Source organism: Ptychodera flava, chromosome 6 (assembly GCF_041260155.1).
Source record: "Ptychodera flava strain L36383 chromosome 6, AS_Pfla_20210202, whole genome shotgun sequence".
Taxonomy (NCBI): Eukaryota; Metazoa; Hemichordata; class Enteropneusta; family Ptychoderidae; genus Ptychodera; species Ptychodera flava.
In genome coordinates, this window is record NC_091933.1 from 16,028,825 (window position 1) to 16,100,913 (window position 72,089).

Below are 72,089 nucleotides of genomic sequence, written 5' to 3' on the forward strand. Positions count from 1 at the left end.
GTGTATTTTGCAACATTGCAGATCGTCAAATTTCGTGTATTTTGCAACATTGCAGCATCCCTTTGGTTCGCAATTTTGGAGAGCAATAAGCACTTGAACAGGCTAATCAGGCAATTTTTGAATTCATCCAGAACTTATTTCAGCCCATTCATTTCAGTTTGTACAATCCGTATCAGTAACCTTGTGTTGACATTAATTATGCATGTACAATGTGTATCTCACAAAATACAGACTTTTGACAAGGTGACTAATTTTCACTAAAGGGACAAAGTCGGCCATTTTTCAAGAATTTTGTTTGATACGAGATACTGCTTATATTGTTTGACATGTTGAAAGATACTGAATGAATGGGTGACCATGCATATATTCAATCCCGGTTTTAGACAAATTAAACGAAACCATGGTGAAAATGAATTAATGGTCATGACCATTAATTCATTCTAGCGATGCATGGTCACCCATTCAATTAGTATCTTTCAACATGTCAAAAAATATAAGCAGTATCTCGCATGAAACAAAAGTCATGAAAAATGGCTGACTTTGTCCCTTTAAAGCATACCGTGCGAATACAAGAGGGAAATATATTGTTTTGTGAAAAATTCTCAAAGTAGTGATACGTGGCGGATTCATGCTTACCCGTTTTCTACGTTCCAAGATGACGTCACTGTACCTGTCGCTGGGACCGATATGGATAACAACTCGTGTAGTGTCAAGAGTATAATTTTGATGATTTCCGTCTGAAATGTACGTGGCCCTGACGGCTACGTCATACACCTCACCCTCGTGCAGTTCGCCGTCACTGACCACGAGCCTGATACCGCCACTTTCTGGGTCAACGTGGAAGACGCCACCACTATCAGCCACTGTTGAGAATGTCACAGCTTCGCACTTTGCGTTTCCAGAGTCTTTCGTGTTGACGATTTCGAGGAACAAAAAATCTAGGCCTTTTGGGTAATTTGCGGCAAGATGAACCACGTGTTCTGATTTAGAGAACTTAACTGTCAGAACGAAATTGTCAGAGAGAAGTTAGTAGGCCTGTAAATGCGTTCATGATGTAATCTAGCTTTGATAGTTATTGTTTGGCGCATGCATGTCCGTTATAATTTTATGACCCGACTGCCAACTGATATCGATATCGCAAATTAGTATATAAATTGACTTTCCGAGGAGCTGCCAAAATTCGCTTTGCAATAAAAACTGCATATAGTAGTAGAGATAATGATTAGATCTACAGAGGGCCGATGAGCTACGGTCAGGCAAATTAAAGCGGTTGATGTATGGATGATGTCAACTTCTCTGGTAAACGAGTCTGCAAACACAAGGGGTAACTGGTAAGTGAATGGTGAAGTCTGCTAGGTCTAACATATTTGTACACAAAATTGCAGCATCACCTGTGAGTGATCACATATCAACATAATTCACACACTCTGTTTTTGACACATGAGAGTAGAAAATTGATCTAATGTGGTGTTAAGAGCTCGCTGGTATTTCTCATGAGAGTACATTAGAGTAGAAAATTGATCCAATGTGGTGTTGAGAACATTCGATGAATATTATATTCGGTGGCAATTGAGTTTGCATGAAAGAATTAACCAATAGCATTTCCCGCCTTCCTACAAATCCACCTTCTAATCTGGCCATCCATCCGTCCGTTTGTCTGTCTGTCTGTCTGTCTGTTGTCTGCCCTGCCTTTCTGTTTGTTTGTCTGTCTGTCAGTCTCTATCTATCTATCTATCTATCTATCTATCTATCTATCTATCTATCTATCTATCTATCTATCTATCTATCTATCTATCTATCTATCTATCTATCTATCTATCTATCTATGTCTATCTATCGTCTATATTTCTGCGTGTCTATTTGTCCATCTTGCGAACATTTTCTCGATCGATAACTGCAAATAAATGCGATTAATCAAACAGGTGCACATACCATGTATTTCCAAGTAATTCGTTTTCACCACGTCATTATCGCCTTGGAAACACGTTTATTAAGGATTCAATACTTTTCAGAGACAATTGATTTTTCAAGTTTTGATGTTGACATATATTAATGAAAATACAAAAAACGGACAATACAGGAATAGTTCTTTGTATCATACCGACACAACTTTTTAATTTTTAATAAGACCCAAGTACTTTTTAATGTATTTCTGCTTCGATTACGAAACAAATATCGGAACAAGGGCAGGAGATATTTTTATTCTGTGTTTGTACTCGATACTTGTGCGTCAATAATCACTCGATAATTGTTTTTGTGGTTTTATAATCAATGAACTTAGGAGAATGTACTTGTATTTTTCAGAGTGCCAAAAATTTTGTTGAAATAAGCTTAGCTTTTGTTCTAACTGTATGGCAACGACACTGTAATGTTGAAAATATTTTAATCCAAGTTGTACTGAAAAACACGTGGATTTTCTTATTTTTCCCCGACGCAGGCTGAAATGCAAAGTATTATTAACGCTAACAGAACGCACTGAGTACAAAGGTAATGCTATGTCGCTGTCATTGCTTAGAAATGATTCTTGTCAAAAGTCTGAGTGGTGAACGTCAAGATCAAACATTACACATTATACAGGCTGTGCCAAGTTGAACACAGTCATCGAAATGACGTTAGGAGAGCGCGAGAAAGTCTATATTTCAAGAACGACCGAGGCAAACCTGAGTGTTCATACCGACTATGGGGACATAGCACTTTCAAACGAAAACGGCGGTGTCAAAGAAAGGCGATGACTTATTTCGTAAAGTTGAAGGAAATGCTTTAAATTTTGGTTGTGTTAGTCAATCGATCGAAATATTTTTTTCCAATTGATAAAATCGTAGACAGTCTCGATTCTACCATCCATAATTGATATTTACAGACTAAATCGACAACGGAGGGTGCATAGAATTTATAACACAAGGTACGCGGTACGAACGCGTACATCCCAAACAACGGGGCGAGTTGGTTTCGGACGAGTTGATTCTTGGCGGGTTCAAGTTGGAAAGTGTGAGTTAATAATCATTCGTGCAAAACGGTCATCAAAACTTCAGGAAAATAGGAAATAAATGAAATTTACCGCAGCAATCCAACAAAAACGTGGTGATACACATAAGCAAAGGCAATTTAACTTTGTTCATAGAAATTCAATGCTTTACTCAGGTAATTACCATCGGTCATGCAAAATGAACGGCCTCTGCTTTATGAGACACGCAGCAGCGTTTTGATAAACAAACTGCAAGATGATCTGATGCACTAGCGATACCGCTGTTGGCTAATCACTTGGCGATATAGGGATATTCCCAGCGATTTCCCTATGTATATAAGGACTTCGGTGTTCCAAGTTTTATTGCGCCAGCTAACGCTAACAGAACGCACTGAGTACAAAGGCAATGCTATGTCGCTGTCATTGTTTAGAAATGATTCTTGTCAAAAATCAAACATTACAAATTATACAGGCTGTGTGCCAAGTTGAACACAGTCATCGAAATGACGTTAGGAGAGCGCGAGAAAGTCTATATTTCAAGTATGCGCCAACAGTCACCACTACACTGGATTTCTATGTGTGTGATTTAATGGTGTGGCGTATCTCTGAGTTTGAATGAAATCCTCCGATGCATACGTGTTAAAGAAAAAGATTAAACATTCCTCATGTGTTGATTTTGCCACTTAGATGCACATTTTATATCACGCCTCTACGGAAGTGGAAAATCTGGAATTTATACCCGTTCAAACCGTTGAGGTCGGTGACAATCGCGTCAAACTCAGCTATTTTCCAATTGTCAAGTAGAGCTATTTTCCACCCCCCCCCCCCAGTTCAGTTGACATGGTCGTTAACTTATCTTAATATAAACGGTTACATGATATTTCCTCCCTCCCTTCCTTCCTTCCTACTTTGTCTCTTATTTGTCACCTGTAGAATATACATGAAGAAATCACCCATGATTACACTGAAATGCGGAGTTGCGAAGACTTTCTAATGTGTCATATACAGTGTGGCGGATGAATTTATCGTATTACCAACAAATGAAAATCAATAGTGAATTGCTTACATCGATTTTTAGCTTTCTCTGTACCCGTGAACTATTTGCCAAGAAGTAGAATGCATTACTGAAATGTAACCATGTCTGTGACATTGGCAACTTCGATTAAACGTGCTGGCGCTTGCTTATTTACACCCTTAACGAAGGCGTATTTTCTCTGCCCTGATGTTTAATACATAAATTTGTGTTTGTTTGAATCTTCCCATATTTGCATTGCGACCAAAGATTCTTGAAAGTAATTTCGATTACTGAGGCAGCTTGAATGATATTATAGCCCCTGTTTTGTTCGTATTGAATTCTTCCGATTAAGGTATATGCGCCTCGAAAGTGATCATTCTCTTTCAAAATCAAAAATATAAATCGGGAGTCACCGTGAAAATTTTGGAACTAGAGAAACAAATTACTCAAGATTTACCGATATTTGAAATTCAAAATATCCACCAACCCTGTGTTAACTCTATGGAGAAAAAATAAAATTTTCGATTTTCGAAAAACTAAGCAGGTGAAAAGTTTTTTTACACCAAGAGCTTTAAAATAAACCCCAGCAAGTGGTAGATCGGAAAAGAATCGAAAAGTTTGAGAGTCCGAATATCTGTCCCCGAGGCGCATTCTACCGTAACAAGGAGGAAAGTCTGTGTACAGTGACAGAGATGATGCTGATATATTGATGAAAGGTGAATTGTTTTCGTTCGGACATGTGAGACATCAAGAATTCTGCATAAAAATTACGAAATTAGAAAACGATGCACTTGGCTCTCCTGTTGTGTGTTGTTACTTACCTGAAGGCCTATCGCACGCGGCTCCATCCCAGCATGCATCGCAAGTACAGTCACCATCCTTGTTACATTTTCCGTGGAGACATGAGGTCTCGTATTGTCTACATTACAAGGAAAAAAGAAATAGAACCCGGCATGGAGTTAAATCTGGGGAAGTGGTATTTTTTTAAATTTCGTAAGAAAAAAAACACGATTTGACAGATTGTCACTTGGCAGTACTGGCGTCTAAGGCATTAAACCTTAAGCTTATAGGGAATAGACGAAACCGTGGTGTATTGTGCCTCGCTGAATTTCTTCGTTCAGCATTTGTAGGCAACCGACCATATATAGCGGACACGAAAAGATTGAAATCAAAGAAAATACGCTTCAAATAATCGTTCAAATTCTTTCGCGTAATTTCATTGTATGTGATATGAGCAGTTGGAAAGGTTACCAAATGTATACAAATTTGTCCATGTGACCAACAAATATAAAAACTGAGCTGGGTCAATGGGAAGCCATAACCTTTTGAACCTAGAATTTGATAAATCGCATCTAAAAGTAAAACTTCGTTCACGACCAAAGATATCCATACTTCTGCAAGACGCTTTAATGTCACTTGATGTCGTGACAGTTGAATAAATCTCCTTGGTGTCAGAAGATTGAAGTAGAAATGGGACTGTGTAAAATTTTTCAAGTGTTGTGGACGATTATTGAAACGAAAATTAGGATGGTGACAACAGCGATGATGGCAACAACAAATTCAACTACATCCACTGTGCTTTACGGTGTAAGACTCGTCGCATAGACTAGCAGTAGATCATGGAACAAGGGGAAAGAGAGCAATAATGTTTGAGTCACGTGATATTGTCTCAGAATATTAATAAGTCAGTTACTTGATTGTAAACATGTCTTCCATATGCGTCGTATTTAAAGCATTCTGTATTTTTACTTACTTCACACAAGATTCATTTTCGCAGCCGCCGACACTTTGAGAGTCTGTGTGTTTCCGACAGACCTGAACATCGACGCCATTAGCTGTCAGTGAAACAAAAAAAGTTACTTTTAGATACCACAAATACTCCTTAGACCGCATGTGCATTTGCAAAATTTCTCCTTATGGTTGATAATATTGTCAATAAGCTTATGATGTCAAAAAACGAAATGCACAGTTAGTGGAAAAACAAAACGTTGTATTCAAATTGCAACAGCAATACAAATTTTCGCCTTAATAAGGGAATTACGACACTGGCAATGGAGGGAAATCTCAGAAACATATCAATATATCGTTACGTCACTCAACGTTACTGCTCACCTGAGTGCGGATTCGTCTGGATAACAAGAGTTAGAATAAGCAAACGGATTAGCATTTCCATTCTTTTCGGAGATAGACGCTGTGTCTTGGACATGTATGTGATCTTTGGTAGTCCCGCCTGAGTATGCTCGCCTCTTGCTGTCGTGTAAGATGAGGTAGCTTTTCTCCATGGAAACGGCTACTATACGCAAATGTAATCGATCATAGCTAAAATGCGCGTATTCACACCGAGGCAAATAACACAAACCTGTTGTTGAAAGCGCGGTTTAAAATTTAATGTTAAAATGATTGTGTGGTACTGATTCATGAAATTACAAACTGGTTAATATTTCATTAAGAGGCAACAAATTTAACATGCATTAGACAGAAATTCTTGTAAAAGTCGATCAAAGCAATATCCGTCCGCGATATTTCACTTTTGGAGACATTTTGAAAATCGTTTAAATTTATTGAACATAACTGAAAATACAAAGCTTTATATCGATAATGCTTTCTACGAAAGCTATAGTGGAAACAACGTTTGGTACATAAAATGTAACAGAGTGAGTCACCGCATCGCCTGTATCTACCGATTTTCTGAAGTCTCGCTCACTAGATAATATAGTCCGGGGTCAAATGTTATTCCGTGAGTTTTGAATGAAGAGTGTTGCCAACCCAGCCCATTGCATTGCTAGATGGTCAAAGTTTCAAAAATAACAAACAAACAAGAAAAAAAAAACAAAAACAAAAAACACCCAACAAACACTTTTGACATTTTTTACCTTTTTGAAGGTCATTTCTTACAAAGGTAAAAACTGCACATTGAAAGCTATAAAACCACTTTATTTATCCCCATTTGCAAGAATATTACCGTTAAAAATATAGAGTGTAATATGAAACATTCCTTTAAATCATTTTCAGAGGAAATATCTAATAGACGAATGTTATTTTGCATGCACTTCCAGATTTCCTAAAAACTATAAACCACTTTTTGATTCAGTTTGACGTATAAACTTTCCTTTCAAATGTCAATGACTCTCAGAATTTCATTCTGCTCCTCACTTTTTGACCTCGCAGTATGGATTCACCCTCAAGGTCGTTGCCAGACCTTGATCCCAAGATCACCAACGACCTCTTGCTCTGCTGCTTGACTGAAGGGGCCCCCTCTCATATGTTTGCTTAACATTTTATTAAATATTATTTTGTTACAAGCATTACTGGATTGATTTTAGTATTTTAATGTTGATAGTACTGGGCTTTTCTATTTTTTGAGATTTGCCGATTTCCTTGTGTGCAATTTTTTACCATTTCTTTCCTTGGTGATTCTGTTTTTCGTGTGATAAAGCCTCCCTTTGCCCCCCAATCAACAGAAATAAGACTCGACGAAAATTCACTGTAGATGTCTTCAAAACATGAAGCTTTCCGTGTTTTATACTACCGAAACGATTATGAGTTATGTTTATAACCTTCAAATCATCAGAATTGTGAACACGTATTTCACTCAAAAGAGTTGAACAATTCTGACAGCAATTTTCATCGACCTTACAATAACACATTTCAGTATATGGCATGACGCATTCGTCTTGCTATAGCAGATATTGGATGTACTCATATTATGTATGCATGAGTATCTGATTGAGTGTTATTGTAATCAACAGATAAGCACAAACGATGCATGTGTTCGATCACACCATAGGCTCGTGCAGTCGGTGGAAGGCGATTGCAAATCGTCAATTCTTTGTCTAAAAACAGCTTTCCAAGCCCCCGGTTTGTAATACACCTGTCTCACAGATTTGAAAGATGTACACAACGACAATCTGAATTTTTTTTTTACTTACACCTTACTTTATACTTTTTTATTCTTGAATCACAACAAACATCATCAATTGATGTTGATGGACCAGCTAAAACTGTCCAAAGAATGTTAGCGGTTTTAAACAGTACTCAAATACATTTCCATCAGTACTTTCCCCAACAACTCCCTATATTGCTGCATCTTTCATAGCATTTAGAAAAATCGATTCTGACTCACTGTGTCCAGGAGCATTTCCAAAGACCACATTTGTATGATCATTATAGTGTCTTTCTTTAATTTCCCATATCTGATTGATGGTCTCGCTATGCCATATGCCGTAAGTGTGTATTGCCGTGTATATGCTATGTACTTTATCCATGTGTAGTACTGAACCTTCAGCCAACACATGTCCAAACAAGGAAAAAAAACCCATATATCTGCGGCAGTCAGAGAAGTTTTTTCATCATCAATAGTTGTAACATTAGGCTCAGAAGATGGATGTGAGTCTGTATTTTTTTCTAAAATTTCGCAAGACATTTTCAACATTGCTGTCCAACACCTTTTTATGTTATCGAACGATATAGACTAATAGCTCTCGCATCCTTAGCATGTACTGAGTCTGACTTTTAATGTCTGATTTACCGTCTTTGACTGTTCGTTTGAGTTTTATTTCCGGTATAAAGAAACATTTATTGATATACCTTCGAGGATAAAACAAATGTTCAACATCATATCTTTTTATGTCCTAATTATTGTGTAATAATTGTGTAATTTGATAAGACAAAAAGTAAAACTATAATTTTGGCAGAAAAAAACACGCCGTTCCAAATACCTGTCATCAGTTTTCTCAATTGTCATTTTGCAGTTTCATGATGTTGCGGAAAATAAACACCGCTTGATTATCGAGAATAGAGACAACATACCCATCATTTAATAAAAATAGATAACCTCCACAAAAAACCAAAAAACCCCCAATTTTTTATGTGAAGTGAATACAGAATGGATTTGCAAGTATATGAACGGTAACACTTTCAGATATGAAGATCTTTCATTTATTACATGCCTCGAAGTGAGTGCAAATCAGTGCACTGATTTGAATAGGAACATCCGGGGAGTTAGCGGGCCGGTGAACGATTTACTCATGGGTAGCAGTAAGACTGTCATCAATATAAATTAATTTTAACGGACAAGATTGAATTCGAAGATAAAACAAGTGTTCTACGTAATATCTTTTTATTTCTTAATTACTGTGTAATACATTTTAAATGACACGCATCTTGAACTAAAGTACAACGATTGAAGAAAACAGATTTTGTCCATACCTCTCTTTTTTGGCGTCATGATACCAACTCTATACAATAAACTATAAGATAAATCAAAATATTTCACTAATTTACAGTTAATAATGTACAAATATGATTTCATTCAGGCAGTTTTAAGGCTGGTTGCAACATCTGAACCGTTACTGCATGGGATGAAAGATTTCGAAACAAAGTGAAGCACACGCATGCCGATGTAAATTTCAACAAAATGGTTAAATGTAATCAACTTTGTAAATTCTATATACAGTTCAATACAGCTAGACTCAAAATGCTCACATTATTTCAGCAAAAGACGAACTAATGATCTATCGTTGTGTATCATAGCAAAACGTTGTCATCGTAATCGAGCGTCAAAATCATTTTGAAATTAAACAAAGAAACGGAAATCATGAACGAGATACATTACAACCACTAACACAATTTCCACTATTTATATTTACAGGTTTGTTTTTGCATAAACTCTTTATATAAATACTGCCTTTGGCACTTTACCAAACTTTCTCTTCGGTATTCGATGAATCAATCGAACAACTGACTCACATTCAAATCATTATCGATTACATCAATAAAAATATTCGACGAAAAGTTATAAATGTACATCGGACGACGTGATTGGAGATTATCTAATAAGGATAACTCCATTCTCCAACGAGGGTCCAATTACCCCAACTACCCGTCCAGAAGGTACTGTTATCAAGGCCCGTAGTCGTCTCAATCAGCAATTCTCGTTTGTATAGACCAGCTTTGGCGGCTAGAAATTGAAAGATAAAATTATACATTTATTTATTATAGTTTATCATGATAGGTAAAGAGAGGCACATCAGAAGGCACGTTAAAGTCACATCACATGCATACATTTGATAATTTGATATGTGTACATATAAGTGCGATTTTAGGCCTGGTAAAGTGACCTTTGTTGGACCATCTTGATCTTATAAAAATTTTCCTTTCTTAAACCAACTGAGCTATCAGATTTGTTACAGTTGATGTCAATGTTCGTCATCCTACTCTTTTTCCCTTTCCTAACACGCCTTATATACCAGTCATTTAAAAAACAGGTGTGTTATAGCTTGGATCTTACATCGTTACGGTAAGGCAGGGTCCCTGGAGAATAAATTCGATATTGCAGAAATTCGGAGAATGGATCATTGAAAACATATTACATGCAAGTCTTATCGATTGCAATACCGATATTATAGAGCACCTTTACAAAGCGAAATTATGATGCTTTATCTCTAAGAGCCACACCTACCTCCCCATTGGCAAAATTCATCGATTGTTGAGGAGTCATTGAATGTCGGCTGAGGGTCATCTGGTACATATGCAAATGGAACCTCTTCTACCTCAACCATGTTCGGTGGCGGGTCATCGACGTAGGCAAGGTAATCCTCCAGCGGGATTGAGTACCAAGATTCCCCAAGATCATCACTGCGCATCATGGCTATCTTGTTCTGCGCGATGCCATAGATCTCCCTGGTGTCTGGTATCAAAGCCACAATATTGGCTAGATTGGTATCCATTGCTGCATTGATTCAAAAGGTAGAATGTTTATTAAAATTATACACCTAGGATACCATCCACTCTATTCACTTCAAAGAAAAACGTAGTGAGGACATGTGTCTTGACAATAAGGGAGAAAGTCAGACGAGTCTGATTTAATTATTGCCGAGGTAATACAGAATATCTGCGTGTAGTATTTTATACTTTTCATTTATTTTATACATCTCGTTTATTATGAACAAGTCATTTGCTTGTTGCGAACCATAATTTCTTTAGGTTGACCGATTGAAGTTACCCTATGTAAACCTGACAAGGCCATGATAAAAACGCGTTTCCTTCCTCCTAAAAACAGAGACAGTCGGTCGGGAACGTGTTCATTTCATAATATTGTCGTGACTCCAAGAAAAGGGCAACATTTGGTGAATAGGATTATTTGTTTGGACTGTGTGGTAACAGTTTGTGTGGTCAGCGAGTGTAAACAAGCCTAGACAGGTAAGGAATTTCCAATTGAAGCACACCAATGTCATTCGTGATGTAGTGATGAAAATATCGCTGTAACTCACCGTTCCACGATTGTCCCCTATCTCGTGAGAACGAGCACCTCATTGGCCCGCTGTAATGATAACGATGACATTCGATGATATGCTAATTTGTGACAGTAACACTTCTTGTGATACATACGATAGCTCGGTCGCCAGGATATTTCGACAAATAAACAAACACTATGCAAAAACTTCAGGTAGAGTGCGCGCCGGGGACAGATATTTGGATTCTCAAACATTCACCTCGCATTTTGGTCTACCACTCGTGGGGTTCAATCTAAAACTCATAGGGTATACAAACTTTTCACAGGCTGACTTTTGTGAAAATCAAAAATTCAATTTCCCCTTTAGATTTAACACAAGTATGTAGCCGCCATTTTTAATTTCAAGTGTCGGCAAATATGTGGCGATTCATTTCTCTTGTACTAGATTTTGCACGGTAATCTCTGATTTTTATTCTTGATTATGAAAGGCAATGGGTTCAACGTTGCAGTGCGGAAATGCTTGGAAAACCTTTGGTCTTTCAATTTCTAGGCGCGAATTACCCTAATAGACAACCTAACTAAAATAAAAGTCATATGATAAAGACAAACTGAAGAAACCAAGCTTTCAATTCATTCTAGAAAGGCTTCATTGCGGCTACTTACTCAATGTATTCCAGAATACAGACAAAAACTGTCCCATCCATGGGATCCACGATGTAACCTCGTTCATAATGTCCCAAATCTGCCGAGAATACAATGAATCATGTTTAAAGATTAAAGAAAAGGCACGTCAATTCTTGAATGGGTTAATTTTAGAGTTTGTCATCAAATATTCATCCATCGGATTCCTTTCAAATAAAGTTTTACCAATTCATGAGTTGAGTCACTCATTTTATCAAAAGTCATACGTAGTATAAATATAAGAACAAATGAGATATCACTAGACTTACCTGGTAAAGTAGTTGTGTCGCACAAATCTGGAGGAAAGACAAAAGAAATCAAAGTGAGAAAGGCGCATACAATTTTAGGTATACATGCTATTCTCAGACTATTTGAGAGTAAAGACCCTCAAAATTAACGTGAACCATCACACTTACTATTTCTCGTGCGCATCTCTACACATAGGGTCACGTTTGTCATCACAAGACCGAATCAAAGCAGGGTTTGCTTACCAAAGTTGTGTTTGAAGGATCAAAGAAAACATGTTAATTGTAATGAGTGATAGTAACAGACAGGTTCAAGGATGAAGAATGCATAGCTTACACTCTCAATTCTCAAGTCACGGAGGTATTGTTTCTCGCCAGATTCTTAATCTACTCAGAGTACGTTATGTGTAGACAAAATGAAAAGTTGATTACATGTACATACCTACTAAACAGACATTTTTTCAAACAGCCTTCAAACCCTGGATCTTTCAATAAACTCTGTATGATCCCATCATTTTCATAAATATTTTAAAAGCGAACATAATATGGTAACAAGTACGGCAGTCTTCCTTGATTTTATTGTAACTTTACATCAAAAGAAAGAAGGTTGTCTTGAACTTAGATTTTTGAGCACTAAAGAGGCTTATTTTGTCATTGCACAAAGTTTGATGGTTCGCCATTGTTACAGAAAACTTACCTGACGAAGTCGTGAAACGAGCTTTCAAACAACCTAAAAGTTCAAACCGCATTATGGGATAGTATATGGTATTGTTGATCACAGCTTCGTACTCCGTCGGTACAATTCGGACGTATCGTGCCTCAAATGGTTCATTTAAAATATGCAGCACCCATGGTTCGGCATAGCTTTCGTTGTAGTCGTTGACAAATTCCTGGAAATTAATGAATATTTGATTTTTTACCACATTCTCAAATATGTACACAGTAACAGACATCCATTAATAGGATAGAGCTTGATGGATGCGCATACATACATACATACATACATACATACATACATACATACATACATACATACATACATACATACATACATACATACATACATACATACATACATACATACATACATACATACATACATACATACATACATACATACATACATACATACATACATACATACACACACTATCAAGTTTCAATTGCCTCATTGCTCTAATAAACAAAATCTCTATTCTTACCACAACCGCTCCATTTTCTTGGTATTCATGCCAAATCAATTCTTCGTCACTGTAACTTATTTTATGTTTGGTGACGTACAGCGAGTCTTCGTTTCCCCACTGTACTGTAATCCCAGAAACACGGAATTTATCCTCAAAATACACCTGTGGAAAAATGTAATGGATAATGTGTTTTAATCAAATAAATTGTAATTAGTACGGTAGTTCAAGGTAACCTATGGTGGAATGTTCAATGAACCCTTACGAACACAGAATGTTCGAAAGTTTACCTCTTCAGAACAAGGATCGTGATCTCTTTTCAAAGTTGTAATTATTCAGCTTCAATCGATGCGGTATATGTATCTACACTTTGCATCTGAGGGACATCAGCAATTGGTCCTTTTTTATTCGGCATGTGTCTCAATGTATGATATATTTCACGGTCTTTTTTGCCAATTGTGGTGACAGTAAGGTTCATTCATTCAGGAATACATTAGGAAGTATTTACAGAAAATGTTGCCGCTCGTGACACTGTGATCTTTACCTGAATGTATTCACTGCCTGTGTAAGGGGCCATATCTCTGACTGCAGCTCCCCAGCCTGTGCCGCTGAGCACAGATTCCGACGGTGTGTGGCTGTCAGAGTAGGAACTTGCTTTGAATTGGCAGGGATCGTATGTGGCCATTCCAATGACGTCATAACATTCTGTAGTGATAAAAACAATCACATGTTAAGTATCATGCGATTTTAAAAGGCAAAAATGTGCTTTAATTACGTAAGGTCAAAGGAGTCGCCAGCCATAGAGGAAGGGTCTACCTGGTAATATAAGCACGTGAAAGTTTCATTGTATTTTTTAAAAGTTGTATAAGACATTGTTCTTATAGTTGACGCATACAAGTTACATACACTTAAGTTGTGAAGAAGATCATTAGTATCAAAATCTGTTACTTAAGATGCCGTCCAAATGTGGTTTTCTTCAACGCCCCCATGATCGAGTCATCTCTGTCCTGAACAATCATTATTGGCATCATTTCAAGATACAAAACATGTAATGCTTGACATCACGTTGTATCTCGGCAAGTGTGAACCTATAAAAGTGGCTAACATAAAAGAGTGTGTAGTATATCGGATAAACGGGTTATCTGTTGAGTAAATTGACAGATAATACACAGTATACTATGAACATATATACAGAATATATATATGTACAATATGGGAACACCGTCCTTCTGTTTTGTATCTGTGATACTAGCTTTCACAGTAAAACGTTCATTCGCTAAATTGTCTCTGTCACATTATATAGTTCACATATACTGCTATATCTCTGTTGAAATATTGTAGTTCTGTATTACAGTCAAGTATGACAGTCCAGAAATATGATTTTATTTCCACCTTCTTGAAAATCAAAGCACCAACCTGCAATATTGAAAACAATATCCAGAACCTCGGTTTCTGTTTGATACAGGTCGCCTAGTTCTACCATACCATCGTTGTCAACGCTTTCCCGGATGTAATAGATGGTGTCTACGGGAACAGTGGTGTTCACGTAGTTCGATCCGATTTCTATGGAGCGCTGAGGATCCACGGTCAAGTTGAAGTGGAACCAGTAGTAATCGGTGAAAAACATTTCGTCGAACTGGAAAATAAAACGGCGTATTGTTTCCTATAAATACCAAAGGGTATTATAGAATGATTCATAATAAATCTTAGAAGAGCTCAAATTGGTAAAAATGATGACAACTTTGCACTCATTTCGCCTAGGAAACACCTTACATCAAAGCCGTTTTCTCAGATCAACATTGTAACTGACTATGATCGATAGCTTCGTCTAATCTGACTGTGATGTGTGTGGTTGTGTTGTAAGGATGTATCGATTTTTCACAAAGTGTCTTATCATTGCAAACATTTGTTCAGCATTGACTTAGGCCTACATCATCTTCATTAAACCTCAAGAGTGTTATCTGAATTAATTGTTATACATTTTATACATTAATCCTTCAATCTATGACCTATGACAGAATCTCTGGTAACATCGAGAAAAAACAATTGAAAGTATCTCTGACAATAAAACTAAGGTTAAAGAACTTACATGGAACTGTACTCCATAGTCACCGGTAGTTATACATGGTTCAGGGCCCTCAAATTCCATAACTTCGGAAAACTCTAAGTAATCTGGGATCATGAAGTTTATCCGAACGCTGTGCGCATGTGCATATGACGTATTTGAGTGTTGGAGCATTCCATAAACATCCAAGGCATCACTGTAACGGAACCGGAAGAGAAACTAGTTATTTCTTTTCTCGGGTGAGATGGGTAAAGCATATTGGCTACAGCATTGAGCTTTGATCCTGTGATAATTCTCTTGAGCGCAGGCCAACACGAAATTAGAAGATAAAACATCAAAATAAATGTCTAGAAAACAGCTATCATTTCCTGAATGATTATCTGTTTCGATGACAACAGGACATGTTGATATTTCTTACCCCTGGTTTATAGTGGACGGGTCGTACTCGGCAAGGGTCAGGTTGAAAATAAGTTCCGGTTCTTCATAGCCGTACACGAGCACTTCTATCGACTGCTGTAACGACACGACTCTGTCTTCACTGTAATAGAAGGTGACGTTGAAAGGCACGATGGAATGGTTGGTGTTCTCCACATGGTCCGTCAATTGCACCGTCAGCGTAATGTGGAAATCGTCATCTTCATACGCGTACTCACCAAACTCATAGTAGCGTGACGTGCCTGCAGAGAAGAGAGGGGTTGAAACTTATTAATATTTAAAGCCATAGATCACATCGAGTCTATTAAAATTTTTGAATCCTAATGTCGCATCGTTGTTGTTAATTTTGTAACGACTATGATGTCTCTTTCTTGTTGCAATATTGACATATTTGGAACGACACAGACTTCGAAAGTCGATCAGAAACTTCGCGGACTCGAGGGTGAAAAATTATCTTACCGTGATTCATAATAATGCCGAGATCAACTATGGCGGTCGTATTGTGACTTGTCTGTGTGTCCGAGATGTACTCCGGCTCTAATTCCCAAAATGAACCACATGCAAAGTTCTTGCCCACGTAGACCAGTTCCATTTTGCTGATTGTCAGTAGAGCTTCGTCTCCGATGTACGGCATGCTAACATTGATCACCATGGGTGTTGACATTGGAGGCAAGGTGATGTTGATCATGTACGTTTCCTCGCTGCCGATCGTCATGGTAACATTCTCATAGGGTGGGATCAAATCGAACAAGGGGTCGCCTTGTACCTACACGGACGACAAGAAATGCGATATCAGGGGAAGGGTTAAACAATATCGTTAACTTTATCTTTAATAGTAATCACTGACGAAGTCTTGTGATTTCGCAATATCATTGATGCAAACGTGAGTCTAATTGTCATACATGTTCCTTAAAAGTATCCGGGAAAGTACTAGGCATCTGCAGGTAATGGTGCGGAAGGTTGAACTTGAACTCAATACTGATCATTAATTGCCGTTGCCCAAGTGGAGATCCGAGCTTAGCTTACATCCTACCCCAAATGACGCTGACAGGTTCCATAGTGTTGGGTGTCATTGCGTTGAAATCCTCCCCAGGGCACCGTTCTCCGTATGTCAAGGGAGAGATGTGACGGTAACTATCGATGTATTTTCATTCTAGGAACGATGACGGTTCGGCAGAACGAGTTTGATAAAACTAATTTTCAATGGTGAGTTAGACTCTAATATAGTTGAAACCTGCGTTTCATGTGCATGCTCGGGATATGTTTACAGTTTACAGAGGCCTGCATGACCAGTGTCTTTTACAACGGCTGTATACTGTACTATACTATACTATACTATACTATACTATACTATACTATACTATACTATACTATACTATACTATATTATACTATAAATTTTTAACCTTACTATACTATACTATACTATAAATTTTTAACCTGCGAAGCTCATGTTGTTGACTATAAATATACAAGGTAAAATGTGACTTGAAAAGGCTCGCAGACGATTTGTTAAAGAAAGGACCGCATCTGTATGGATGATTGACTGACTGGCTAAAATTGGTTCCTTGCTATTACCTCATCCGATATGACGTCTTCTGTTGCTGTAAATGGAGTTTGTAGCAGCCACAAGTTGCCATCGTTGAGGGACACTGTCGCACCGACCCAGAACTCTTCTCCGTCTAAGATCGTTTCATTGTCTGCCAACTGAGCTACAACCTGAACTCTGACCTATTGGGAAGGAAATAAAGGAAATTATAACGCAGGAATATGGCGGAAAATAAAATATTCAAGAATAGATAATAGTATAGTGTCACAAAATTTCAAAGAAATAGTTCGGGAGCTTTGCAGTGGCAAAAAGTATCAACGTTATCTAGATGACGTCGTTTGCTAAGTAATATGAAGTGAAGTGAAAAACATCTCTTCCAAGTAATCACGGATGTTCGAAACGTTAGGCACACATTCCTGATTTAACCCTGCCTGCTCTGTTTACTTGTGTTTTTTCCTACTCAAAAATCGGACGGATATAATGATTATGGGTTAAGGCGTCTATCAAAATGTTTTCCGTCAACAGAGTTTATTCCCAACGACATAAATACACCATGTTTGTGCCATTTCCAGTCATGCAGTGACGATCAACAACTGGTGTACCATGGGTAACAACCAAGACACAATGCAAGCATAATCCAAAGGATTTGCAGAAGACATCTAATCTCAGATCAGACAACTTCAGCGCTACTTGCCTTGTTAGCATCGTCCAGTAATGTACCAGAAAGCTCCATATTGGTAATAGTGACGGTGTCCGAAAATGCTGTGTCGTAATGTTCATCAGCGAACGTCGTCGCCTCGTACACGGTGCCCACGTGACTGCCGTTGACACAGGGGATGTTCCATCCCGCCGAAACGATCTGTACGTCACAGACCTGCATTTTGTGGGCCTGAGTGACGTCACCGAAGAAAGACACCTGGTAGTCGGCTATCGTACCGTAGGGAATGTACATGTCCAAATTGAACACTGCAGCCCCGCCAATCATGACATTTGACTCCGAAGTCAGTTTTTCCAGAGTGTATTCTGGAAGCACGGTCTGAAAAATGAGCGAATGGATGAAGAAATGAGCAGTTTGGCAAGCGATCGATCAAGTGGGTGACTGTGTCAATGAATGAATGAATGAATGAATTGATGGATGAATGAATGAATGAATGAATGAATATCGTATTGAATTTGGATCAAGTTTGTTGTCGTATACCTAAGGGACCGTTCAGTTTTTACGGCCTGGGGGGGGGGCGGCAAAATCTTGTCGCCGGTGTTCAAAAAAATATAGACCCCCCCTGAATTTTTCGCGAAAAAATGATGACCCCCCCCCATTGTCAGACGAAAAAATTTGATGACCCCCCCCCCCGCTAAAAAATAACCAAAACTCATATGTCAAATTTACCCGCACGGTTTGGATTTGAACTCCGGTACGCGGCGCACTTTTTTCGTGTAGCAGAGATGAAAGTGCACAAACTTCTCAGCCACATCCATGCAAACGTCTGTTAATTAGGACGACTGTAAGGCAATTTTAAACTTCATTTCCATGGACAACTTATGTCCATGGACATCGTACAAAGTAAACTTTATTTGAGTGGTTCGCCAAAGGCAGCCCTCCGTTTAAGAGGGTCATGGGCCATTACGTAAAGTCAACTTTATTCTAGTGGGCAACCAAAGGTGGCCCGCTGGTAAAAAGAGGGTCGATCATGGCCATTGCACGAAGTAAACTTTACTGACCATGGCCGCTGAAGGCGTCCGGCCATTAAGATGGTCATGCGGTATTACAATAAAGTCAATTTATTGTAGTGGGCCGCCGCAGGCGGCCCGCCGGTAAAGAGGGTCGATCATGGCCATTGCATGAAGTAAACCTAATTGGAGTTGGCCGCCAAAGGCGTCTGCCCGTTAAGAGGGTCATGGGTAATACATAAAGTATATATTTATTGTAGTGGGCCGCCGAAGGCGGCCCGCCGGTAAAGAGGGTCGATCATGGCCATGGCATAAAGTGAACTTTATTGTAGGTATTATGTTTTTGAAAATGTGGTGACCCCCCCTTTCCTACCAGTGAAAAAGTGATGACCCCCCTTCGCGGATTCCAAAATTATGATGACCCCCCCTGGATTTGCCGGCCCCCCGGCCATAAAAACTGAACTGTCCCTAAACAACTCCTAAAGTGTGAAACATGATAGTATATCATCTTGTTCGTGTTTCATCATAAACTTACAAAGTTTAGGTCCGGAGCATCAACGTTAACTGTCAAATAATCCTCGGCCGTCCACACGTCCTGCGTCCCAGTCGTCATGGCGACGGAGAAGTACTGGTCTTCCGGGAGAGTGATGTTGTCTGACGGCAAGGCAGCTGGTCTCATCTGTACCACAATCTGGGCGACCATCAAGTTATCGCTGTCGTCGTTGGTTGGTGGTAAACCTTTGGGTTTTCAGAAAGTAAAAAAGTGTCGGTCAGTAACAAGCGTCAACTTTCAAAACACCTTAAGTAAACCCGTATTCAACCTGTTCAGTTGTTTTATTTATTGATAGCGATGACCCAAGAGAGATGCTGACATTTTTCATTCGGTCATCGCCATACCGTGAAAGCAACGCACAATACCGAAATGATGATTATGTATAAGAAAGCGAATGCCATTGGATGCAAGCAAATGCTACCTATCGCTGAAAAGTCATTCATATTGACACATTATGCTTTTGCTTTGATAGTTTTTCATGAGGCAACTATTGACAAGGTATGAATGAAAAGATATAATACAAAACATTTGATCATATATATATATATATATATATATATATCGGACACAAAGAGATTGCAAAAGTCTTCTGGAAACTCACCTGTATTGCGCAGTGGGCCGAGGTCGAGTACTGCGGCATCAAACTGGCTATTCTCTTCATAGGCGAGATATGAAGCCTTCCTCTCCAAATCTAGGCAGGGTATGTTCCGACCAGCTTCCACCATGTGAACTCGACAGACAGACAGTGTTTCGTTGGCCGCAGTCACGTTCAGAGTGTAGCCGGTCACGGTCTGCTCCGATGTCGCCATAGAGACGTAGTAGATTGCCGTGCCGTATGACTTCAACTTACGCCCTCTGCCGGCCTCCCGATAGAAATCATATTCTGGTTCCGTTTCTCCCTAAATTATAAAACATTTATTAGTGTGATTTTTCAACAGAAAGTTTAACTGACAATATGTATGTCACTGTAATAGTCTATAAAATCGAGGATTCAGATGTATAGTTTGATTAGTCGACTTTTGCTTGCACATACATCGTACAGTCAGTAAAGCCTCTGTTTAAAAGTACGTTGTGATTGTAGGTAAGTTAGCGAGGCAAGTGGTTTGACATATGAAATTAATCAAAACTGAGAGAAAGTAGTAAATATTCGCTGATCGATAACAGAGGAAAAAGTTCTAACATCTTTATGGAAGTTGTCCAGAATTATTCACGGCTAGTAACCTCGAATTATGTAATTGGAAACATCTTAGAGACGAACTTAAGGGCACATGGAAGAATTACATGCTACGGCTTTCTTCATGTTACGGTAACTAAGGTCAATTGAAACTGGATTTAAATTTGAAAGCGATGGTAATCACTTACTGTGTACAGGTCAGGTCTGTCAAAGTTGGATATCAACAATATCTGTCCCGTCCATGAGATAGTCTCGCTGATGGTGACGTCGACGCTGGCCCACAGTTCCATGCGGTCCACTAAATTCACGTGTTCCTCCATGTTGACGTGAATCTCGAATCTGATCTTGCTACCTTCCCTGTTCTCGTCGGTGTCTTCCAACTCGGGATTGCTGACCACCCCAAGCTGCACTCTGGCTTGGTCGTTGACGTCGTCATTCTGTGATGACGCATAGGTGATGACCACGTCATTGGTGTCGTAACAGGGAAAGTTCGCACCGAAGTAGACCAACTCTACGCGGCAAACGCTCATAAAGGCCCTGTGCTCAACCACGGGCATGGAGATGTCGATCGTCAGCGGCTCGAAAGTGGTAGCCGCGGGTATGAACATCTCAAAGTCGAAGGACGCCGCCGACAGATTGTAGATGTAGTTATCGTCAGCTCGGTTAGTTATTTGGAATGTCGGCACCTGTCGATGATGACGATGAAAGAAACGAACAGATGAAAAATAGGAATAAAGGACTGGTGGAAATACGACGATCGCTCAAATTAATTCTATATGTATTTAAAGTTATCAAGTTGAAAAGAAGAAAGTCTGTCATGTAGATTTGTTTAATAAATGTCAAAAATTGGCGCGCTCAATGTTGGAAAAAATGCAACACAGGTGTTCCAGTTTTGATTCAGTTAAGCGGGGAGAAATATCCTTCCACGAACAAAGAACGGAAGTGACGGTCATAGAACATCATTACATTCCATAAAAGGCGACATACAGTACTAGTACTGTAAACAGGACTAACACTGTCAGCATTAACGACCTAGTCTAGTAAATTGTTTCAGGTGTCGATAACGAACACGTGGGAAATAACGAAAACGTCCTTATTGTCAACTGAGCATGGGTATAAAGAATATCAAGGCATGACCCCTGATGGATCAAACAGAAACTCAAAACTGCAACTCATAATAAAACTGATGGGCGAAAACGGAGACCCTTCTCACCTTATCCCCTATATAATCACGTGCGTCATCGGTCACATTTATCGGATTCTGCGCAATCCACAACACGTCGTCGTCTGCCATCTCATAGCGTACACCCGCAGTGACGAGGAACGTACTGTTCAACTTAATTGCTGGGTGGTCATCTTCAAGTTTGGCAGTCACGTGAACAACAATGGTGTTGTCCCCTTCAAGGTGTCTCTCGCCGACGTTAGTCACGTGACCGAAATTGAACTGTACATAGTCTGTCTTTGAGCCATCCTATATAACATGATTAGAAATGAACAGAATAAGGATATGTCTCCAATTAGCTTGTGTGTGTATATATATATATATATATATATATATATATTATGGTGATAACCGGGAGGGCACATTGTATACAATTTGTGTATATATATATATATATATATATATATATATATATATATATCCAATAAACATCTTAGTATCAAACCAATTTTTACAAATTGTTATGTTTTGATCGAAAATGATTCAGTCATGTCTGATCGAGACAAACATTGCTCCTTTCAAAATATCTTTTAAATGTTTACATTCATTGAACAAGTTGACTCGAAATCGTCGCGAACAGCTCAATCTTTTAAGACCGAAGTGAAATGCCAGCCCTGACCCAACAGCTGTTGAATCCACAGAAATGGAAGCTAAAGGGTCAATGATTGCATCTAGGAAGGGCATTATGGGAACATTGATGAGAATATGCATGTCTTGCAGCTGATATTTGTATATTCCGACATCATGTAAAACCATATTCCATGGGTCCTCCACCAATAGGGTGCTGTGTGTCAGAGTGAATGGGTTACATCACTGACCCTGTTACAGTTTATTCGTCAATTCTCAAGTAATGCGCAATGCCGAGAACCAGAATACAGACCTCTTGATAATAGTCCATGATGGCCTCACCAACGCAGGGCAAATTGAAACCGACGCTGAGGACTTTGGCGCTGCAGATAGACATGATGGGTGTGTCATCACTGAAAGGCATGGAGACGTCGATCACCAGGGCAGTTGTCACCCTTTCCTGTAGAGTGACACTAATAATGAAACCAACTGACCCGCCGATCACCACCTCGTTGCTGTCGATAGCGTAGAATGAAATCTCAGGACTTTCAATCTGCAAAAGAAAGATGTTATTGTAGATTGTTGTAAATCTTAACATGCCGTAAGGCGAACTTTCTGTATGACATTATATGGCAGTGCTGTTATGGAAAAACGTTTGAAAGTTGATGTTTCAATTTTCAAACAACTTATTTCAATAGTGACAGGATGCACGCAGCCAACTACAAACACATTGCGGATATCTTTATTTCCGTGTTTTCGCAGCTATTTGTACGGCAAGGCCCGTCTAGGGAAACGAGTAATATGTGCTTTGAAAGCCATATCGAACACGTCAACAAACCGCACTTTTCTCTCCATTGTATTATCGACCGGGTATCGAATTCAAAGCAAGCAAGTCGTTAAGACTGGACTTTGAAGTCACGTTTACAATCCGTCATCGATCTGCCAGAACGCGGAGTTGTGCCATAAGACTTCTGCTTAAAGGTATACTGTCACCTGTTCCGATTTAGCCACAGCTACCATGGAAAGAGAAAATCTAACCAATACAGATTTTAAGCGGGTGGCCACTTTTTAAAAACAGCGCCCTCACATGGGTATTTTGAATACCAAGGAACGCCCCTCTGACCATATATGGGCATATTTAGATTACAGGTGACTGTATAAGCATCGACGAGCCGCAGGTTATGGTGGTACGCGCTTCGAAATTGTTGGCTTTAATGTTTACCCATACTTTGCTCTATCTAGTTGACTTTAAACTATTCTTTTTCATAATCAAGAACAAAATCAGAGGTCACTTCGCTAAGCTTTGCACTGTATATCTAACAATTTCCTAAGAGTTACCGGTATTCAAAGTTCAAAATGGCCGTCATGCTGCTACACTCGATGTAAACTCGATGGGAAAAATTGCATTTTCGATGACTGTTTATAATAGCAAGGCGCTGAAACTTCTACAGACTTAATAATGAGTCCGCATTATCGTAAGAACATTGTCGTAAATATTTTGAGACACCAATTACAGAAATACTTGAAGCACAATCTGCCTTCATTGAAAAACACTGGTTTTATAATGATTGGTTTGAGGGAATTACATAGGGAGATGATAACGTCTTTGGGGATTTATGATTTCCATGTTACTGCAATTGCATTTTATCAGCTTAGGAAAAGATTAAAGTTCTCTTTGCGAATGATAATTTGAGCCTTTACTGTGCATCTTGAAGTAAGTTTTGGTGTTTTGAGGGAAAAGGTCCGCAAATTCAGTAAGGCAAGTCAAAAGCAAGAGAGCATGTCATTCAGGTCTCTTATTTGTGTGAGAGAGAGAGAGAGAGAGAGAGAGAGAGAGAGAGAGAGAGAGAGAGAGAGAGAGAGAGAGAGAGAGAGAGAGAGAGAGAGAGAGAGAGAGAGAGAGAGAGAGAGAGAGAGAGAGAGAGAGCGCTGCAATTAGCACAGGCAGGGACACACGTTTCAAGCTCCAATTACACTGTGTCTGAATTGCTTGTTTGTCCTCTCTCTCCTGTTTGCATTGATTTATTGATTTCAACATGGAAGCATACTATTAACACCGCACTTATTGTTCACCTACCATCGCTGGGGGCGCAACTTGATTGGCCGTCACTGCAAGTTGAGAGGAGTAGATTTCTGAGTCGTCAATGACAACGGACACACCAAGCCAGTATTTTTCGCCCTCGACCACCTCAGTATTGTTTGTTAGGACAACAACGAACTGACCAGATATTGTGTTATCTTCGGACGTTGTGGAGTCGAAGAGATAACCTGAAAAAATAAGGCCACTACAATTAAAGAATCTGCGTATATCTCAGTTTTTTATACCTTTGAACGCTGAACCTGGCCCTGGTGTCTCAGAGTCGATGCACCTGTCCTAAATTAAAACCTAGATAAAATTGATTTTGAAAAAAGTGCGACGGCGTTGGAAAGTCTTGATATTAACAGCAGTGAATTATAGCACGTTTGAAACATAAACATCAAAGCAACTTTTACAAGTGGCCCACGTTCATGGCAAAGAAAGCCTGAACGCAAACTCTCGCTGATCGATCACATTCGTGATATGATTCTGTCCCACCTCTCTTTTTGTTATGGATACTTGATATACAGAATGCCCACTATCAATACTCAATGGTGAATACTTATACCAGATGTGAACTAAAACTGCCGTATTTCTGTACATGTTGCAGCTGTTCCTAAATTGTCACTTTTTCTAACAATATTTCCACTATAGTTTGCAATTTCGTACAGAATTTGCAATTATCGACTAGCCGACATATAACTTGCAAAATATCTTTCAATATTCCCATGTCTTAAAATGATCAATATCACCATCAGAATTCATGAAATATCGAGCAACATTTTAGAGATAAAAGTAAAATTTAGAAGATAATTAAATATGCAAATTACCAATTATTTATATCAAATGGCGGCATGTCTTTTACTTCAAGTATATACAATACCCGTATACAGTTTCGTCAAAATTTAATGCAATCATCTTTGGTGTACGGCATCATTTGAACTTGCAATTAAACTAAATAAACTTGCAAATTAGCAATTAGCTGAGTGAAAGTTTGTTAGACATGCAAATTAGCAATGTCACTGTCATAAACGCTGATGACATTTAAATGGGTAGTATGTTTCTTTGATCAACATCTGTAACAAGGTTCGTAAGATCTGATGCTGCCATTCTAGGAATATTTCATTTCTTGACAAATATTTATGCAAATTAGCAGTAAAACAAAACAAATAAAACCAAATCAGTTCTCGCCATTACCAATCACAATGTCTTATGTAAATTTGATTCCGATCCTATGAGCAGCAGACAAACAAATGTACATCGGCACAATATTGGTTTCCGTGTTTGAACACGTGAGCTTAATATATTTCAATAGGGCGAGAAAACGCAACACGGCGTTATATGCAAGCGCGTTTTCTGGTCACAAGTACTTACTCGCAAGTCTGAAATATCTACGCCATTTTCAAATAAACGATAATGGTTGAACCCCAACATAATCTTTTTCTATGTACGGTAAAACCTTTTTGTTGACAACCATCAAAACTCTAATATCAATAATTAAACTCCCTATAGGGCCACTTTGATATTTGCTCGAAGAGAGAAATTATCACGAACAAGGTTTAGAGGAAGACGGCAGGTTATATGCTGTTAAGAAATTGGAAACCTGAGAATGGCATGCATACATACCTGTATTTACAATAGGACCAAAATCGACTGTAGCTATGCTGTTGGCACCGGTGACATTTTCATAGGATACCTGGGGTAGCTCCTCCGGCAAACATCCATAACTTGAACCTAGAGAATTACAATCGCCAAATTAAAAACAAACGAAATTCGAAGAGAACAAACGATAAAGTAGAGAATGTGATTGAGAAATAAGCTCCCAATTTTACTTAAATTTGTCACTTCCGCTAAGTACAAATATATTATCTTGAAGTTCGGCCTGAGTCTTGATATCGTATACGTTTCCAATTTAAACGAGGCGAGAACATTCATCGTACACGGAGAGCAATGTGAATGGCTCGACCGATATGTTCGGCCTTTACGCTTACCCATATCCACGATGCGTACGCGACAGATTGAAAAGGCGTCCGTAGTATTGTAAGGAGTGAACAAGTCGATGCGGACATCGTTTACCGGGTCACTCAACTCAAAAGTAAAGTTGAAGACGTCCGCCGAAAGCTTACTCAACTCAGTCGACCCTCCAACAGTAACCACAGCAGCTTCTTTCAACTACAAGGAGACGAACGAAATGTGTCACAGGAATCGATATATTTACTGTGAAACCTTTTTTTACGATTGTTAAGAGAGATGATGTTTAGCCTACTTGTTTTCATGTTTAGCTCAGATGGAAAATAATGGCAAATTCGATCACAAAAGAATAATTTTCAAGTCGATCTTCTTAATGGAGAAACGATATGCTGTACAACTCATTACTTGTGAAGAAAGTAATGTGACCGGTTTTGTGAAAAGCTACTGAAAATGCGATAAGTATTCATAGTACGCGTTCAATCATTGATTGTACGTGTGGATGAATTCTGTCTAAGTTGCAGGATATAAGTGATTTGTTATCAAGGGCTCTTTGTTTAGAGTCTGCACATTCATCTTTTGATTTGACTGACAGAATTTCATACTTATATATAGAAGAGTCACATGGCTTTATACTATTGTACGCAGAAGATTCTCTCTTACCCAGTCTTCCTGGACGAATGTAAACGGTGTTTGTCCGCCCCAGACCTGGTCGTCGTGCTCTACAGCTGCAGACACGAAAATCTCATCTCCGTCGTTCAAATATTCCAAGTGTTGCATAATTGCGAAGAACTTTATCCTGATCATGCTTGCGTCTTCACTCGAGGTGTCCGTGGCCTCGTTGATGACCTCTCCAAAGTCGATGACCGCTCGGTCGTACTGTTCGTCATAAGGAGACAGATGATAAATTAAAAATCGCGCTTGATAAACGATATTTTAGCTCGGCACTCGGTAAACATGAATGCTGATTTTATCGGTCAAATTTCAAAGTTAACAAAAACGAAAGTGTACATACCCTGTAATCGCCGGCCGCTGCGTCCATCGTTATTGCAACATTCCCTAAGTCTAAATCCGGGAAATTCGACCCCACATGCGTAACTGTGACGTTGCACAAGGTCATCAGAGCAGTATCGTTGTTGTCGGTAAGAATTTCTGCCGTGATATTCGTGATGGTTGCCGGCAGCCAGATAGTCAAACCCATCGGTACCGTGGTCCCAACTTTGACGCTTGGATCCGATTCAAAAGAACCAAATTTCTCGATTTCGAACGTAGCAGAATCAGGAACTCCTGCAGACTATTTGGAAAGAAGAATGTTGCCGTCAGTAACGATATAATACGAGGTCATTAAGGACGTGAAACGTTTTAAAGTGATTAAAATATACCAATTTGCCGGTTTAAACTAATTTTGGTTTCCTTTACATCCCAACTTATTTACTCCATTCATGTGCGAATATCAAACAGTATGCTCTTTTGTTTCATACTTTGTGATACTTTTTTAATTAAAATCTCATGTTATTCTGACGTATTTGGACCTACTTACCGATCTTTTTCTCCTTGAATGCGGTTTATCCTCATTTGATACGACAGACACCAGAATAGTTGTCTTGGACATTGAGGGCGTCTCGTCGAATGATATCGACCTCTCTCTGCGATTGGGAACTTCATTCCGGGCTCCTATCGTCAGTATGTGCTTCAACCCAGCGTAGACTAGCTTTCCAGGTGAAAGACTTATCCTTCCCGAATGCGGATTTATCATGAACAGGGACTGGTTGTTCCCAGAGTCTATAAAATAATTGACTTTTGCACAGGCGCAGTCGATATCATCCGGGCACTTGAGGGCGTCCAGATCCCTGGCCAGGACGGCAGTGACTACGTCATCGTCGGAGTTGATATCGAGTTCCACTTCCACAAACTTATCCAGAAACACAGGCGCATTGCTATTTTCTGCAGACAAACAATGGCATGATCGATAAGCTGTCTTTCATATCAATACGATTACTTGCTAACAATGGGTGTTGTCTCTCTGCTGTCTGTTACCTAACTCTCGCTCAGATGTTTTTTTTTCAAGTTTGCTTCTTCCTCATAGATTTCGTTTTGACTTTCTTGATAACCATGATCAGCACTAGGACTTGATATATGCAAATAGTAATTTCGGTCAAACTTATTACACGTCTTTATTTATTACAAGCCCTTTTTCAAAAGTCATCTCATGAGATGACCTTGAGGCCCTTCTGATGCAAGTCTTACATGTAGATCCCCCACTTTGTCAATTTAATGTTACTGAATTACTTTGAACTAAAAATGTAACTGCACTTGTTGCGTAATCTTTACAGTAAATGAAAGTGGCATATGTGATCGAGCGTTCGATTATTTATTTCGGAAAGCAAACACGGTGCTTGCACAGAATATAGGCTACTGGGTTTGACTTTAACTATAACCGTAGTCATGGTGCGACATGCAAACGATGGTGCTAAGACCACCCTGGTCAGATAAATCAAGATGATAGAGATCAGAGAACATGTCAATTGCCAAAATCATATTAAGCGACGAAGACCTTATATCTCTGCTCAAAACGAAACCGCGAATTATGAGTGAACACAGAAATTTAGTATGAAGGCTTTCAGGCCAATAAATCATACTCATTTTCATAATTTGAATATGTGTTACTTTGTTATTTTTCAGACTAACTAAGACTCTTGGTGTCGATTTTGTCATTAGGTTTAGTTGCCCGATATCTTGGTCAACATTACCCATACACTGTCCTAATTAAATGTGAGTAACCACTCAGTTATTTTCGTGACGGTTAGTTTGATTATCCGTATACGCCTATTTCTTAGGTATAAGATATATAGAACCCTAATTATCATGGCAGGCTATTGACGTGCATTGCATTCGACGTTTCCGAAGTTAACTGACATGATTATAAATGTAGCAAATGTTGATCCAATATATTATTAATTCATGTATAAATTAATCTGTTTATCACTCTTAACTGATCCCAAACCATGACTGAAAAATGCTGTTTTAAAGAGATTTTAGAACCTGTTTCGACGTAGAGCGGTTGTCTGCAAAAGTGTAAATTTACTTACCAAATTGATCACAGTGCGGCCCGGTCCAGCAGTGTGAACATAGACATTCGCCTGTTTTGCTGTCACAAGTTCCGTGATAACACTTGATCGGAACAAACCTATCAGAGAAATCACGAGAAATGTATTGAAAAGACTCAGTACAGTAATTTAGCCCTAACGATGGGGATGGACATCTCCGATGATCTTTTAGCAACACTTAGCTTGCTGACATTACCAACCCAAAACTTGATAAAAGTAGTGTTGTTCCGTTCACATTAAAATGAGAAACAAAAAATTGCTCAAAGCTATGAGGCTATAAATTTGTGTATGCGGCGGCCTAAGTTTCGTGGACTTCGTTTATGAAGGTATCGGCCACGTGCACATGGCATTGTAATCATTTAGATTTCATCGGGAAACGAACACAGCGGCCGTCTGCGACAGGCGCTATTCGTCCAAACGTTTTTCTTATCGGGAAATGTTCACAGTTCACAATGAATGAATTTTGCGGTTTCCTTTTGGGAGTCATATTCAATCTTTGTATTTCAACTAGATGTTTATGTGAAGGTACGGGTACACAGAGCACCCGTTCAATGTTCAGAACAACATTGAAAGTTGGCCATTCGGTTTACCAATTACATTTATTAATTTTCTTTATTTTTATTTTTCCCGGTATGACCCAAGCTAAGATTTGGGTGTTTGCGAGTAGCCCAATAAACTGAAAAGGACATAATTTATTATATCATATCACCAAAACGATGGGTTTGAGTCACCATGTAAATCCATTTTCAGAAAAATATTGAACATGCATGATAATCTTGCACGTCACAAATTTTATCGTGCAATTGTTTAAAAAACCAGGGAATCATAATTTATTCGTAGTCGACTCCAACTTCGTTAATTGTCTCTCTTCTATAACATTACCGAATATATCGGAAAGATACCCATTCCGGCCACGTTTGTGGTTAGATATAAGTTAAAAACAAACCTTTTGCAATGCTCGCCTTGGCAGTTGTCAGCGATAGCTTTCTTGCACAGATGTGGCTCTAGGCATTCAACTGCTGGGGTGAAATACACGACAAAATGTTAATTATAGGGTGAACTTCGGCGAACTTGAATTTGAAAAGTAGCAAGGAAAGTTATCAAATACTATGATATGACTATTAAGTTAAGTTTAATTTCCAGACATTATTATATTTCTTTGAATAGCGGTGAAAGAATGCATTTATAAGTCATCTGATAAAAGAGGATCTTACATTGCCGTCAAGGACTTTACAACATTTTTGATCAGATATCAGTGTTTCTACCAAACAAATACCATCACAGGCGTATACTACCCTTGAACCAGTCAGGACCAAAAGGACATTTGATCGACACGTTTCGTCGCGACGTTGCTTTTCTATGAACGCGGCAAATGTCGCATGTAATCAATAATTTATTGCTGAAAAAAGGACGTCGCACGTCGACGTAAAACAGCTTTTGCAGTATTTCACATTTGTTTTGTTTATTTAATGTCCCAAATCTAGACAGACAGGCCTAAAAACGTTGCCAAAGTTTTGTAAGTCACCCACTAGCTTCGAATAGTTGGTCAATTTTATCATAATTCACTCCGATTTAGACACTAAAAGGGTGTATTAGGTTTGTTTGTCGACCAAAAGTACTGTGTAAATGGTTTCTCCTCTATTTAATTTGACATATTTCTACTGAAAAAAAACCTATGGTTTGAGACAGAATCGTACTGTAAACGAAAAGAGGTTGTTTTGGGCGAAAAAACACTAAACAGGCACACAAGAGTCGGGTAGGATAGTGTAACCAACGTTCATCGAGTTAAATATGCATATAACTGTAATCGGAACGTAACCAATACTTACCATTGTGACTGAGCAGAACTAAGATGAAATATCCAAAAACGTGTCGGCATATCCTGGACGCCTTTCGTTTCGTTTTTTCCATTGCTGTGTCACATTTCTAGGTCACATTTTAGAGGCACAAAACTCGCTGACAACGCGCCGCGCAGTTTGATCGTGTGCTGGTTCAGAAAAAAAAATGGCGACTATGTGGAGTCGGTTTTTTGGGGGGTATGGTCGTGGGAAGGCTGGCATCTGCTGCGAACTTCTTGGCATTCTGATCGAGGAACAATAGAATCGATTGAAACTATAAACTAGATCTGTTTACACACAAAGGGTGTTACGAAATATTCGATGATTAATGCATGCGCAGGAAGAAGTTCTAACTGGTAAAAATGACAACATTTCGGGCATTTCGTTTAGAACTTACTTCATTTTCATTTTTTTTACTCGTCAGTTCATATTCTTTAACAAAAGTTTCACCAAGTTTACTTTCCATGTGCCTTTGAAATGTATTCGGATCGGAGGTATGGTAACTTTACTTGCATATGCAAATTAATGACGTAAATGCAGGAAGGAGAAATACTGTTAATCTGATAATCGATATCTGTTAAACCACATTACAGTGTGTCACCCTTGTGACAATGTTATGAGTGTCAATCTGCACTTAACATGTATCAGGAAACGTTACGATTGTTCACAGCGTCAGTTAAGTTGAGATGTAAATTTTACGAATGTAAGAAAACAATGAATGTAAACAGTGCAAACATCCATAGGTGCTCTTAAATTGTGACTGGTTAAGTGTGACGACTTGTCAAAAGTTTATCAACTGAAACTGAATAACAGTTTAAGCAAATTAAGGAGAATTAACGGTTATCAGTATTTGTCTTAATGTGAGCCATGCAAATTCAACGTGAAAGACAAAATGACAAAGACATGTGTGAGGTACGATATTTGTAAGATATTAAGTTTTCGTGGTGCATTTTATGCCTGGCCTTGGGTTTGCTCTTTTTCGTACTTGTCAGAGTTGTATTTCAATTGACCGAAATTTCATTGAAGTAATAGTTAAGTGAGTTTTCGGAAACGTATATTTTTCTGGCTAAATGCTTTGGAGTGGCTCATCTCTGTTTTAATGCACCAATGTTTAGAGAAAGCGAATACAGACACCTGATTTTTACTGAATCTTTATGACAAACAGAATGATTTTCTTCGGCGAACTTGTGAGGGCGCAATAGTGAAAGTGGAGCAAGAGCTCGAAATGATGTGGGAGACAATTCACCACTACGAACATTGTAGTCTTTTGCTGGACGTCTTTACAGAATTGCATTATGTCGATTCGATCATCGAATTGATATCAGTGAGACATGTTGATGATTATGACAGGTTGAGACAGATTCAGTCAAGGTCCCTCCGCAAAAGGGCGCCCTCTGACGCCTGGCCATGGTAGCATCAAATTACAGCAGTGTCACATTTAGAAGTTGCAGAGCGCACTTAAAATATAGGCGGTACCTTTTGATTTCTGGGTTCAAGGTAATGGCCCCGAAAGCAAATCTTACCCTTCAGCCTGTATATCTACATTTCGAGTAACTATTTCCCATCTTTTCTGAGCAGGCAATATTTGCCAGGCATTTAGCGGGCTGCAGTTTATTCGGAAGCCTCGCAAGCCCTAAAGATGTCAACCCTTACGTATACTTTTGCGGTTTTTTTTCAACATAGACTTGCATTTATCCGATTGTTGTACTTTTTCCCGGTATTATTGGTGTCAAAAGAGTCACTTTACACGATTAGTGGCTGACCTCAAGTTGAATTGAATATTCTTCTAATTACCTCAGTAAAAAGAGCGATTGTAAACATAAAAGGAAGGCTTGCTAAATATTGAATGCTTGCCAATACAGCATTGATAATTATTTTTACCAATTAAACATATAAAAAGCCATCAGAATCATTAGTCACTTTTTACTTTCATAATCACATCTGTCAAGAATTGAAATATTGAACCTTGGTAATAATGTAAAAAATTAATCTTTATTCCACGATGTAATTACGCATGTTTCTGTCAAATGGCACCAGCGTCTCAGGTGAATGCCTTTTAAGTGTAGTAATTGGAGTTAAGCACGCAAAACGAAACAAGGCATTTAGTTCATTCGGCATCCTTGATGACCTTCCGTGTTTCTTTTGATCACGTGTGACACGCGGACGCCGGTTGATCATGAAGCTCCAAAATTCGTGAAAATTACCGTACAGTTCGTCACAGGTTCCTTTGTTTTGTTGCTGCAGCAATGCAGGCAGCTTGAAACTCGTCATGTGTGCAAAATATTATGTCCGATATTTATCAGGGTGTTCAGAAGTTACTGTTTGCCATGGAAGTAGAATGTACCTCGAAAGTGAAAGACTTGTTGCTTAAACTTTTGTCAATGAAACTTTCAACCATTCTCTAACCAAGTCAAGAATAAAAAATCGGGGTTCATCGTTCAAAGTGTGGAATTAGAGAAACAAATGACCTAAATTTCACCGATATTTTAAATTCAAAATGGCCGTCATCCCTGTGTTAACTCTACGGGGAAAATACAATTGTCGAAAAACTAAGACAGTGAAAACGTTTCTTACTCTTAGAGTTTAAAATGAACGCCCCCAAACTTTGAAAACCGTAGACCAGAAAAGATTTGTTAAAAATTGAGAGTCTGAATATCTGTCCTCGAGGAGCATTCTATTTTAAAGCTGAGGAGATACTGACATTTTGTATAAGGACAGCGGAGGTACAGATCTACCCGTCTGCAGCTACTGGCTGACGCGCGATGAATCCCTTCATACTGCCAGTTCAACCATAGACCCTCGAGAAAAACGTTTTTCTCGAGGGTCTATGGTTCGACTAGCGGTGCAAATTTGTATTGTTTAATTGTCCAGCAGTCGTGCATACAAAAGATATACACAGTACATGTCACCTTTATCAAATATCATGAAAAAGGCCATGTTGATTCCTACATTTCATCAAGTTTTTGCCTGTCTTGACAGTACCGTGTTGTATATTCAATCAACCTGGGTTGCTTATATTTGTTAGTTTGTCGCAAGATCTGCACTAAGGCCGAACCAAAAAAATTGTGCTGTTCCGCTAACCCGACCGACCCTAGATTTTACCTGCCGACCCTAAACATTTTAGAGCTGAATAAACACGAAAATAAAAAAAAGAATGAAAAAAAAACGTAAACTCACGCGTTCGTTACTTGGCATTTGATTTTTGCTTGAACGAGGATGTCTTTTATGTTTTTTTCCCTTTTATATGTAATATACATTTTTCTGGAAATGTTGTGGCCAGTGTTTGACCGCCCTGAACCCCCTAAAAAATGCATACTTAAAAATAAAACTATTTTGGAAAAAAAATTCCTGCCGACCTACCTACCCTATTTTTGAAACCATGTTATCGGAACAATACAATTTATTTTTTGGTCTAATAGGAATACCAAGGCCATCTTCGGTGTAGTCGTCATTTTACAACTGAATTGTCGTTTCATTTTCAGCAAGCGTCAGCCAAGGTGATCTAAAGAATGACACTCGCAGCGGTTAAAAAACTGGAGAGTTGATGGTATACTTGAAGTGAATAAATTAACACCATTGGAGACTAATTTGGGATAATTGGATGGTGAAGTAATGTCAGTTTAATCTGCAAATGTAAGCTTATCTTCTTCGCTTTTTAAGTTACACCCTTGTTTTTATGAGTAATTTGTAATATTGCAACATTCAGCTATAGGGCATCTAACGCTTTTGAGAAATTTGAAAAATATGAAGATCCAATTATCCCCAATTAGTTCCAATCGTGTTAATTGTAAAAGTTTACTTAAGTATTGCAAAAGGCCTGGTGACTGCAAAGAAAATGTCAGTTTGATTTGTTACAGGAGCAGAAGCACTGACGATAGAAGTTGATCACATTCCCTTACGTTCTAGACCAAGAGTGACGCCTTCTGCGCTCCCGATGATGAACTACAAAGCCTTAGAGTTCAGATAATTGCTACAAGGGTCCAGTGCCGGATGAAAGCTGATTAAATATTTGCAGTAGCTGTCGGAGATTCTATTGACATACTGCTTATAAGAAAGGCCTTAACCTGTTAATTAGTGCGTGACTTCGTCATTAAATATTGGTGTTTACGAATAATGATTGAGTTGAAAGTACACGGAATTGCTCATCAGCGTCATTCTTATTAAATCTAACAAAATAATTTCTCTGTCTGCAAGTTTCATTCATTTAAACTTCGTCTGATATCCGCATGCGTTACATTTACTGAAGGTTGTGCGATAACATGTTGTATCCAGACTAGTTGTACATTTTCTAAAAATAATTTAACGAGCAGCAGGAAGACACTCCCGCAGTCTGCTAACTAGAAATATCGTGACCTCGACAGTCTTACAATTTTGTTCGTTGTTTTTTTTTTCATGAGTCTGCATACTTTCTCCCCTGCCAGCGTCTCGTGGACTCGGAATACACGTCTTTTCGAAGTAATTCGATTTCAAATTCATTGTAGACCGTGTGGACACTCGGGCATCAGTAGCCGACAGCCATGTACGCTATTGAACACACGCCTTGCGTAACTGTGTCAAGCTGCACATTAACACATGCTCTTTGAACTTTCTTCCCTGCGCCCCTCTTATGGCCTAGAATCAGTGTCCCCTGAGAAATCATATGTACGCTTTTTTATCAGTAATAATGTTGCTTCAACCGGTTTGACAAGCCGAGGGGGATTACAGTATACCTGTTCATAGAGGGCGCCTGCACGTTGATCTCTACAACATCAAAATATCTCCTTCCACCGAGTACTTTCCCTTATGACTGGGTCGATATTTTCTTGTCATCGAGTAATCCAAGCAACTAATCCTACTCAACGCCTCTTCTGTTGCTAGCTTTCGTCTCTCGCAAGTGGAATTCCCGATGTAGATCTCTCTATTCAAACTAGTCCGAGCTGCCTAGACTCCATGCGATAATGGGTTGATGCACGTCATCGCCCAACAACACCGTCTGCTGGTTGCATCGTGATTATTCCGTAGTTTTCATTCTTTTTTTAATGCATCAGATTTTGGGTATATCATAACAAGCATTGCCGCGGCATGATATGAACGTCTGCGACTTTGTCACGTATTTTAAAGAGATTATAAACTCTGCCTGTTCCTTGCCGTACTCATCTTCACTTGCCAAACAAGATCTCTTGTCCGGGAAGCTGGATAGTTCCCGAAAACAGATAGTTAATGGGAAGTAACGGACCCATGCGAGCGGACGATGGGCCGTACTTTCTGGGATCAAGGCCATGATTCGCGACTTTTTTTCTCTTCGCCACATCTGTGCATGAATGTTAAAAACATACCAACTGTCTCCTTTGGCGACAATGTAAATTAAAGGTAATTAATGGCCGGCAATTCTGATCGAAAGACCTTAACGGAGACGGTGTAAGGGCTTCAAAGAAAACAAAGAGAGGCGGGTCAGATTCAACAGTTCAGCACCGCCAGTTTATACCAGTTTCAGAACCGATATAGTACGGCCTGGAGGGAATCGGAGGGTTCCTGCATATCAAATGATCACCCTAAGGGGCCATGGACAGTTAAAACACGCGCACGGTAAACGCAACTTCTGCACGGGGGATGGGGTGGCTGTATTTCGATTACTGTGCACAAAAATCGCACTACATGTTTTATATAGCAACATCTCGCTATAAATTTTATGTACCGCAAAAATATCGCGCTTCATTGTTTGGCGTGCACTAGGCCAGTGCGGAACCGGCGCAAGTTCTTTTGACATACATTTGACATGCGTGTAAAATAACGTAACAATCATTTTGGATACCCCGTTCAATTCATTTCTTTCTATTGGTTGCGTCATTGCCGAGTAGGCACTGAACAAAGATGATTGATTCTAGAGGGGGTGGGGGAGGGGCGTATGCGTGGTTTCATAGCGACTTAATTACCGATTGTAGATTACAGGATTCCCCAAAACTGATAACGGAGAAGAGGTCTCCCCAATTTTGTTCCAAGATAACTGAAGAAATGGCATATACTTAAAGGTTGAACACATGATAATTGTAAATATTACAGAAGTCTGTATGATTCTTGTAAAATCTTAAACACAAAAAGGGGTACTGTTATCATATCAAACACCCTATTCTCATAGCGTACATTTATATCAATTGTCAAATAATTATAAAGCACAGATTTATCTAGTTTTGTATTGTAAAAAAATTATTTATAGTTTCCTCGTTGACTACAATGTATAGTGAATCAACATTCCAGTGATTATTCAAAAATCAGACTTCTTTTACACATATGCACTTGTAACCACCCTAGTCTCATCAAGTATCTTTATATCTTTATATTGGAAAACAATGTTCACAGTTGTCTCATAGACTACTATTTGATGGAATCCAAAATTCAAATTTCAAGCAAAGTACATTTATATAAAGTACCAAACATATATAAAAATATAGACCGGAAGATCCGTCGCTTAAGGGCGATCTCTATGCTTCTCCTCTACGGAGCGTCCACGAGCGACGGATCTTTCAGTCTAATAAATATACATATATCACTTGTAGGGAAAATAATTAATAGTTTCTGTGCCCAATAGATTCCAATATATTATGATTATCTTTTTTGGTGAAGCACTGTATCGGCCACATCTTGCTTTTTATTGTTGCGATAGTTGTACAAAAATGATAACCCTCCACCAAAGGCATACGTGTAATTTCATGACCCTTCAAAAGGCTTTCGCGAAAAATAGCGACCCACCTCAAAAAAACAAACAAAACACCCCGCCAAAAAAACACCCACCGGCCCTACCCTCCTGTAAATTTCTGTCTTATCCCCTACTTTACTCAACAGAGTCGGTGTATCATAGTGATAATGCTTACTCAAGATGTTGTTATTGCACAACATTTCATGCGGTTTGCATTGTGAACAGGCTTCTAGCAAATATTTGCGAAGTGTCAACCTATACGAGACATATATTCTATTGTAAATAATTTCATATCCGTCAGAAACACAATGTCAGTAGGAAGACTTCAAAAGTTTCTATAGTGAGAAGGGGGATTTAAACAGTTTTGGGGTATGCTGGAAGGGGGGGGGGGAGTAAATGTACTCGAACTTTTTTACATTTTTAAGATTCTCCCCTCCCTTCCAGAAGTGCTTGTGAACGCAGCCTAAGCTGGGCCAATCAAGAGTCTCACTTCATCATTGGTGTTAAGTATGTCATGTCACTTTTGATACAAGTAGAGTCATACAAAATCCTCTGCTGCATAGGAATTGCTAAATTTCGAAATTTAGACAGGGGATTAATGAAATATATTGCATGTCATGTTCGGTCCCTTGAATACAAAATATAGATTTACGACGGCTCCCTTACGGAGTAACCCGGTTTATTTTGAACATGTGTTTTTGTACTTACAGTATTTAAGGCACATATGGTGGAAGTTTGACAAAAGAGAAGGAAGCTTAATGTACTTTTAATCAATAAATCTTTGTTCTGATTGCTGACAGATTAACGTCGGTGACATTTCGGGTGTCTATTGTTGACCTTCATAATCCGTACGTATTGAGGGTCGTTCATCTTACAGACGGCTCTGTAGATTTCTGACGGACACGTAGAAGACTGTCGTTCTTCGCACTTCTCAAACTGGAAATTGGCTGCGGCAAGCAAATTTTAAACGTACATTTCCTGATAATTCTTTGTCATTGAATGCCAGCCTAGAGGTGTAAACAATACTAAAATATTGTTATCAACAATGTCATATCCTACACAAGAGCGTGGTCAATGAGTAAGCAGTTAGAAAATAATATTGCAATGCGGGCTGATGCCGTGACATTTTGGGGAAAACAATCAAAATCAAAAGAAGAGATCTCGATGAACAATTATTTAATCTTCAATGACATTGCGGAAAATCTGAAGCCCCTCTTAAATAGATTTAAATATACCTTTCTATTTATACTTTAGTACAGAGCAATACGTTCACTTAAAGGGGTATACGTCATACGATAGCGTTCCTGCCGATAGGATTTCCTTTGGACAGAATATTTTTGTCAATAATACGTCATTTCATCATCCAGAAACACGCAAAAGAGTTGTTCAAAACCGATAATGTTATTATTATCTGGTGTTAGATAGAAATGTTTACCGAAGGCGGCTGATCAAACAAGCCACAGACGTTTGCGAAATATTATAATATTCAAGCTACGGCACAGTTACGTTTGAAACTCAAAATATCAGGCATCGACGTAATATTTGAGTTAAGAGTTGATTTGAAAAAAATCATTTCGTTTTCTCAATACAACAGTTCAAAAAGGAGACTCGGCTTCTTTCAGAGACAAGAAACAAAGCGCCAAATGGTTTGAACAAGCCCTCTGGAAAAGCATGAGATTTGGCATCGGATGTCAAATGAGCACGGATGTCTTTTTATTTTCTCACCGCACTCGATGCCCCGATGGCTTTTAAATAAATCTTTGACGGACACATGAACCGCAAGAAAAAACATAAATCAGCAGAGTTGTTATTCTCGTTTTCTCTGGAGAGAATTCCTCAGTTGATGTTCTGTGATACTCTAGTGTATTGACCTGTCTGACCTCTAGAAGTCTCATAGATATCGTATGGGACCCATACGACCAATGGTATAGAAGTCTAATAGATATCACCCCAGAGCTACATGTACAAAAATTTAATTTACCGTATCAGTAAACCATAGGCCAGTCTGTCATCTTTTATGGAGCCACCAATCCGGATACTTAATTTTCTGCTAAAATCTGTCATGACTTACGAAGATGACATACGGAAGCAGAACCATGCCTGTTTTGGTTGGCTAGCTGATAGCTAATGTAATGCCATCTTCTTGTGAAAATATGCGTGTCGACGAGACTTCGCGACATGAGAGCCATATCACTGTCAGAGAACTGGTCTCTTCAGACATAACACCGCACATCTTGCTGACAGCACCATCTGTCAGCACCACCACTCTGGTGTCACACAAAGCTTGGAGCAAGTCAACTCTCTCCGATTATAATGCATAAGGAGTGGCCCATTTGATTTCGGGAGGGGGGGGGAACTGGAGGATTTTTTGGAAAAAATATTGCTGGCCATTCATAGTAAATAATTGCCTTCTAAAGTGGGCAGAGAAAATGTCTTCAATGAAGGCTTTAAAAATAATGTGTTGCCATTTACCGTAAGACAACAGATTATGTCCTTTGCAGTCTCTGGAGCTGCCGCCTACGGCGGGTAATTATGGTCAAGCTTTCATAGATTGGTTGATAATTAATCTGCTGCGTAGAATATGTGATGTGAAGGGGTTAGTGGAAATATACACAAGCAGAAACCTGTGTATGAATGGATGTGTACTTGTACTCTGGTTATTTGAAAATTGTTAACAAATGCATTGCTGTTGAACATTAGATGATGCATTGTCAGTCTTTTTGTCAAATATCAGTTCAAAGGGATACAGTCGTTGGAACTGCGCTCAAAAGTCGTATGGGACCCATACGACCAATATAAACACTGTACCTAAGGGTACGATGGTGATTGATGAAAGTTAAAATATGTCTGTCATAATCTACATTGTATAATTTAAATGTTACAGCTATGATGATGAGGTGCATCTAGATATCGCGCACGAAATACATAGTTTGTAAACAAGAAAGTCGCACAGGCGCAGTTCCGACGACCGTTTCCCTTTAATATGTTTGATATGCATGTTAAAGTTTAACATTACTCATGAACTCATTTTTATTGAAAAAGAAAGCTGACCTACTGGAAATGCCAATGACATTATGTTGTAAGTCATTTGGCAAAATATTTAATGAACAAAACAAACTTTATCAGCAGCAACTCAAACATCATTAGTTATTGTGATTTTACGTTGAGGGACCCATTGGTGGAAGTTGTAGAAGATATGATCTGTAAACACTTTCAACACCCTGACAGCATATATTACTCTGCATCATAGAAACACCTCTTACTAAAGCTAGCATTGTGTGTTGTAAAATCACTGGTGAATTTTTTTAAGGCAATGAAGAACAATAACGTGCATAAATCCTTAATTACCAATAATAACCATAAAGTTGAACTTTATATGAAAGCAATTTTCAAATATTTTAACTTTATGAAAAAATATTTGAAGAATAAAACATAGAACTTTGTTGAACTCAAAACAACTTTACAGATTTTGTTAAATTGTAAAAGGTTATTGTACTCAAGGAAAAGGTAAAAAGGGACTGTCCCTAAAAAATGTATGTTTAACAATTTTACATAAAGGTTTTATGAAAGAGCAAATTTCTTGGAACGCTTGGTATCTTTAAACCAAAGTTCAAACTTCAAGATATCAGAAAAGCATTTTCTGCAGATTAGTCTTTTGATACCTGAAAGCTAAGCTATTCTAAAGCTAATTTTGTCACAACGTACAAGTATTGAAATATCCGAATGTTAACATCTGTAGAAACCAGTTAAGTGAATTGCAAAATAACTACACAAGCTGTTTCTAGGAAGATTTATGACTACCAATGGAAAACGAATATAAACAAGACCCTAGGTTTTCTGGAGAAGCAATGTTTTAGGTTTGTGGAAAACCCAATATGGCCGCCAGGAAGTCACGTGACCGCTTGAACTTTGTATACCCAGGTGCACGAGATCTTACAGGTACCTATTAGCCCTGCAAGTTTTAGAACTTTGCGGTAAGCGGTGTTTGAGTTCTAGGTCGACAAAAATTAGCGGAAAAGGAAGAAGAAGAATATTGAACTCTAGTAAAACAATAGGGGCCCAAACCTTGCGGCTTGGGCCCTTAAAAATTATAGGAGATTGCAGATAGGTAGTGTAAACAGGTAACATTTTTCACAATTTGTATATATTTAATAATCAAGAAATCAGGATGTGTTTTGGGAAGGCCTGCATGATGCACCTAAACGCTAAACACTAGTCCTTGTCATTTCCAAATTTAGTGATGCTACACAGTACTGGAGATATTCCTTGATTCATTATGATTTGTACCATTGGAGATTTCTCAGGGAAGTCTACAATGTCTTCCATGTAACACGATTGGAACTAGTTAGAAATAATTGGATCTTCCTATTTTTCAAATTTCTCAAAAGTGTTAGGTGCCCTATAGCTGAATGTTGCAATATTACAAATTACTCATAAAAACAAGTATGTAACTTAAAAAGAAAAACAGATGAGCTTACATTTGCAGGATAAAATGACGTGACTTCACCATCCAATTATCCCAAATTAGTTCCAATCGTGTTCAAGTGTAGACAGATTTATAGACTAGTTTTTAACAATTCAGAAAACATACTTTTAAGTACGCCATTCTTATCTATTTCCATTCAAATGATTTGGAAAATTATGCTTTATTGGGAGAGGGGAGAGTTTTTGTAAAACTTTCTGCAGATTGTGTCCACATCCATACTAAGTGATGTAATTGAAAGTTGGGTTACTAGTTGCACCTGTTATATGAAAGAAAAGGATAGTGATTCTTTTTTTTATGAAAATGACAAAAGAAATTTACATACTGACTTTTCTCAGAGAATGACCCTTTCAGTTTATCATAACTCGCTTCTAATGGGGCCTGCAGAATATGTGCCTTTAATGGTAATTTAATGATTAATTGTGAAATTTATACTGAAATATCTTAACTCGCTTCGACTAAACATTATTAAACAATGTTTTATGTGCTTTCCCTTACTCCTATGCAGAGCAGAAAAAGTTATAAAAAAGTAACCTTCATTGGTACAAACAGAAGTCTGGGTAATTTACTATGCTGTCACGCGTGATACCATAGTTTGCAAATCGGCGATTTTGTTTTAAAAAAGTCCCCACGGACATCGTCCGAGGGGACTTATAGGTTTGGTCATGTCCGTGCGTGCGTGCGTCCGTCCGTGCGTCCGTGCGTCCGTCCGTTCACGCAGATATCTCAGAGACGCCTGCAGCGATTTCATTCAAACTTGGTACAAGGATTACATCATATGTCATACAGATGCACGTCGATTTGTTTCCTGATACGATCCAATATGGCTGCCAGGCGGCCATTTTATTACGATTTTTTCATGTACAGAGCAATAACTCAGGCATGTTTCAACTGATTTTATTCAAAGTTGATACAAGGACATTGACCAATGTCATAGATATGCACTTTAATTTTTTTTGTGATACGATCCAATATGGCTGCCGTGCGGCCATTTTGTTACGATTTTTTCATGTACAGAGCCATAACTCAGGCATATCTCAACTGATTTTATTCAAAGTTGGTACAAGGACATTGACCTATGTCATACATATACACGTAAATTTGTTTTGTGATAAGATCCAATATGGCCGCCAGGCGGCCATTTTATTATGATTTTTTCATGTACAGAGCCATTACTCAGGCATGTTTCAACAGATTTTATTCAAAGTTGGTACAAGGACATTGATCAATGTCATAGCCATGCACATCAATTTGTTTTGTGATACAATCCAATATGGCCGCTGTGCGGCCATTTTGTTACGATTTTTTAATATACAGAGCCATAACTCAGGCATATCTCAACCGATTTTATTCAAAGTTGGTACAAGGACATTGACCTATGTCATAAACATGCACATTGATTTGTTTGTAATACGATCCAATATGGCCGCCGTGTGGCCATTTTATTACGTTTTTTCATGTCCAGAACCAAACTCAGACATGTAACAAGCGATTTTGTTCAAAGTTGGTAAAAGGAGATTGACCAATGTCATACATATGCACGTTAATTTGTTTTGTGATACGATTCAATATGGCTGCTGTGCGGCCATTTTGTTATGATTTTTTCATGTACAAAGCCATAACTCAGGCATATCTCAACCGATTTTAATCAAAGTTGGTACAAGGACATTGACCTAAGTCATACATATGCACATTGACTTGTTTTGTGATACGATCCAATATGGCCACCATGTGGCCATTTTATTACCATTTTTTCATGTCCTGAACTACAACTCAGACATGTATCAAGCGAATTTATTCGAAAGTATTTTTATCACAGACCTAATGAAGAGGACTCTATCCTCTCTGAGGGCCTGTAATCAAAGTACCTATTAACAAGTGGGGACTGTGTCATCAACGATGACTTGTTTTAAAAAAATTACTTTTACTCTACTGGACAAAATAAATGTTTCAAAGCAACAATTGGGAAATAAATGCTGCCAGGATGGGTGAAAAAAAATGATGCCATACCCATTGTCTCAAGCTTCCCCAGAAATCAAATAGTTCACCCCTAATACAAAAGCTTCAAGGTCCTCCGTAGATTTCATATATTCTTGTCGCGTTGTTTGAAATAGGTAAGTCAGCGAGGACAGTCACCCTTGGATATTTAGGACGTTCGCTTGTTAAATTCGGGGTTTTGGTGTCCCCTCCAACAATGGTTTCCCCCTCTCGACAGCAGTAGAGGAAAACACCGCTGTAAGGACTCCGAGACAGAATTCATCCGACAGCAAAGAAGCTGCAAAAATCATGAATATACCAGTATACAGGAGGGTTTACTGTTTCGAGTAAATATACACATTACACTCCTTGAGACAGAAGTTATCACACTCACATTGAAAAATATGGGCCAGGTCGTAAGAAGCAGGTCTGTTGATTTAGTAAGTGAAGTTACCGTAGGGTAAAGGTTACTCTGAATGGAGTATATTTAGTGTCATGCCAACAGTCCTTCTGTGCTTTGGCAAATTTATTCCCATGTGATTTATTGAAAAGATGTCTCGTACCTAGAGAATTTTATTAGATGCAACAACATGCGGATAGCAAATTAGCGATAAATACTTCACACTTTTATCACATCTCCATATAATGTACCAGGACGTAAGACATAAATGGCTTGACAATGGCTATCTTTCACGAGCTAGTACACATGTTTACATTGATTCAATGCACAAATACCTCAAGTAACCGCCAACTGCCGTGCGAACAGTTGTATATTGTTAATTTGGAGATTGCTAGATTACAGGGACGATGGCCAGACGGACCATCAATATTATTATATTATTTTTTATCCCTGGAGCCAGAACACGTTGTTTTTCCTTCCCAAGAGGGTATTCAAATACGACACATTGTCCGTGCAAGCACGGCTCATCATCTCCAGTATCAAGAAATTGTTGATTAATGAATTTTCGACCCAGTAAGTCTATTTTTGGGCATAACATTGACTGAGGTCAGACACGCACTCGCTTATGACCAATGAAGAAACCGTCAGAGAGAAAAAGATGTGAAAGTTTGCCGTCGGATAACGAAAACGTATTAGCTGAATGAAGTTTCAATTCAAAGACATCATTATACACGGTATTTTCTTCAGTCACAGTTTGTTGACTTGAGCCGCATGAAAATATTTCAATAGAAATGTTCGATCGAACGTTTATTATAAAATCCCCTGTGACGCCAGTGTTATTGTTGTTCACCTCTTACAGCCTGGTCTGCATATGTCTTCCCACTCGTTGGTATTCTCTGAAATGCACTCTAAGTTTTATGTCCTGCTGTGGATTTCATCTCCCATGATGTTCAATTATAATGTTCCTGGAGAAATAAGCCCCTTCTGCGACAGCACAGCCTAGAAGTTATATATAAATTTCACTATTTGTTTTCCATCCCATATATTTTGAATAATTTGCTGCGACGTTTCTCCGGGTAAGCCTTGGACCGACAGGAAACCAATTACTATCAAGTCTGTAGGGTTTTCATGTAACCTTTCTGAAATATGGATATACATACATATATTTCAATAATTTAAAGTGCAATCATGCAACGGATACAGTGTTTAGAGCTAAATAGTTCTGCCTTCCCCCGAGCCTTCTCGCACTGTTTTGAGGTCTTTAGCGTAATCATTTTCATGATTGGTGAGCAATTCCCTTCCAAACAAACGTTTAGCATAGTTTTCGATACAGCGCGCGCGCACAATCCAAGGTACAGGAACATTCTAAATTTGTAATAATTCATTATCTCCTACTTTGCATACTGAAATAGTACGTATTTTTTGCGCCTCGAGCATTAAGTGACGTGTTACAGCACATTGAATGTTGACGCCATATCACACTTCAGCTCCGGGTACGTGTTGTAATTGTGTTGAGAGGTCTCGCATTGAAAGAAGACGGTATGCACTAAATAATATCGCTTAAGATAGAGAAAGGCTTAAACTTTTGCTCAAGCTTTCTACAAGGAATCTTTTAACCATTCTCTTTCAAAGTCAAGAATAAAAATCGGGGGTCACCGTGCAAACTTTTGAACTAGAGAAACAAATAACCCAAAATTTAACGATATTTAAAAATTCAAAATGGCCGCCATTCCTGTGTTGGTACTACGGAGAAAAATAACATTTTCGAATTTCGAAAAAACTAAGCCGGTGAAAAGTTTTCTTTGACCAAGAGCTTTAAAATGAATCCCCACATGTGGTATATCGGAAGAAAATTGTAAAAGTTGGAGAGTCCGAAGATCTGTCCCCGAGGCGCGATCTACCTTAACTGTCATAGAGACCAGAATGAGCATATCCTTTAATCCCATTTGTGACAGGCTAGTCATCACAGACTGACATGATTCAGTTAGGAATTAAAACTTTAAAAGTTAACATGTACTTTTCATCGGCAAAGTGTCCCTCTTATTGACATCCTTAACGTTCCACTTACAAGCAAAGCATGCACAAGATAATATTCTTGAAAAATCAACAAATATTTTCCGCCTACAGTTGAGCTCTCTACCTATTGCACATGGTGATAGAGGGCGCTGCTTCTCAAAAGAAAGATATACTTGCCACATGTTATACATTTCGTTAGTCACTCATCGAACATAATATCAAGGTAACTTGCTTCACATATACAAACAAGTCTGTCTCTGACTCTTCCTCTGTTTCTCTATGTCTCTCTCTATCTCTGTATATCTGTCTCTCCCCTCTCTCTGACTTAACGGCTGGTCTGCCTGAGACCAATGGATTCGATGTGTTAAGTAAGGTTGTATATGACATCAACAAGATCATACATGGATATTTGTGTTAAACTTTGAATAAGTGTTTTCAAGTTTTTAACAGAAAAAGACACAAAACAAACATCGTCTGTTGACACCTCCTGAACGAGCATATGGCAAACGAAGCTGTACAAGATATGAGTAAAATGTCATCAGTGACGCCAACCGGCTATGACGTGACGTCAGTACTCACACTGACTTTCCCTTTACGATAAAGAAAACACTGTGCGATGAAAGTGCCGTCTGTTGCATCAAAATAAATCGTGATGGTCCGCGGAATCCTTACAGTGGGAAGAAAATAGTAAAAGATAAATGGATGCGCCTTCGGCTTTTAATTCGTGTCGCTGTGAAACAGCGATATCGTCAGCAAATGTGAAAAATAATAAATTTCAGTGCGCCTGAAGGGCTTAATATAAGATATCGAGATTGTCAATTTAATATTACGAGCTGAATGCCGGTCATTCTAAACTCCCATTCAAAGTCATTTCCAAACAGACAAGCATAAACAATGTTTCCCCTTTTGCATCACATGAACAATGTCAGCCTAATCTTCAGTCTCGCAATATCACGTCGCCGAAACGGATCCTGAGATTCAATACACGAGGGAAATCGTGCAATGGACGGGGAAATAGCCCTGTTATCTCAGAACTGGTGTATTTAGGGAGCCTTCAGTAATTACAGGGGGGTGGGCCGGGGGAATTAGGGGGAGGGTCACTTTTTAGAAAACACTTCAAGGGGGAGGGTCACTTTTGATAAACCTATCTTGGGGGGAAGGTCACTTTTGACAGAAGCTGATTTTATGGCCAAAACTTTGATTGGCCATGTGATATTTCCTGAATTGGAAATCACCAACAAAGTACGTACACATGATAGACTGCCATGCATAGTGAATTGACATTTCGGTGAAATTCCAAAATCAAATTTCTTGTACAACCATTGACTTGTAACCACTCTAGTCTAATCAAGAACAATAATCTAAATAATCAAGCATACATAAATGCACAGATTTATCTTATTTTGTACTAAAAAAAATTATTCATAGTTTCATCATAGACCGTTGTGCATAGTGAAACAACATTTCAGTGAAATTCCAAAATCAAATTTCTTGCACAATCATGGACTTGTAACCACTCGTCTAATCAAGAACAATAATCTAAATAATCAAGCATACATAAATGCACAGATTTATCTAATTTTGTACTGAAAAAAATTATTCATAGTTTCATCATAGACCGCAATGCATAGTGAATCAACATTTCAGTGAAATTCCAAAATCAAATTTCTTACACAACCATAGACTTGTGACCACTCTAGCCTAATCAAGAACATTAATATCAATAATCAAGAGTACACAAATGCAAAGATTTACCTATTTTTGTATTGGAAAAAACTATTCATAATTTCATCATAGACACCATGAATAGTGAACCAACTTTTTAGATGAAATTCAGAAATCAATTTCTTGTACACAAATGCACATTTTACTTCCCTATTCAAGCAAAGTACATTTAAATACACTATTAAACATATATAATATACAGATATAGCATGTTTTGTGGGGGTAAATTGTCAATAATTTGCCTGATAGACTCCCATGTATTATGATTTGATATTTTTGGATGAAGCACTAAATCAGCCACATCTTGCCTTCTTATAGTTGCACAAAATATGGTGACCCTCCCTCAACTGTATGAAATACCATATCTCTTCAAAACTTCTTGCGGGATAAATTGCGACTGTCCCTCCAAAAACACAGGCCCTCCCCTTTGTAATTTGTCCCTAAAATAACAATTGAACCAAATTGTTATGTAAATTAGCTGATACTGTTTTAGTTATTCCTGGGGAGAATACAGCAGTGATGGGGGGGGGGGGGAAGGGTCAAGTTTTAGAATGTCGGACAAGGGGGAGGGTCACATTTTAGACAGGAGGATAGGGGAGGGTCACATTATACGGTACAGGTGTGCGCGAAATTCCCCCGGCCCACCCTCTGTAATTACTGAAGACTCCCTTATTTCGGAAAAGGCACACGTAGCCGTGATATGCATTCTGTAGGATTAACTCTGTGTGCGTGTACTTCAAAATACAGAGATGAGGCAGAACCAGACAAGCCTTGACAAGCCAGTCAAGGAGCAACATCTGGAAACCATGAAGGGATACGCCGGTACATAACGCGGCATACAGTTCCTTCTTAGTTCGTGAGATTCTATGAAATGTTGTTTCCATTTATGCCATCACGAACAAACGTACAAGGAAAGTTGGTCGTTTGAGAATATTTATGCCAATTATATTTCTAAATTGGAACTCTGAAATATCGTAAAAAAGGAAAGAACATATGGATACACCAATAAAAAAATTCATAAATATTAGTAAGCAATACAAACATTTTAAATGGGCATGGAAGTTCAGCATTTATGAGTTCCCATAGGGCCTGTCGGTCTTCCTAAAATCAGTCACAATGCGGTAGGTCGAAGAAAACAGAATATTCTTTGCGGCCGTGAAATCTCTCACTCTTACGTGCCATGCAGCTATAAGCTTATGTGTTTGTAACATACTTCACAAAACAAACTTCCATACTGAAAAATCAAGAAATTTCTCAACTACCACTCATCTGATCGCAGACGACAGAGCCATGTCCTTTTACGTTTTCTAGAATTGTACGTCCGTTTACAGGGTTTTTAATTTACCCAGGTATTGTCCTAGCTGTTACCCGGTCGGGTAACAGTTCCACAACTGACGCACACCACGTTGGAGAATCACGGCAGCGATATTGGATGAAGAGTGTTACAATGCAGAATGTAAACTACTTAGAGAAATCTCAAGCCACATTTTTATGAATCACCATTTTCCCTCTGAGAGATACCCCAATTGTCCCTTGATGATCGCTCATTCGCTCTTTGAACTTCTGCGATAATTTGAGAGGTCCCTAACAAAGCAGTCGTGAGTTTGTCTGGCAGATTTTTACTTAGCAGACAAATATGATCACAGGTTTCAAATAACAGTTTGATCATTAATGGTCAGCTCCAGATGTGTCTGATTAGCAGATGTTGACCAAATCTTTTCCTCCTAAATGACAGTATTGAAATAAAAACAAGTCTTAAGTTTCTTTCAAACCATTTGCACGAAAAAAAGTTTGGGCTTTATCATATCGTCATTCAACGACAGCCTGCGTCTATGTCATCGATTTTTGGAGTATCGGAACTTGTATGTGAGCGCTGTTGAGATTCAGTGCGATTGTTTTCTCAAAAAATAGCGTAACTTTGTCCTAGCTAAATTTCCAGACTGTTGCTATCTATGAAATAGCGTATAACTTCGTGGAGGTAGGTGGTAGACCTAGCGATCATCTGGCATTTGCACCGTAAACGAGCGTGAAAGCCGTGTAATGACTGGCGACTTGCCCACGGCGTATTGATATTATTCAAAAAGAAGGTCGTGAATTTAAATGCGGAATCGTTAAGAAAAATACCTTTTATTTTGCAAAAAATTTGCAAATTCTTGGCTTTGGCAAGTGATAGATATATTATTCTCTGGAATTTTCCTTCGTTCAGCTCGGAAAATACACGTGTTACGTAAAGACCACGCCATCGTCACTCGTGTTTTCCTTTGTTGAACAAAGAAAGACATTAAGGGATAATATTATAGTTCTAGGTCAGATGGATCGCTGTATCAAACTTGACCATCGATACGTAAGCAATAAAAATAATTAACATCAAACAATGGCTGAATTGGATAGCCTTAGTAACCTTAAATGCCCTTGGACCCTTGCATGAAATATAACCGAAGAGATTTGGTATTATATTTTGTAAGATATTTGAATGTTGCTTTCCATGCATCAATGTAAACGGCAACTTTGCGAGTTTTTTTCATGAATGTAAACCTCAGTATTGTTTAGAACGTCAGATTCAAGGTCACGAGTCAGTAGCTGCAAGGGCAGTGAAATACATCAGATCTGTGTCGTTAGAAACATATGTGTTTTCCACCGTAATGACTTGAACAGGATTGGAAACAGAAATTATATTTTATAATTTATGTTCTCATTATTTTTAGATTTCTCTATTCATGGTCAATTATTCGCGATCTAAAATTTAATTTATGGCATTCGGCAAAATAAATCTAATCTGTCCTATGGCTTTAATGACCCTTAGCTTTTGAACAGCCTAGTCAAAACTCAACCACGTCCCCTCGTGTTTTACTCGTCGTTGTGTCAAGTTGTCAGGACAACCACAAACACTAGAAAGTACTTGTTACATAATAATGCGTTATCGGTACCAGCATATTATCTGAAACTCCTTTCCCGCACAACGAGGCCCTAATCCAAAAAACAACGACTTGAATGTCTTTTTTTTTCAGAATTCTAACACAACCACATTTTAGGAAAGTGCAGCTGTCGTATCACCTAGCTATGACGGCGACACATTCGGAATGCTCGATTAGTATCAATGCTAAAAGAATCGAACCAGGTCCTTTGCCATTATTCACGGGACGACGTCAAATAATTGATGCATCTGGTCACCTTTAGCTACGGATTTACACATTTGTATTTGGTATTGCACTCATACTATTAAGAGCACTTACACAGGCAGTGTTTGAGGTTCGTGTTTAGTTTTTATTCAAGTGTCTTCTTTTTATTATACTAGAAATTGAAGTCATTCAAAGTCAGCATTGAAACCCGATCAGCAGATGTTATTCAAATCTTAATAACTTGCAATTTACAACCGGCGTTTAAATCTTCCGATCAGGAAAATATTTTCCTTTCGTCCAGGACAGAATTTTGATGACTCTTGTAGATACATTGTACGCATGCGTAAATATATGACGATGATCTTTCGTTATGAAGTCTGACAATGTTTATCAGATGATCGCTTCCCCGGTTTAGGAATCATGGCATCATGAAGAAATGAAGATTAATCGTTTTGGTTCAGTAGGTGAAGGGTGGGGGTGGGGAGAGGGGTTCCGAATAAACACCAACCGCATTATAAAACAAAATACCTTATCATAATGCCAGTATATCGACTGTGCAAACCCAGCCATCTGATTGGTTGAGACGTAACAACAACCGTGCTATTCGCGATATAGCACAGTTGGAGAACGCGCGAGCTCTCAGCAAGGGAAATATTCCTTTTGTTTACCTTTTCACGCCAGAATTTCAATATACTGTTATGGTAAAATAGCAAAAACCAATATAGCAACGAGTGTATGTACCGCTCGTTTTTCAGCAGTTCACTCCGTATGCAATGTTTGTACCATAGGTCCCTGGAATGATTTATTGTTTAAATAATTTCCATTCAGGTGTCGTAATTTCTATATTCCTCTATTGGTGGTTGGTGATGTATTATGTCAACACTAATTTACTGCTGAAATAAAAGTAATCTGCCCTATGGTGGTAAAAAGTCCAGACAGGCGTCGTCCAAACAGCATGGACATGTCGGACATGCAGACTGGATGGATGAAATGCCATATTTATATTTCTATCTGTCAGTCAAGTGCGCCTGCTAAGTTGAAAGCACTATCAGCTGCAACCTTTGATCGACTGCCTTACTTGTGTGTTCTGTCTGTAAAATATGGTTTTTTTTTGTTCGACTTCAAATCATGTCAAACCGCCTATTGTTAAACACATCTCTTATCTGATAGAAGGAATTTTAAATATTTTGGTTTACCCCTGAATTATCTTGTGACCACAAGAAAGTATCTCTTGCGCAGGCGATATTATCTATCTCGTGCACGCAAGATACATCCACGTGCGCACAAGATAGTATCTCGTGCGCACGAGATAATATTTTTTTTTCTCTCAAAAGTGTCCCCTATGGGCTTTCATAGAATTTCAGTCAATACTTGAATTTATTAAAATTAACAATTGCCTATTGTCCATACTGCATCACGTTGGCAACGCCGAGACATTCTGATCAAAGAAACTTCACAGAGAAAAGTAAAGGAATGTGATCCTCTTTTGTCAAAACAAATACTGACAAATCATTAAAAGTTCCCTGGCTAGGTTACATGGTAACAGCTACCGACTAAATCAATTTCATTCTCAGTGCACACGGTCATCAATAAAATAGCTGCAGACGTACCTGCTAGCCAGGAACACATGCATTATGTATTTCGGTTATAGCTCGATAGATGTATCTGTGTCAGATTGCCGTATTCAAATATTGACAGATTGAAGGTACGCCGTAGGTGGCGTAACTAATTGAGAATGGCCCAATCGTCGTCATTTTTAAAGTGTTTTCGTAAACGAAACAATATAATTTTAATTTCTTTTATCAATCATCTCTTTTTTTCAATATTTTGTGTAAATTACTATTAGAGCAAATACATTTTGTTTTGTGGTTCAGGAGGTCACGAGGCACCGAATTAAAGGCCTTTGAAAAGTGGAGGTAAGATAGACTTGCCCTGAACTATCAAGGGTTTTTTTTCCAGATTATGACTGATTTGAAAAAGTTTTTTTTTTTATGAATCAATCGTCTTTTAGTGTAACTATGTTGTAGGTGATAGAGCGAAGGTCCTATGTGAAGATAAATATGATTAAAAAGCATCTTTTAAGGACCTTGCTGCAAATGCACAAAAGGGAGGAGTTACATTGTTGAAAAATATCGGACAGGATGTCTTCCTTAAAATTTATGGTAGACTTTAAGACATGTGGGTACTCTGCCGCCTTCGTAAAGGAAACGATATCACACCTTTGAAGACAAAACACCGGGTATCTTCATCCATTCATCACTGGTTGGGCTCAGTACCATTGTTTTCCACGTTCTGCTTAATAAACGTAACGTTTGGAATTTTCATGTCGCAATGGAAAAGACATTTCGCAGCAAAATGTACCTACCTTGCTTGTTAATTTTGAACGTTTATTCAGTAGACTTCAGGTTGTGTAATTGGGACGCACGGTATGTCGAGACAGTGCTGTCCATCGATCGACATCTGGTCGAGAGACACTTACCGAAAGGACGACAATATGAACGTTTAATCAATCGTGTTAATCGTTAAAGTAATTTAAATGCCTCATTATAAACTAGATTCGGTTTAATTTTAGCTTAATTTACCTTTTTCAGAGTTATACAATGGCATAAGTAAAGTAAATGATTATAACACGATTGAAACTAAATTGAGATAATTGGATAGTGAAATAATATAGAAATAATGGGCGACGCGCTGACCATTAACGTTTATTTGTGGGCAAGGGCGAGAGGAAAGCCAAAAATTAACGGGCGAGGCTTGCCGAGCCTGTTAATTTGGCTTTCCTCGAGCCCGCGCCCACAAATAAACGTTAATGGTCAGAGCGGAGTCTGTTATTTCCATTATATTATCAGCAAACCGAGAAAACCGTCAAAATTTGCGAAAATTTCCGGAGCGAACAATTGGGCCCCAGAAACTGAGCAATACGCAACGCACTGTCACGCGCGCTGTAAAAATTGGCAAATCCGGAGATGTTTTCAGGAATAAAGTATCTCAACTTGACCTACAACCATTTTATTTTGTGACTGATTATGATTTACGTTTGAGCTGTAAAGTCACGATACTTTTAGTTGTTAATCTTATTATGCATATTCACGAGCTTGTAAACAAACCATTACTGTGTATTTGTGGTCAGTCACGTGGTTCAGCTCGACCAATCAAAATGCGACGGGCAGGACATGGTATTATAATGTCGGTTTAATCTGAAAATTTAAGCTCATCTACTTTTCTCTTTAAGCAGTGCACTTGTTTTTATGAGTAATTTGTAATAATTGAAACATTCAGCAATAAGGCACCCAACACTTTTGAGAAATTCGAAAAATATAAATATCCAATTCTGCTAAATTAGTTCCAATCATGTTTTATGCAAAACAAGCAATTTCCTCTCGACTTGTTGTGGAGCAATCTTGACCAGAATTACGTTGGACGCATTTTAGTAATTGAAATAGCCAGCAGTACGTCAGACCTCTACATTGAACCCTTCTAACGTTTCCTACCTCTTAAATCCTTTTCATACCTCTGGAAATGTCACTATGCACTTTAAACACGATTGGAACTAATTCGCGATAATTGGATCGTCATATTGTTCAAATTTCTCATAAAAACAAGTGTATAACTTGAAAAGAAAAGCAGATGAGCTTACATTTGCAGATTGAACTGACATTACTGCACCGTCCAATTATCCCAAATTAGTTCCAATCATGTTTTTACAACAGTTAATTGAATCAGTCAATACCATCATGGGCTCTGTACCTCACTGGGCTATAGAATTCGATTGGAAAGATACTATTGTGCACAGCCAAGTTTTAAATTTTGCGTAATTATTGTGATACCGGCTTTTGAAGAGTTACTATCTTCGTGACGTGTTAGTTTGGTCGTAGTTTGGTCTATGATGCTGTTCCTGTAGACCCATTTCCAAAGATTCAATGTCGGAGAGAATTAACTTTCACATACTTTATCCTAAACTGAATTTTTCATGTTGCATGGGGCAAATTCGATCTCAACCAATAAAATCCCACCATTTCATTTCAGCTGCTCTTCTAATGTGGAAATGAATATTTTTAAAGGCCCGCTTACATCACATTATCCGTCTGTGATACATGTCATCGGATTGAAAACGAGTAATTTCAAATACACACTTCTGTTCTCCATTCTCAAACAAGGTTGGCAGTCTGTTCTTTGTTCACGCGTGATCTTTATCAAATCTATACAAGTCGATGATCGTCGGATATATAAAGTTATAACTGATAGCTAGATTGCGTAGATGATCCCGCTAAAATAGGAAATAAACTGAAAATGTCGCATCCACCTATATATCATTTATTACCATTCGAAGTTCAATATATAAGTGACATTTTTTTACAAATTAAAAATGGGTATGTAAAAATGTAAAAGAGTAATTACTGAGCGAACAACTTGTGACTCTAGGCGTTAAATTACTGAAGTTCTTTCTGTTCAAGGGTCACCTTGACTCAACATCATATACCTCCAAGGTCATTCGGTGATAATTCAGACTTCAAAACACAAAGAAATGTAAAAAAACCATAAATATGAAGACATATCAGTATCGTACTATCGTGCACTGTCTCTCAGTCTGTCTATCTGTCTTGTTTGTCGTGTCTGATTTTGCCAAAGTCAAACCGATATCAATTATTTTTATTAACGAATTCACACATATGTGTATGTATATATACACACACACACACACACACACACACACACACACACACACACACACATATATATATATATATAAATATATATATATATATATATATACATATAAGACATGCCTAGTTGTTCATAGCATTAGATTAATTTCAGGAGAAGTTGAGGCACGCTGCAAGTGTTCCATTACTTCATTGCCAAGACGACATTATTATTACTGATGAGTTAACAGTGTCAAAAGTGTGTTCGCCTACACGTTTTCGCTTTCTCCTCCTGTAATTAACAGCATCTACGCTGAATCCCTGACCTCGACATTTGCGAACCCTTTGCCATAACGACCACGTTTATTAGTCCCGCTTTCAGGTGAATGCATCACATTGACTGAGTTAAGTAATCAAACATTGAAAATTTGTTGCGATAGTGGTGGAGTCAACGTGACACTGTCGAATTAAAATCAGCTGTAGTGAGTGTTCTATTTTCCATGCGTGTGTTCCACTCTCACTCAGTTCAACCGAGCATGTAACATGCATCGTTAAATGGCCTGAGTTCACATATCATATGTACTCCTGAAGGTGCCTCAGGGACATATATTATGACTCTCATACATCTATAATGCTATTTTAGTCTGTCACATATGGGGCTCATTTTGAAGCTCATGCATGGAGTAACTAAAGTTTCCATTGTAACAAACAAATGGCGGCCATTTTTAATTTTAAATAGAGGTAAATTTACGGTAATTTGTGTCCGTAGTACCAACATTTGAGCGATGACCCTTATTTTAATTCTTGATTTTGAAAGTTTTTTTAACACGGTTCAAAGTTTCGCCGAGAAAAGTTTGAGTAAACTAAGTCTTTCGATTTCAAGGCGCGAACTACATTATCGTAATCTTTGCATTTGTGTCATCTATAGGAGAATCCTTGATTTACTGACTTCTTTCTGACATGCAACAAGGATACCGTATTGGCCGAGATTAGACATGCCGTCATTTTACAGGTCTTTGAATTAACAAAGAGTATGATTGGAACGTAACGATCGGGAAATCCGGAACAAGCAACATATTTCATGTGGCGCTAAATATGAGAGTTTTGTGATCGGAGGTCCAATTTCTCAAACTTCCTCATTTTGTTTGATCGATACAATTGACGAAAAAATAGTTTGGCAGCGGGATGTCTTTGACCTAACACCGAACCTTGGTGTTCGAGATATATGCTTCGAGCAAGACGACTGTATGACCATGGAGTTTACGAGCAAGGCGATTCATGTCTGAAACCTGGCGGCGAGTGTGAATGATGCACCGCTAGATATTGTAGAGAATAATATGATATCCAAGGGAAGATATCGCCAAATTCATCACTCATTCGCTGACAGCACAAATTCTTGCATGTTAGTAATAAACGGCAGTAAAACTCCCGGACGCTTCGAAGTTTTCTTACAAGAGATATTTCTGATTGCTTGTACACGTGTGCAAATACTGTAAATACCCGCCTGCGGCTTGTCGCTGGGTATTGCGCTTAGCGAAAATGGCTCGGGATATGTTTCATCGTCGTTGCTGTCGTTGGTCAGTTAAGGGATTAACTTTACCACTGTTATCGGGTTACCTTTTATTAAAAGGATGTAAACGCCTCTACTGCCACGACTGATATCATTATCTGTGTCAGTTTGTATAGAATAACTAAATACGAACGAGTGCATTGTAACTCATTTAGGAAATTTTGAGAGAGCAAGGGATAAGACGAGTAGCGACCGGATGCTCAGTGGCAGACAATTGCAGAAGAGAGCACCTTTATCACAGTATGAAAGTGCCTATGCCAGATAAAATAGCTTGGGTGTCACCTGTTCCTTTTTTGTTACATCAACATACATCATATCGTTAAATTTTAGTCAAATTATTTGGACTTTTTTAGAAGTGGAGAAACAAAAAGCGTTTTACAGTGATAGCTTCACATGTAATATTGTATTGGAAATTTATACTCTTATATCTCAATTGTTATATACTTCATTATTTGTTTGAAAGATAGTTTTTTTTAGTTTAAACTGAAAAAAAATGTCCTCTTGAAATGACGGTATACTTGCCATGAACTGCAGGTGTTGTACCCCAAACAATTTGAATGTACCTTCGGTATGTAATGTTAGAGCCCGCCCTTGTGTAGCTCATGGACCTATTAAAATCGACGAGTATTGTTAAAAAGTACTTGCTGCACATATGAATATATTTCATATGCATTGGACAATGTCTAAAGGATCAAATGGGATGCGATGTCGTTGACTTCTGTCAAGATGCACATGTGAATTGTGAAGACTTTGAATACACATGCGCGAATGTAAAATGTTCATCGGATGACAGCACATTTTCTTGAAAACAGGTGTACGTTATTGGATTTTTCATGCCACACAACTTGTATTCATAACCTCGAGTGTCTTTAGCGGATTAAATCTAAAATTTAAAAATCGTAGGATAGAAAAGCGCCAGATCAATGCCTTCTTTAGGTGAAAAGTGCAGACGATGAACTATAACAACTGCAGATGTTTGAACGTATGTGAAGTATGGTCACGATGGATTTAGCTCTCGTTTTCAGTGACGTATTGTAAGCGGAAACTCAGTAAATGAATTAAATAATAAAAATAAATAGATTGGGCACTTTAATATGGAACCTGGGAAATGTTGATCTTTCGTTTGTTACTTAAAAGCTTTTAAACTTCAACGTTATAGTTGTACATCAGTATGTTGTAGACTTACACTGTAGACAGCGGTAGCAACGATACGTATAGCTTACATTGCATAGCGTGTTGAGTAGTCATCCAGATTGTCAACTACCATACTTTAGTTATCATCGAGTTCACTTGTTTGAAGTTTAGCGAGTAACAAACATTTTAAATGTACCACTACTGAAACAAGATCACCTCTTATGAATAGGAAAAGTTGAAGTTAACATTCGGTCTAGTCAACTGGGACATTTATTAAGGTACACACGAGAGTAGTTGTATTCCAATTTAACTCATATAGGAAGTAATGGCGCATTCACGCTTCCTCGACATTTGATCGCCTTATGAATAAGCTTAATCTAATAGTGAAATCAAAGATTGGTTTAAGCCACTCGGATAATTTGTCCTTAATTAGTGCATTCGTTGCTAACGTGGCATAGTGCCAGCAGATTTTCCGTGAAAGAAATAATAAGTCTAACAGCAAGACATTTAGTAACGAAGACAAAGTGCGCACTTGGGGCTGGGTTGCTTATATTGTAGAAGTCTTGTAAAGATCATACAAAAACAACAGATAGAGTTTCCCCTTAAAGTTTGAGGCATGTGGAGGAAAGAACCATCCCTGGAGCACTCATCAGCTTTCTCGCGAGTTTTAACTTGGGATTCGCTCCCCTCTGAGGAATAAGCCGTAAATGCACCAGAGGTTTACTTTTCAAATGATTGGAATGAGTCTGTCTTCGACAAAAGTTTGAAGTGTTGAAGTGGCTTGTCAGGGAATTTCCACAAAGGTATGCGCCTTTGAATTGAAAGAAAAACTTTTGCTAAAACTTTCCGTAAGGAAACTTTAAACCATTCCTTCCGAAATCAATTATGAAAAATCGGGGATTACCGTTCAAATAGTAAACTGGCAAAAACTTAAATTCTCCCTTGAATTCTGGAGTTTAAGAATAATTCGGACCCCAGGAAGACAAAATTTAGTGTTTTATCAAGCCGTTTAGACAACTAGACTGTGTGAATACCTTTGAAATATTGTATTCGTGATTACGCTAAAAATACATCATCGATAAAATTCAAATTCAAAGTACCAACAATGTACTGACTTTACTTGTCGTCAACCTGGTCCTCATTCACTCACTCATAAGGTCTCCTTCGAACCTGGTAAATTTGACATTTGATGCTTCTAAGTCTCAGAACACCTAGTTTTTTCCGATAATCACACTGACTGAGTAGTATGTGCAGATGTTATTTGCATTTGAAAATTGTTACTCTACAAAGCATCTCGATCTTTGACCGGCAAATAAAACAGCTGATTTCCTGCCGGCTTTCGTGTTTGAACCGATGTCTAACGGAGCACATATTAATTGTCGTGAAGGGTTGAAATATTTTTCACAGAGTGGAAAGAAGCCATTATTTCCTCTCAAACTTATATTTTATCTTTAACTGTTGCACAAAACGTCATAACTGTGCAACTTGACAAAATACGGAACAAATCACTCGATCGATCACACTTCGTGCAATAATTCCCGAATATTTTCCTTCTCCATATTGATGGCATCACATTTAGAAGCATCATTTTATCATGAAATCATTATAATAATAGACTAGTAACCTCCTCTTACGATTTTTTTTTTGCCAAACATTCCTCTTTGTGACCTGCTTTCAGGTTCCCACTTTAAAATACCTCATAGCCCCCCGATCAAGGTCATGCTTTCTAGGTTAAGCAAAGCATTAAGAGTAACATGTGCAGAGGGTCAATTTCATTTATCAATCAAGTCTGTTCAAATCAGCCGTAAACGTCTGAGGATTTTTACTTCGTTAAACGTTCAAGTTTACGATTCATCGCTTATCAGGACAGTATGCCCAAGGCATAAATGTTACGCAGACGAACTTAACAAACTTATTTAAGATAGAAGGCGCCTCGGGAACATATACTCGGACTCTCTAATTTTTACAATTCTTTTCTGATCTACCACTTGGTAGAGCTCATTTTACAGCTCTTGGAGAAAGAAAAACTTTCATCGGCTTAGTTTTCCGAAAATCCATTTGATTCCCTCCTAGAGTTAACACAGGAATGGCAGCCATTTTGAATTTCAAATATCGCAAAATGTTGGGTAATTTGTTTCGCTAGTTCAAACTTTTGCATGGTAGGCCCTCCGCTTTTTTGTTCATTTGGTAAGAAAATGGTTGAAAGTTTAATTCAGGGAAGTTTGAGCAAAATTTTAAGTCTTTCACTCTCGAGGCGCATACTACCTTAAGCGGTTAAAGCTTCTTGACGTCACCCCGCCAGTAGTGTTCACTTTCGAAAACAAGGAAAAGTGTGAACACTGTGTGTTTTTCGAACGTTTTTGAAATGATTAATTATTGCCAGTCATTTGAGTAACCACGGTGTCGCAAGGAAAGTTGTGTAGTCATATTTAAAGGAGCATGAATGAAGCTCACAGAGATTAGAAGTGACGCATGGTAGTTAAGGACCAAGATCATTTGGCATGATTCCGAGTCGTGCTCAGTCCACTTCAACAGGGGATTTGTAGTCGTGATCAGTTGTGTGGGAACTTAGAATGCCTACTCGATGAAATGACAGCGGCGTCAGTTCCACTAAACTTCACAATGCGTCAATTTGAAGGAGGAATACACTCTCAGCCTTAAAGCAACTGAGCGCTGAACAACCACACAACCAGTCAGAAAAGAGGCGTATTCAATCATATCGACTTATCCTTGTCTTCTGTCCGTCCAGTGAACCATCTCAAACAAAATCCATCAGAGAAAAAAGAGGACGCACATGTCTCCGATCAATTTACATCATATCAAACATAAGTCAAAAGGGCACTTCGATACTTTATTTGCGACATCGATGTAACCAGAATTTCTGCAAAAGGGTTCCCTGAGATATGGTTTCTGGTCGCTTGCAATGCCGTAGGGCTCGTACGTCGGCGGCGTTTCATCGTTGGGGAAAGCGTTGCTTGCTTGAGCATTTGACAGTTTTCCTTATTCTTTATATCGGTAAATTTCACGCGAATGAAAACTCCTTCGCTACTTTCACATCAGGCTTAAGAGACACGCAAAAACAAGAAATTTGTATACTCGATGCCGTTGATGTTTTACATCTGTCATATGATCAAGTCTGTTCATATTTTCTGTTTTCAGTCAGCAGATACCCTGTTATGCTGCGGAGCATATATGCCGATTAAGAACGAATGACAACTGCCTGGAGCTGCATTCGGTAGTGACAAACATCTGTTACAGTATCAATAACATTCAGCGCTGTGCATGCATAAATGGAGTACATCTCATGGATGCAATTTTATCGTAAAATTATTTCTCGTTCATTGTTACGATGGATCATAGCCCTAGGCAAAGGAGACACGCGACGAGTAAACTCATGACAGTATCATCATCAGGACACTTATAATACGCATGCATCTTAGTCATTATTGTGGGCACATGTGTTTTTTAAGAGAGGATATACACTCCAAGGTCTTGAAACGCTCGGTTGCAGAGAGATGGAGATCGATTGATCATGTTGAACTTGGCAAACATAAGAGAGATGTGCTTAAAATAGTTAATTGAGTTGGCGGTTTATTTGTTGAGTTTCTGATCGAGTGAGTCGTGGCGGCTTATTAATTTAGTAAAAAGACTTACAGACTGTACGCTTTCTTCGTTTTTTATTTCTATCTCGTGGCCAGTGTTTTTCCTCTCTCAAAATTTGAGTTAACAAAAAGTGTAAGATACCACGAATTTCCGTTTCGCAAGATTATGCTATAATACGTATTCTGTTACAAATGTATCGGGTTGGCTTTATTGACATCGCGTTACCGGAAATTCATGTTCCTCCTTGATCGTAGAAATGAAGAATGCTAAGCAAGTGGACGGGAAAGAAAACACGTCCATACGCTTGCCATTCTGTGTTTAGCAAGTGGAGGCGGCAGGGTAATTGCAGGGATATTGAAACTGTCATGATACTGGCAGTGTAAGGATGGTAATTTTTTATCTAATTCCGGGGAACGGAAGTGTAGGGATATCAAATGTTTCCGAAGTTGGACTTTTCGTAGGATTTTTTAAAGGCCTGCTAACTGCAACACTTAAGGTGGTTGGAAAGGCTATTTTTGCACCAATTCTTTTCTCAGAGTTAATGTCAAGTTTCAAGTGTTAGAATCAAGATATTTAGTTCAAATTTTCAGGATAACTCCCTTAGTTAATATTTTCTCCAAAGAATATAAAAATTGTATATTTGCAGCCATGATTTTGAAATATGACACCAGTAAATATTAAAATTTAATTTTTCATATTTTTTTTACATATTTGAATTTAATAATAATTGGATAGTATTAATATGACCAAATTAGTTATAAATATGTTGACACTATTTATTGTAAGATTTGTACGGCAGGATTTGTAAATAAAATTTGTTTGTATGATTTTACATGGGTTTATATATCAAAAAATTATCAAAAAATTCTTTCAAATTTCAAAATGTGATTTTTCAAAAAGTACTTCAAATACAGGAAAATTGTGCCGTACAAATCTTATCTGTAACCTTGTTAATAGGCTGTAAAAATTCCATGTCCATATCTCATTTCAAAGTTGGATTAAATTGGTATACAATTATGTAGGAAAACTGTTATTCTGTCAAAAATGTTGAAAACAAGCCATATTTGCACCCCTCTTTTGAAGTCATAGAGCAGTTTTTTTGGTTAATCTCACTTTTGACACCTCTTTGACACTCAAAGAATCTAAAAATGCATTTACAATAGCAGTCACTCACTCTGAATGCCAGCACCGCCTTGTCAAACTTTCCTGAAAAACAGCAAATAATGACTTTCCCTTTTCAAACATTTTATTAAAAGCTAGGGGACCTCTACCATCGTTAATACACTAAGGACTCCCCAACTTCTTCTTATTTGGTCAGTTTTTCAGAAGTTTTAACAGGCTATAACTCTGCAATGCCTTTGTGCCCAAATGTCTAGTTTTTTCATTCCACAGAGAATGTTGACTACTTTTATATTTTAATAGTTTTGTTGAAATTTATAACTGACACTCTAGCCTTTCCAACCACCTTAATATATTCACATCAAACTATCTCTAGCGATTGTACCCACGCATTCCGTATTCTTTTACGTGTATTCGTGAAATATATAATCCGTAACAGCAGTATAACGACTGAGTCTTTTGTTTTAGAATAGGTGAATATATTTATAAGCTCATTCTCCATCTGAAATTTCCCACCATTTTCAAAACCTGATTTCATTACAAAGAAAACGGATTATGTAACCTGCACTTGGAGAACATATATTGCCATGTGTGTTAGAGAAAATCTTGGTTTTGCGGGATTTCAAAGCATATTTCAACCAAAACCATCTTCCTTTTTGTATAGTAGTTGCATGGGAGTGAGCATAGTTAAGTGGAACAGCCGGCTGGCCAAAAATAATTATAGTTTTGTTCCTCACCCTATAGGTCTCTTACAAAAATGATGAGGCGATCGCGTATTGTCTTTATTTTATTTTCAGTTTTCTGTTGTTCACTACATCCAAATTTAATACGCTATGAACACAAGGCTTGCGAGGCCGGTCTACATCTACGCCTGTAAGGATGGGATACAAAACTTTATCTTTTCCCCTAAGTGATTATTAATCTCGTTTAAACGTGCACAAGGATTTCAACTTCGTTGTAAGTACCACCTGGCTGGACATCCTTTGGTGCATTATATGAACTTATTATAGCTGAAAAGTAAAACCATGAAAATAATGAAAAAAATAGATTCAGCTGATTTCCCTTTTAATGAACTAAATCTTAATCGTTTCCGTACGAATGAGAAATTTGCGTCTTTTTTTTGTCGACTGAAAATATACTTGTCTAAAAACATCTACATCCTTAGGCTAACCATTTAGGGAAGCACTTCAATACCCAGAAAGTCTAACTCAAAGGCCAAACTGCTCCTGCAGAAATTTACTGGCCATAACTTTCGCACGTAATTCAGTCCCCCGTGCATTAAAATGACTGAACCTAGAGGTAAACTAATCTAATAATGAACCGTATTCCCAAATCGTTCATTAACAAATCGACTGTCTAATGTTTGTGCCACGATGCTCATTAAAACGCCGACCCATAAAAATGTCTTGATGACGCACTCCTCCCATTTGCATCATTCGGGGCAAGTTAATGATGAGATATTAAATATTTGAGAAGCGATAAAACACAGTACAAATGTAAACATATCGAGCTCTCTATCTACTAAACATAACACGTTTTCAGAATGCTTTTCGCCGTAGGCGAGGCTCCAACGCAATCGACCACTCACTCGTAGTAAAAAAAGACAACGTATGCAACTTTCTTACGCAATGTTGAAGCCATCCTTTTGAAAATGGTCTACACAATATCGAAAGGGTGGCGACTTTTTTACATCCTACGAACGATAAAGTGCTGACGCGGACCTCTAGTGTCCGTTCACGCGTGAGCTGATAACATATAATTGCTTCATAAATCTTTCAAAAACGTGTTACTGTGCGTCTGAAAGAAAATATTCCTTCATAATTACCTAGGCATCAGCAGATAAGTTTGTGACCCAGCGGAGAAAGCAAAACAGAATTCACAAACTTCGTTGGTTTTTCATTATAGACACGCCACTAGGGGGTATCGGACGGAGAGTCTCTCTCTCTCTCTCTCTCTCTCTCTCTCTCTCTCTCTCTCTCTCTCTCTCTCTCTCTCTCTCCTCTCTCTCTCTCTCTCTCTCTCTCTCTCTCTCTCTCTCTCTCTCTCTCTCTCTCTCTCTCCCCCTCTCTCTCTCTCTCTCTCTCTCTCTCTCTCTCTCTCTCTCTCTCTCTCTCTCTCTCTCTCTCTCTCTCTCTCATGTCTCGGGTGGCATAACAATGAACAATAAACTCGTTTTTGACATTGAGAACACAATGCAAATGTATAAATCGGTTTTGCTTATTGCCGCCGTCGGCGTTGACGTCGACGTCACGGCTCCATGCATGACAGTCCTGGGGATTTTTTATTCACCGCTCACAAATAATCAACCGAAAACTTTGCCATTGGCATACACCCAACTCACTTTTTACTTCATGTACAGTATAAGTTCTTCGACAGTGGACGAGCGTGACGATCGCGACGATGCAGAACTGACGCATGAAAGGCAATGTTCAGATTAATATAACGCGCGCACTCCTACACCCGGCGGCTTTCTCACCATTAATAAGATTAATGTACCTACTTTAGATCAAGCGATCAACTTTACATTTCCGTCAGATAATTAATCCTCCTCGATGCCTAAGGATAGCTGGAATAATTGGATGACACATAGATTCAAAACTTTGAGCGCTGTGCTAAACTGCTGATATAATGATAACAATGAACGAGTGCGTCTTTGATATCTGTCTAGGCAAGGAGAAGTACAATTTTATTACGCTTAGTTTGTAGAGGCGATGTTTTATGTGTGTTTTAAAAAAACGGGGGGAAGGGTTACAATTTATTATACTTTATTTTTAGAGGCGATGTTTCATTTCATCCCAAAACAAACAAACAAATAACAACAAACAAAAAAGACTCCAAAAAATAAAACTGCGTGCTGTAACGTAGATAGGCAATACCCTATTTTTCTATTGTCCCGCGGAATAGACAATAGCGTTTACTCAGACAGTCGCGACACTTGTCGGCCATCGTCTTTACGTACTACCTCTTCATACATGAAAAGTTCTATCTTTGAATAGAAAAACAACCGATGTTGAATTCAACATGTTTCTTACAAAGATCATATGCTCGAAAGTACGTCATTGGCCAGGGGCTAAAACGTGCTTGTCGGAAGGACAGTCAAATACAGGAAACTACAAGTGAAGACCGTGAAAGTGTTTGATGTGATTACTTGTTGCTTGTTTATTAAAAAAAAAGTTATTGAAAATTTCAAGGAAATATGAGCAAGGCCAAGGGAATAGCGATGCCATTAAGGTTAATCAATTTACGGAAACATGGGAGTGTAACGAATTAATTTTATGTCTCCTCGGGACACACGACTTCATTGTCGGATCTGCGTTCAATATATAATACTCTCTTTGTTGTACATACAAGAAAATATAATTCATCGGCAAAACTTCCGAACCATAACAATAGCAGTGACAATTGTGAAGAAGGAGATTTTACGTGTACCTAATCTCACAAAGCTCTGGGGGCAGGACGACAGGGATTGTGGTCGAGTCTTTAGAAAGAGAAGTCAGTAGCAGTTGATGGAGGAGGTAGAACGAAAAGCGCAATGAAACAATGCGGATGTGAAAATCTCATGCAATTTGGGAGATTAGCCTAGATTGAAAGGCCTACATTTTGAAATTATCATTCACCGTTGCTTTTCTCGTCAAAAAGAGGTTACACAAGCAATAGTATATCATCATCGAACGATTAAGAGTTTACAGGAAAGCAATAATCTCATGTAAGATCATTTCATATATGTCTTAAAGTTTGTTTGACGCCCTTTCCAATGATTTGATGCACGTTATTCGGACTTTAAAGGGCTATATATCACACTCTCCATATGGTTACTAAACACTGCCCTGTTGTCCGAAGACTATAGCTGATGAAATAAATATTTCAATAACATATGCAATTGTTTTGTTTCAATATTCTTACTACCTATATAAAGTACGTTTTAGAAACAAATATCATTCTGTCCATATGGTTAGTAGGCGAAGAGTAAACACTGCCCAGTTGCCCGAAGACTGAAGCTGATGAAAGAAATATTTGAATTACATATGCATTTGTTTTATTTCAATATTCTCACTACCTATATAAAGTATGTTTTAGAAGGACACACTATAAAATGCTTCGCCGATCATGCAACCAGCAGCCAGTAAGAAAGGTAGTTCTTTCCCCCTTTTCGAGGAATCATGACAAATGCGAGTAAACACTGTGTCGTGACAAACTATATGATCGGTGCCCTTAGAAACGAGGGGAAAAGTAGAAATAATTTGTTTATCCTTGGAGACTTGTTGCCGCGGCAAGGTGGGGTCGTCTGAAATAAATCGAAAGAACAGACTGAGGTGACTCAAAAGATAAAAGCACAAAACCCAGCGATTCTTAGGATTGACAAAGGGACTGATTGGGGAATACTGATCACAATCAAGAAAATCCTCACTCATAAAGCTGCAATATCACCCCCAAATTCATATTTCACGATTGTCTTATAGCCATGGTTGCAAATTGCAGCTCGCAAGTCAGGTATCGAATGGGCATTGTATACTGTTCGCTACTTAACCCATAAAAAAGGTAAGCATGCAACAAAACGTTCAAAATGGGGGAGGGGGATTAAATAGCTGTCCTTCATTCCCAGAAATGTCAGGTTCTGGATTATTTGAAGTTTCAGCAAAGTTGCCACTTAAGCCTGCAACCTTGTTGAGATTTGGGAAATATTACAATTGTTTTTATGTCGTCGTCCTTGAACATATTCTGACAGAAAACACTACACCAGCCGCAGGTGTTCTACAGACATAGCCCTCTACGACGAAATTACACGTACGAAGTTCTCTCCAAATACCTATCACCATGATTCAACATAATATATGTTTAGAGCATTCTCACAAATTGACAGGACGGCAAACAAGCAAATTACACAGCAAGTTCGATGATCGACGATATTAAGACTATGGTCACTAATTACCAAGGCACATGTTTATTTAGGATTTGCTGCATGAGCTCAATGGGTAACAGTGTGTACACACAGTCACTCATTACTACCACAGTGCCATTAACTAATTTGTTATAGTGATTGATTCATCGGACAGTAACATGATCGATGAACTGTAGAGTTTTTTTTGCGAAACCTTCTTCATATTAATTAAAAAAAGACACAAGTGAAGTCATTTCTAAGTGGCTTTCTAACGATGCATAGTAAGTGGTTGCAAGGTTCAAAAACAATGTACGTTAATTTTACTGAGATTTGGAGCAGGTTGAGCAGGTTTTCAGCTCTGCATGCTGTATTTGTCATGTGCCTCAATTTGGTCACTTCATTCAACTACTTATTGGTATCTGTACATTCTTGAAAACTTTGAGATGCATTAATCTATGTCATAAATTGATTTATGATATCAGCGTAGCCATCAGTGGCTGTGTTTTGCACACATTCCCAACCCTCGAGTCACTGCAGCCAGATCATATGTAAGGTTTGAGTTTAATTGCACAGGTGCCTTCAAGTTGGTAATTACGTACCGATGCCTCAGTATCATCAATGGACGTGCTTGGCAATATTCTTTTTTGCTGTCCCGTTAATTTCAGCTTGTAAGGATGATGTATTATACGAAAGTATATCTCAACACGCAGGTGTCAAAACGAGAACACAGAGGGGTTAAGAAAAATCAAATATGCAAATCTATTTCAAAGTGGTCTAACACATGGCTCGAACATTTTACATAAGAGATGTAGGGTTGATATTAAAGAGTCAGGTTTTTATCAGGTTTATCTCTGAACAAAATGAAACTGCACACAACTTTCAAAGGAACAAAGGATTAAAATCACATAAACAGTCAATGTCAAAAGCATCAATGGGAAGACCAGGGATTGACGACTGCCCCTTTAAATAGACCTCTTCTCGAAGAGACAAACTTGGCATCTTCATGGGAGTTTCGGTTGATTTATCGATTGATGATTCATTTGGTTGTTTCTGTGTTCTTAAATGTTCATTCACAGTACAAATTACGTGTCCACAGAGGGCAGGGTGATTGGAGAGTGCGCTAATTATCAATGCATATAAGTGAGAGGTTTAGAAAAGCCAAGACCTAATGAATTCTCCAATGATTGGCATTTGTGGAACAAAGGACGAGAACTCCAACTGTGCAAGTGTTATCTTTGCTGGAGCAGTTGGTAAATTTCAGTATATATCCCTATTCCATTTTTGAAAAAAAACCCAGCTGAATGCGGAGCATAAGTTACTTACTCTTACACATATCAGTAAATTATTCTGAGAAATAACTAACTTTAATGTTTATGTTGGGTATGTGGATCATAGCAATCTCTTGAATAGAAATTTAATGCTGCCTGCTAAATAGAACATTATTTATGCAGCGATGAGAAACCTTCAAGATATCATCCATTCTCTAACAGCGAAGTTTCTTGACAAAGATAATCATTCTGACAAAACCAGGGTGTGATGTCACGGTTCTTCCCCATCCATTGTCAGTATCCGAAACAGGTTGTAGGTAAAACATTCCTATAAATAATTCTGTACCTTAAATGTACAACAGACCATGGGACCATTTTCTTAAATACGCCGGATTGCTCTGCCTCATTGCCATGGGTTTAATCTTGATCCCCGAAATTTGGTACCATAAAACGCTCCATGTCTGACCACGTTGGAGTGACAGCGACCCTGAACGAACGAACGGATATTTGATTTTTTCGTTTTGTACACTTGCTGTGTGAGGGTCATGTTTTGGGTATAGGAGAGCCCTTCATCCCTTGTCCTCGTGAATACAGTCTTCCTTTCATACCTTTCGTACCTTTCCATGTTCAGAAGATCTACATGGCAGCTAAAGAATGGCGGATTCTGAATCAAGAACATTATTGACAAATAGTTTAACTTTAATCAGCAGGGGGGTCACGCTATATCACAAAAAAACGTACGAAGCTTGTGAATGTAAAAGGCACGTCAAGGTTTCATGTTTTATTCAAACAAAGCTCAACGACTTGTTCATGCATTCATGCAAATACACATGAACAGTGAAAGTCAAAATATTGTGTGTTTTTTAAAAATTCATCCTCTTTTTTAGGTGTCAGCTGGTAACAGTTGGACGGGAAATAGAGCTGTCCACTAAAAGAATACAAACATATTCAATTTAATTTAATGCACAACTGTTGTCCACAATTTTTGGAAACCAGTTTAGACTGAATAAGCTCTGAAGAGCAGAAGGAATAAAAGCGCACGGCTGATCTCAGAATAATAGTGTCTTTCAGGGCAAATCGCATGGGGACACATTATGTGGCTTAAATTGTTAACAGTCTCTAAACACTTGCATTTCATCTTATCAGTAAATGGGACACTTCAAGACCTTCACTTCCTTAACGCTCCATTAACTGTTATTTCTTGTGAATTTTCCACCATTTTTGTCTTCCTCATGAAATACGACTTCTTGTTTCTCGATGAAAATTATGTGGAAATGAACAAGCTGCGCAGTCTCTCGCTGTAATATCTATTCTGTTGTTCACGTCTGAGTTTTAATTCTGCATGACAATTCATTTGCCGACACAGTTTGGCATGGTGTTCCCAATGCGTTGTCATGGCAAGAATAATTATTGTTTGTTTTTGTACCTTCTGTTACAAGCTTAATTCTACACAACGTGATCTACACTGGAGTATACCTCTAATTCCAAATAAACTAATTTTTGAACCATCAGAAGAGAGAAGTACGGACATCGAAACACGCACATGGTGCTTGTCGTATATGTGTTATGCATTTTACCGCTGATTAACGCATGAACAGTTCAGAAAAATGGCAGTTTAAATGGCGCTGTCCGACTGTAAAGACGACTATACACCGCTTCCTGTCGTCAAAATTCACTATTCATCTCAAAAAAAGGTTCAAAAATGTTATTTCGCCGCAAAGTTGTAGTTTAGCACTGTCTGACACAAAAAAATGACAAAAACCGACGTATGCTCAGCAACAGTCTATTTCTACATCATTGGCAAAGGTCAAGGTCAATTTATTCGTACGTCAGTCTAGCCTCAAACCGAGCTCAGGCCAACGTGAATCTAGACTCGGGGATAAGACTACCTTATTTATGAGAACCATCCTAGAGAAACATATCCGTTCGCCGCTCAT

The 72,089-nt window shown here is 38.4% G+C and overlaps 1 protein-coding gene across 2 annotated transcripts; it reads right to left on the reverse strand.

Moving 5' to 3' along the window:
* Positions 1–9,082: 9,082 nt before the first annotated feature.
* On the reverse strand, positions 9,083–31,747 carry LOC139134977 (uncharacterized). 2 transcript variants are annotated; one of them, XM_070702098.1, is made up of 28 exons: positions 31,535–31,747; positions 30,652–30,721; positions 29,688–29,785; positions 28,139–28,542; positions 27,614–27,892; positions 27,262–27,477; positions 26,622–26,802; positions 26,257–26,364; positions 24,631–24,821; positions 22,867–23,106; positions 21,978–22,235; positions 20,953–21,450; positions 20,192–20,489; positions 19,573–19,775; positions 18,064–18,405; positions 17,399–17,551; positions 16,281–16,587; positions 15,805–16,063; positions 15,411–15,582; positions 14,738–14,957; positions 13,866–14,026; positions 13,343–13,486; positions 12,838–13,030; positions 12,165–12,191; positions 11,878–11,956; positions 11,252–11,301; positions 10,441–10,710; positions 9,083–9,939 (listed from the first exon to the last, which is right to left on the reverse strand). In XM_070702098.1, the coding sequence occupies exons 1-28, from the start codon at positions 31,614–31,616 to the stop codon at positions 9,812–9,814; spliced, it is 5,631 nt and encodes a 1,876-aa protein (XP_070558199.1). In that variant the 5' UTR covers positions 31,617–31,747; the 3' UTR covers positions 9,083–9,811. The 2 variants fall into 2 exon arrangements, with proteins under 2 accessions (XP_070558199.1, XP_070558197.1); XM_070702096.1 differs by having other exon boundaries at positions 30,652–30,724.
* Positions 31,748–72,089: the final 40,342 nt, after the last annotated feature.

Excerpts from the sequence above, each read along its gene's own strand:
- LOC139134977 (XM_070702096.1), bottom strand. The coding sequence starts at position 31,616 with ATGGAAAAAACGAAACGAAAGGCGTCCAGGATATGCCGACACGTTTTT. Across the intron at positions 23,107-24,630 it reads AAGTTGCGCCCCCAGCGATG|ATTGAAAGTCCTGAGATTTC; the intron begins GTAGGTGAACAA and ends TTTCTTTTGCAG. Across the intron at positions 22,236-22,866 it reads TCATGGACTATTATCAAGAG|GATGGCTCAAAGACAGACTA; the intron begins GTCTGTATTCTG and ends CATGTTATATAG.